Below are 72,089 nucleotides of genomic sequence, written 5' to 3' on the forward strand. Positions count from 1 at the left end.
TCCCTTATTTTAATTTAGGAGTTGTTGGTTCAGGTTTCAATTTTGACCGACAATCTTACCACCTTTTGTGCTCATGAAGCTTCTTTCTTAGAGTTCTGGTCCTTCACTTTGTGAGAGTCTTCATTGAGGCCATGCTCGCTAGTTGTATTCTCGAGCAAAGTGTCCAGCTCCAGTCCTATTAACCATTCTTCTTTTTTTTTATCAACTGATGGATTTTTATATTTGGATACACTTCCACATTTGAAGCTCATCCAGTTTTTTCATTTCTCATGTCAATTTCATTGGACAATTTCGCTACATTTTCCTTCCTACTTTGTGTTTCCTCTTACACAAGGTCTGAGATGATATATGGTCTTCTCCACCTCTCCCTTCACGCACAGGTATTTTCCTAAGCACCATCTGCTATATAAAAATCTCCTCCAGCAATCCATCCATATAAGTTTGAACTAGGGGAATATCTATTGGTTACATCATTGTTTGCTGCATTGCGAGGCTTCGAAGGCCTTTCAAGAAGTCCATTGCGCCATTAAAACTGGTCCAATCACTACTGTATATTTACACTGCCGCCAAAAACTTAAACCACTTTCCCAAACATGACGCTAAAACATGAGCATAAATCGTCATTAAATTATAACGGGGTATCGACACCAGTGTGTTGGAACCCTTCGGCCTAATCAGTTCGCACCTATCAAACTAAACTATACAATGCAGGATCTTGTTTGAAGGATCAATGTCTAATTGGTAAAAAAATGCATTCACAAAATCATTGCACTTTATGTGTTTCTATCACGGTAGCCTGATCAATAATGTACATAACTCCCACGTATGAAAATGGGATCCATTGCACGCACCTTATTCTTCATACCCCATCAGGACGTGTTAGCCAGTGTTTTTTATTCACCTGCACACATGTGATGACTATAAAAAAAGAGGTGTGAAGAGTCATAACTTTTTATCTTAACACATTCAAAACTGCTGATAAATTAAAATCTCCATCTGTTGCAACTGACAAATCATCAGCTGTTGTAAGAAATCAAAATATTTCCTCCAACATATGGTCCCTGTCGCAACAGATAATCCATATGTTGCAACAGATGGTAAATCTATTGTGACAAACCAGACAGTGTTTATTCATCTGCGCGCATGTGATTACTTCTTGCTAAAAATGTTTGTTTCAATTTAGTTGTCCTATTTATAAAATCAAGAGAATTTTATTATATTCTTCCAAGATTACCCTTATTATTAAATGACTACATAAAGTATATAATTCATATTTATACTTTCAAAGCATAATTAATAAGGCCAATTTGGTAAAATAATCATCTAATTAATATTGTTCTTAATTGGTGTGCAAGTCCATATAGCCCAACTAATACGAAATGGAGGGACTATTAAAAAGAGGTAAAGAGTCGTGACTTTTTATCTAACACATTCAAAATAGCTAATGAACTGAATACTCCATCTGTTGAAACTGATGAATCATGTGTTAGAAGAAATCAAAACATCTCCTCCAACAAATGGTCCATCTGTTGCAATAGATAATACATATGTTGCATCAAATGTCTCATCTACTGCACATACAATGCATTTGTTGCAACAGATGGTAAATCTATTTTGACAGAACATCTGTTGCACATTCAATCCATCTGTTGCAACAGATACTAAATCCGTTGCGACAGATGGACGATTTGTTGCAACAGCTCAATAATAACAATTGTTATCGAGTGTCAAACCATTTTGAAATGGTGATAAGTATTAATGTAAAAGAAAAAGTCATAAATTTTCACAAAAAAAAAAAATGCCACCAGTTTGAATGTAATTAATACAATGGAGCTGAACAGTCGTGCCTTTTGGCCTGACATATCCGGATTCCCTCCTTAACCTTCATTCTACTCAACTTTATTTATTTTTTGTATTTTTTATTTTTGTGTGACATCTTCAACCACTTCTCTTCAAAGAGCATATTCCTTTCTCATTGAGGTATGTTTTTTCCTTGTGTAAATTTACCAGTTGGTCGTATACGTTGTATTACATTTTAGACTTTTTTCTTTACATTTGTCAATTCATGCATTTTCTAGATATTTATGATCCTATTTCGTACATTTCTATTCTATGCTATACAATGCGGGAACTTCAGAGGCAGGTTAATGACCTGTAGAGGGATTTGGTCACTATGAAAGCGACGATGTTCAGAGAGATGCAAAGGATGATGAGGGCCTTGATGCTGCGATTTGATTGGTCGGTTGTCATTAATGATGATGATGATGATGATGATATTAATTAGAATGTGTTTTTTCTTTTAGCGTATGTATTTTAATTTTTCTATATCGGACATATACCTAGTGTATTTTATTTTTCATTTAATGAAAAATTTACTTTAGTCGACTTTGGCATTTTAATTCTTATTCAATTTTCATTCTATCTATTTCTTCTAAACATACATACATGTTAACATGTCAACGGTTGGAGGCAAGGAGCAATATTTAATCCAGTAGCACTAGCAATTTTGGCTTTTGAGTTCTTTCAACAGATGGATCATGTGTTGGAACAGATTGGTTATCTGTTGGATTTCTGTCAATAGATTATCCATCTATTTCGACAGATTTGTCATCTGTTGGAGGAAAACATTCCAGTTTAATGGAACTGTTGAGAATAATTGTGGTCTGCTGTATTATTTAGTTCATGTTTTTCCTCTTTTTATTGATGCACAAGTTATTAAAAAGGATATTTTATATATAATAAATGATAAAATTAGGTTCACAACAATGAGTTAAATATATAAAAGTCCACAACAAACAAACAACAACACAAGTTTCTGCAATTACAACGATCATGGTGGATTACGATTTGGGCATGTAGTTCTTTTGTGGCAAGCACACTTACATATGGAGCACTTTTTTCTTCTTGATGAAAATGATTCTCCAACTCCACGCCTCCTCTTATATGGCTTTCTTCCCAGTTTGATAGTGCTTGGGTCAATATATGGAGGAGATATTAATCTCCCCATAAGCTCTGCAGGAACAACCTAAGATTCTTTGGAGGCACCGGAGTAATATGCCCACTATATACCATTTCATATTTTTCCACTGAATAATATTGAGAGGAGTGCTCGTAAACTTCAGGTCCATATTTATGACTGTATTGAGCTCGAAGCGCTTCCATAGCATGTGGACAAGGTATTTTGTCCGAGTCAAAAACTCTACATGTACAAGATCTTCTTTGAAGATCGACCGTGGCAGCATCACCATAACCAGTGATACTGAATTTGTAATCTATTATTTTATGAGAGAATAACTTATTCCCAAAACTGACGTTTATTGATATTATTTTTTCGAATTCGAGAACAAATCGGGTTCTTTTTCCTGGGTACTTGAACTGCACACGCCTTATGTTAAAAAATTCGCTATACTTCTTACTTATTTTTCAAACATAGTGTTGATGGAAAATTCTCTTTCATCGCCAAAAAATGAATTCACAGATTCAGCTATGCTTGATGTCATAATATTGTAACTATAGAAAAGAATCACTTAGTACGAAATCATACTAAACTTGTAAATCAATCAAGACATTAAATTTATAAGAATGTACCTATCTGCTGGACAGAATGCCCGCTTCCATCTCTCAAAACCGACACGTGCGAGAAATTCTGCTACCTTGGGATTCGCATCCACTATTTGATTGAAATTTCTAAAAACTCCTCTCTACTATATGCTTTAGCTGTTTTATAAAAAAGGGTAATGACCCTTTCGTTGTGATAGTTGTTTTGAATATTCTCTCTAAGATGCCTGATGCAACAACCAAAGTAATCTGAAGTGAAGAAAAGTGAACCCATCTTTGGAATACTTGGATGCCTATCCGATACAAAACACAAATATTTGATATCTTCGACGCAACTTCGTAGTTGTTCAAAAAAAATCCATAAGAGGCATCACATTCCTTGTCTGCTACACAAAAAGCGACAAGAAAGATGTGATTCTCCGCATCCTGCGCCACCGTCGATAGTAGAACTCCATTATACCTGCTCCTCAAGAAGGTATCGTCGATGGCTATGCCTTTTCTCAAATGTCAAAAACCTTGAATCCAAGCACCATAGGATACAAAAAAGTACTTGAATCTTCCGTTTTTATCCAGATACAATGTCGTCTTACTTCCAAGATTTGCGGACTCAATCATGTAACGGTAAGCATCTAGAACTGCATACCCATTTTCGAGTGTCCCCCTAACTAGGTCCTTCGCAATCCCTATGGCTGTATATATCTTTCAATAACTGACCAGTACACCCAAATCCGTAAGGATTTGATTGGCCATAACCCTTGTTGAAGGGCCTTTGCCATCGGGGAAACTTCTCCTGAAATATTCACTGAGGTCCTTTGCCATGGCGTAAAGATTTTAGCCCGAGATATGCTCTAAACCACATGTGTGATATTTTTCATGTTTATGAATGATGAATCTGTCAGAACTTGCGTACTTCACCGCTCTTAACCACTACTTGCAGTTCGTATTAGCACATTTGAAGCAAAAGACACTACTCGAATTAATCACCTTCTTTATTCTGAAATCTTTTTTCAAGCAAAAAATAAACAAAGTGTTATATAGTTCATTCTTGTCCTTGAATGACATTCCAATAAAAAAGGTGGTCCCGTTGTCTTGACGATTTCCAGACTGTGTCGATTGAGAAGAACTGTACATCGTATTGGTCGCATCAACTGGCGTAGGTGTTTGATCATCATCTGGAATATTCATGTCTAGATCATCCAACCTATAATCAAAGAAGTTTTCTTGTTCTTCTTCTTCTACGTTTCGGTTCTCATTCTGTCTCGTCTTTTCAACCATGTACACCCTTAACATCGGCCTGGTTGAATCACTTAGATAAGCACATAATCAAACCTGATCGGTTATCTTGAAAAGCAATACCTTCTGATTTTAAAAGGAGTTATGCATGTAGCTAATGGCGAGTTCTTCTGGTTGACAATTCAGTCCACAAAAGTTGATGGTTAAGTTCACAAAATCATCATACGAAACATCAGTTTGGACTGTCATAGCTATCATCTCTAGCATTTCACCCTCCTTCCAACGCCATACATATCTATTGCTCTTCTCTATCCATTGACCATGACAATCCACCCCTATTGTTATTGATTCCTCCATTAGTGGTACCTAAATAAATTCATTTGTTAAAAAAAGTTGATAGTATTTCATAGTGTCGTGAATGAATCCCAATAGATATGTAATTTGTTGCAACAAGTAAGTGATCAGTCGCAACAGATTACTTACCTGTTGAGATTCATGTTACGCTTCTGAATATCTGTTGCAACAGATGAAGTGCCTGTTGGGATTGATGTTATAGTACTAAATTACCTTTGAAGTTGATTCCAACAGATGAGTGATATGTTGCAACAGATAATTAACTTGTTGTGACAGATGACTTACCTATTTCAATAAGTTATTAATTTGTTGTAACAGATATTTACCCTATTGCAACAGATAACACTTCTGCTGGAATCGTGTGCAGGTTCTGTTGCAATAGGTTACTAATCTATTGAAATAGATATTTATCATGTCGCACCAGATATCTAATCTGTTGCAACAGATGGTTTATCTGTTTAAGCAGATGGATCTTATGTTGGATTCATGATCAGGTTCTATCCATTGTTGGAAAAATAACAACACAATAGCAGTTACCCAGATGACAAATTCAACTAAAAATCATAATTTGATTTACCAAGGTCTCCTATGAAGTAATGCCAAAGTGGAAAGTGATGGTCGAAATAAAATTTGACCTAAGAAAATAGTCAAATAGCAACAGTAGCGGTAACAACAACAACAACAATAAATGGTCAACAAAAAGAAGATGAAGATGATAATGAAGTAGAAGATGATGAATAAAGCAACAGCAACAATGAACAACAAAAATCGTTAAGAGAGAAAAAACAACAACGGATGAGAAGAGAGAGAAAGACGCCTTTTTTCCCTCCATTTCCCGTTATATAGGTAAACATTTAGATCAAAGTATAAATTTAAAAACTTGTGGGTTATTTTCAAACTTCCCCAACTTTCTTAATCTATAATAAAGTAATTGTTACCTCCACTCAATAATTAAGACTTCTGTCACCTACACCTCATTTTAAAACTCTTTTGTCACCTACAGCTCAAAGCCCCGAGTAAATATGAAATTTTTTAATTCATCAATTCTCTCATATAGTAAATCGTTTTTATCCTTATAGTCCTTGAGACACTCTTCTGTTATCTTTTTTATACTTCTATTCAATAATTCTCTTTTCTTCCTTAAAATGTTTTTCACAATCCATCAGAATTCCTTGCACAAGAAAAAATTATTTTTCTTGAACCTAATTATTTTATCTTTAAGATTGAAAGTACTTCTGGAATTGATATCTACTTCAGAGAATACATTATTAAAGATGCAATTGGGGAATTTAAAAAAAAAACATCAAAAAATTGTGGTACAATTAAAATTGTGAAAAAGATTGAACTTCTTAGTTGAAATGATGGTGGAAAAGTTTTTTTTTCTTGTGAGAGAATTTTGTGAAGCGAAAAAATACACAAGAAGGATTAATGTTGAATTGTTTTCAGGGAAAAATCTATGTATAGAAACTTAGGAAGTGGAAGAAGAAGAAAGTGTACTACATACCTTGAAATTTGGACAGAGAAGTTCAAAAAGGTAAAAAGAAACTTATTTAAAGTAATAATTATTATTTAGTCTAGATTTTAAGAATACAAAAATAATTAGTATAGACTATTATTTGACCACACTATGCCTTGAAATTTGACAGATAAGTTCAGAAAGTGAAAAGTGAAAAACACATCTAAAAATAATAATTAGTATTTGGTCAAGATTTCAAAAATACAAGAATAATTAGTATATGCTATTATTTGGTCACACTATATCTTGAGATTTAGTTAGAAAAGTTCAAGAAAATAAAACGTAAAAAAACACATCTAAAGACAACAATTACTTGTTTTTCGAAATTTCAAGAATACAAAAATAATTAATATAGGTTATTGTTCAAAAATAATTTCAAGGTATGACCGATTTTCATCGTGATGAAGTAAAGAAATAGATTGTCTTTCCAATTTTCATTAAGCCAATGAGACGATCTTAATCATATCTTACGTAGCAAACATGCTTAGAAAAAAACGACTTTTCTAACTATTCAACAAATTTAATTAGTTGATATGATTTAATTATTTTTGTTACAATAAACATACTTTTCTCTTTATATATTACATCAATCAGATAGCAAAGAAAGAATCACCATACAAAATAGTTGGCCATAAAAAAAAAAGATAATTTTAAAAATGAAGCAAGACATAAACGAATCATAAATTGATTTTTTCAATTATTTGAAGATAAAAAATAGAAATTAATTCCTCAACCCCACTTCAATTATATGGTCATGTTCTTCTATTGGTGGATTCATTTAGGAGCATTTGGTATATGTGATTGTCATCAAATAATAGCTTGATGTAAGAGAAATAATGTATATATTGTGACAACTTTTAGGTATAGAATTTAATAATTTACTTTAAGAGTAACTATGCTTTTTAGATATTTGTATTTCTCATTATTAAAATTTAGACATGTATTTTTTTATCAAGTCGATCTGATTGATTCTTTTGTTCGTAGAGATATTTATTCAATTCGATGAATTCGCTAACACCTCTTTATTATAAGTTTCACATAAATGCCAAGATGACATTCCTAATGCTTCATCAATCATTTTTTTTATGTAAATCATTTTTCATCTCCTAGTTCAATCTTCTAATAAATTCTTCTTTTTTTCCCTCATAATATTTCAAAAACTTCACCATGATCATTTGCATCCTTGCTCTTCCAACAACTCCAATCTAATTTTATTGGCTCGACTGATTTAGATTTTGAAGTTGCATGTCCAGATGGACTAGCCAAACTAGTAATATACTCAATCATACCATTTACAAGATTAGATGGGGCATTACCTTGACCATCCCATAGCCATATACGCGTCATACCTTTTTGAAATGTCAGAAACATGTCACGCTTATAATTCCAACCTTTCAAAATTGAAGGACTTATGTGTATAACAAGATCATCGTTGTTGTCTAAGGATGAGTTAACAATGATAGGACGAGTCAAATTCAGACTAGATAGTCGAAGGATGACATGTTTGACTCGCTTCTTGATCTGCCGCTGACCAGAATAACCCAAGCGGTCATTAATAGGGTAAAGAATATTTTCAATGAATTTACTAGTCCTCAGGATTAAATGCGTACGCGTGGCTTCATCATTTGACCAAAAAAAAGATTGAAACGCTTACTTGCAAATGTACCTTTATTGGCTTCATTGACAATGGTGATGTCAAAACCTTTGGAGGCTTCACAATTTGCCCATAAAGGATACTACTCCAATAAAAATGATCATAACAAGTCTAAGAATTGTAATTGAATTTGAAGAGGTGAAATTGTGATCATTTTCATAAGAGTATGTTGTAGTTGTTTGTATGAGAGGTTGAAGGAGATATTGGTTTTTTACTTTCATATATATGAAATAATATGATGGCGTAGAAAGAAAAAGAACTTAGAAAATAGTAGAAGTATATATGGGAATATCATTTATGTAAGTGCGTAATGAACCTCATGGTCATTTTTTTTATATTTTAACACGTTTTTTATATACAGAGTTTTTATAATTGCACCAATTTATTTATGATTTATTAGGATTGATAATTTGGTTCCCAGACAGTTCGTTTGAGAATTTTAGTAATATATAATTATATTGTAGATTATTTAATTTAAATTGGCATTTAGTAGAAATATAATTTATTACCTTTTCAAAATATTTTTGAAATTAATAAAATTCTTTAAGTTATGCTATATTTATATTACTTATAATAACTTTTATAGTCTTTTAACATTTTAAGGGATATAATAAATTTAGAAATATTAAAATATTATTATTATATAATAAAGAATTTATTAAAAATAATTTTTTATTAATTATAATATATTTAAAATATTATAATTATTTTATTATGAACTTATTATGCAATACCTAAATTCATACATAATGAGAGGAAAATTTGATAGGTGGCACCACTACCCACGTGGAAATGGTGGGTGCTTACAACAACTATGGATGCTGCCACCAAGCTCTTGCTTAAATTGCCAACAACTAATTTATAATTAATGATTTAAAACTTTCCTTTTTAATTAACCAAGGTAATATCTCATAAATGTATTTTCTAGGTATATAAGTAATTTTCAATGGCTCTTAGCATTCATGGTTTTTCCCATAGTACATAGAACAAGCAGATCCATACTTTTATGCAGAGAAGAAGTTTTGTGGAAAATAAATTATTTTTTAGGATTTATTCGTTCATCGAGAGTAAATTAATTATTCACATCAAGTTATTCAAGTTCGAGTTCTAGTAGAATACTATTTGAAGGTTTTTCAGAGACATTTTAGCTTTGGCGTTCAGGTAGGCTAGGTTTATCCTATTTTTAGATTGAGCATATTTATTGAAATTGTGGACTATTATGCTAGTTCTAGATAATTGTGGACTATTGTGCTAGTTCTAGATAATTACTTGTAGTTGTGAACCATTATATATATATAGCATGCCTTATTTATCCGGATTAGTACCCCGTTTTAGTAGATTTTGATATTTTTTTTTTTCAATGTAATATAGCATCTATCACTTTAGGATGTGGAATTAAAATAGCAAACCTTGAATTTGTCCCTTTAAAATTAAGACATGCGTATGGTAATTAGGTATTTTAGATTCTGTTCAGGTTCAGTATATACTTTACTTCTATCATTGATTGTGAACTTTTGTACCACGTTGACATTGTTATGGTATGATATGAATTTTAATATTACAGTGGGGTATGGTTACTATATGTTCTAGTTTGAGTCCGGCATTTGATTATGGTTGTGATTCCTTTGAGTTTCGGTTCCAGTTCAGCATCTTATTATGAGTTCTGGTGTATATTATATATGTGGCCTATTGTTATTATCCACTATGTTCGATTCGAATCCGGCACGTGTTCTTTTGTTATTATTCATCACTAACGGTTCGAGTTCGGTATCTGACCTCTTGTTACTATTAATTGGTGCCAGTTCAAGTCCAGTGCATATCTAGATGACTATAATAATATTTTGGGATTGGCTCAGTTATAGATTATTTACGTTTATTTTATTTAATTGCTACTTATATGTCCCACCGGCTTATGGAATACGGTTGGGTTAATTGTCTTCTTCAGTGTGCCTAGCGAGTTTATGGAGGTCCAGTTAGGTTATATTTGTGTGCCTAGCGGACTTATGGGGGCCCAGTTAGATTATGTTTGATTTGTCTGTTATTACTGCATTATTTATTTTCTGTATCACTTACATTTATTCCTTTATCGCATTGGCGTAGCTTGGTAGTTTTTTACCTTCTTGTAAAACGAGGGAAGAAAAAGGACCAAATACATAAATGAATTCCTCCCAAGACCTGAGGTCAGTACTAGATCCACTACTAAAAATATCAAAGTACTAGATAGAATTCAAAATATACACTAAATATACAAACAGTCTCGAGTACAAAAGACTAAACTAGAGTAGATAGAGGAGGATCAGTCTCGAACGACAGTAAACTCACCCTGCTCCGAATCAGCACTGGAAGGTAGAAATCATGTCAATGTCGGCTGCTACTACTCGGATCTGCATCAGGGAAAATATACAGAAGTGTAGTATGAGTACCAAAGCAATGGGTACTCAGTAGGCATCATCGATCGACTGAGCTCAATACAGCAAAGGTATAACTACAATGCGAGGGTGTAATCTAAGTTAACAGTATGTTTACTTTTTGTTTGTTACTTATTATTACTATTGTTATCATTATACGCGATCTTTTCTGATTTCTGCCTATTAGCCCATTACTTATTATTCTAGGTTATGACTTGACTTACCTACTAGGGGATAAGATAGGCGATATAAGAATAAGATTGTATATACATCGCTCTTTTCAGGTCTCATTTGTAAAATTATATAAAATATGTTATTTTTGTTTAACTTTAACTTTTCATACACTTCGACTTAGTGCGCTAAAATAAAAATAAGAAAATTGTACAACTATTTTGTCATGTAAAAATAAACAAAAATAATCATTAAAATAAGTGGAATATATATAAATAAGAAAATTTTACAACTATTTTGTCATGTAAAAATAAACAAAAGTAATCATTCAAATAAGTGGAATATATATATATATATATATATATTCCAAGCAACTCCCTCTTTCACTTTCTTGTCTCTTCCACCTCCCTTTTTTCACTAATGATACTCAATCTCAAATAAGATGAGATCGGCTATATGTATCCCTACTTTTTTATATATTTAAATTCGACTCATGATGTCATAACACATGATTTGGCTGACACGTTTCAATGATGCATGTATCCTGATAATTCATTATTAAATTGACAAATTGTGTGTCGATTGTCTTTCTATCACAATTCTCCTATTTTATTTGAGTTTGAAACCGACAATGTGAGCTAGCTTGAATAGAGAGTTGTAGGAGATAACAAGTATGGTTAAATAATTGAGGTGTGCAGATCCACAGATTTAGGTTTAGATTTAGGTTTAGAGAAGGGGATCAACTGAATCTCCTTCATCGAGTAATTATACTATTAAAATAAGTTGAAACACTTACGTAATCCTTGTGAAACTATAATTTTTTTAAAAATGTGTTTGAATGGTTTGAGGGTCTCTTGCAAACAACCTTCTATTTTCACAAGGTAGGGAAAAGGTTGTGTATACCCCACCCTTCTTAGAATTCTACTTATAGAATTATACTGAATATGTTCTTTTTTATTTACGTTTGAATTGCTGACATATAGGCCAATTGACTAAACTGATTTTGATCATTATATCTTAAAAAAAAAAATCAGTCAGGTGCATTAAAGCTCCCGCTACGTGCAGAGTTCAGGAAGGATCCCACCATAAGGGTGTATTGTGCACAACATTATCTTACATTTTTGCTGGATGGTGTTTTTAAGGCTTGAATCTGTGACATCTTGATCACATGGCAACAACTTTATCAGTTGAGGCTACTTGTTTGATCATTAAATATCTTTTGGTAAATTTATCTTTGTTGTCTTATTTATCATCGTCCAAGACTGACTTTGTTAGCTTTCGTTTGATACATGAGAATTTCAATCCTAATGTTAATTACACGAACATTATCTTCACATGTTATGTTGGTTGAATTCTTTTAAAATATTAAGGATTCCTGTCAGCTCTTCCAAAAATAATATATATGTAAAGTATCCGATACAAAGAAATTAATATTTTTAAAAAAACCCGAATAATATATCTTAAAGGTGGTTAAAGTTGTTTGGAATATTTAATACTCATTATTCACAGTGCACCAAAAAATGTTCCATCAAAAAGATATGACAACACCTATAACAACAATACCAACATCAAATCCTACCGTTAGACATTCACCGGGCCGAATAATTTAGAAACAACACCAATAATAACAAATTCTTAGATATCTTCCGGATCAAGTTGTGTATAGCTAGCCGAACCGCTTCACAAACCGCCTTGCAGGTCAATCGTGGATCTAGACTAGACTCGTCTAGCACAAACTCCATATATATATATATATATATATATATATATATATATAAATAGGCATAATACATAAATATGTCCATTAACTTGACATTAAATTACATCTATGACCTCCAACTTTAAATGTGGGCTAGTAGCACTACCAAAAAAATGTCTTTTATCTGTGATGTTTTAGCCACGATTACAAAAATTGTGGAAAAATTAACAAAAAAAATAAAAAATTTCTCTACAAATTAAAAAACGTGGCAAAAATATCGTGGCTAAACATGCGGGTAAAACATTTCATTCCCTCTCTTTATTTTTTTTATTTACCTCCAAAATTTTCTAAGTATTATTTTCCCACTTCTCATCCAAAAGATAACCTTTTTTCCCCCAAAAATACAATCTCTTCACACCATGTAAATCATCCATTTAGCCCTAAATCATCAAGTTCGTAATTTGACGCAACCCAGTATGAAAGTAACAGATACAATGTTACCCAGCTAGAATGTTAATCAGTTCTTTCAAAAATTTAACTCGTTCTTCAATAATCCTAGCTTCAATAGTAGTAGAAAGTGGTAAAAGTACTTCTTCCAGGTAACAGATCTTTGCAATTTAGAGTTTTTAAGGTCAAAATTGAAACTAAGGTTCTATATTTTTTTTATTGAAGTTGTGAGATTATGAAATCTGCAATTTGATGTGTTTTGCGGATTATCTAATTGTTAAGAATGGAAATTTTGATGGGTTTTGATGGGTTTTCTAGTTGTTAAGAAAGGGAACTTTGGTGGGTTCTATGAAAATTGCTATTTTGATGGGTTTTCTAGTTGTTAAGAATGGAGATTATTTTTGTTTAGTTTTCTAGTTGATATGAAGAGAATAGATCTATTAAAGCTTCGTAGGAGTATGATATGAACTAATATTTGACATATTCCAAACGCTTGACAACTTCAAAAAGTAGAACAGGGGTTTGGTGCTTCCTACTCTAACATCATTAAAATGAATAAATTCTTTTTGATTAGAAAAAATATGAAATATATCATATATTTTAATAATCGAAATACTGGTGGTTATTTTCCATTTGATACCTCTTTGTTGGGATGCAGTACAGTTATCAGTGTATTGGTTGCCACCCGTTTGAGGGTGCTGGAGAATGAGAACCTGTTAAAGTTGGCAAAACTTGTAAAGATTGGCTTACCTTTATGTTGGATGGGTATACTAATCTGAATTTTATGGTGCACAAAAGTTGGATCGGACATCGTGGTTATTAAAAAAAAAAGGTAATCTGATTACTGATGTCTTTGATGGCTGTTGTCCTGGTATACATTTAAAAAACTATCATTCTTGTATAGTTTACAGTATATCTATTTTAGTTAGTTATCTTTGGGACACTCGTGCTATTTCCAAGATTAGTGTGTGAGTTGGTGTGGCTGAACAATGTTGATGCATTCTGATTGGTCTGCATATATTAGCTTTATCCTAAAAGGATTGCTACCTTAGTTTCCTTTAGCAATTGTGTCTCATGGATTTTGTATTTTGTAGGTTTGTCAAGTCCATACTGTTTCTACATTGTATAAAAGATACTTTGCAGCAGGACTTGCATTTTGTTCAATCAACTCTTATTTTTTATCTGTGATGGTCTGATTTTGCTTATATCTCAGCTGAGGTACATTTGCTTTTACAGTATTCAATTAAACATTATTGTGTGGATGCTATATTCTGTAAACTGTCTTCCTCAAGCAATGCACATTGATCTCTGAGCATTTAATGATGTGAAAGAAGATTTTGCATCTCAATGCCTATAGTGATCCTGTCGAATTTTGTGTTGATATTTATATGCACATACACATACATAGTCATGTCTCAGTTTGCCCTTTTAAAGAATTTAATATATATGCGATTCCAATATACTAGGGAGCTTATGGTTGCTTAGCTTCAAAATTTTCAGTGACTGACAAAACTAGAGAAAAGATCAAATGAGTACAATAAAAAGGAGTATTACATCTGCCATGACCCAGCTAACATGCTCTTAGACATAAACGATAAGTGTCACACCAAGTAATAGTCCACAGCATAGCCTAAAGTTCGACCAGTTGAAAAAGGACATCTTTTTCCCTCTTTCTTTGGGATTTTCATCATCAAACTGATCAGCTCCAAAGCTCTCAAGAGAAGGCTTGTGTCCACCCGTTCCAATAGAGATTAAGTAGATTTCAAGGAAGAATATCAGCTCATGGACCTTCTCCGTTCATCACAGAAGTTACTGTCACAAGGTTCTAAGCCCGGGATCACTCTAGACATTGTCAAGAGAAGCAAGCCCTAAACCACATTTAAGCCAGAACAAGTAAGAGAAAATTTTAGTGTATACATCGATTTGTTACATTGTCTTAAAGTTACCTGATTCTAGAACCGAATTTTATGTTTATACAGAGTTGATAACGTGATCCAATTTTCTGTTATTCAAATAGGATTTCCACAAAGTTGTTAGTAGTTATCTATAAGTAGAGCATTTTGACCAACCATTGAAAGCTAAATACAGTTTTTAACCAATTTCAGATTCATTCATCAGTTTAACTACTTTAGTAGGGTCAGCAGCTTTTGGATATGCTTTTGTTATTTTTTAAGGAAATACTCTAAACCGTCATTCCATGTTGAAAATTGGAAGGAGTGGAGATTGTAGTTACCAGGAAGTAGATCGTGGAAGAGAGAAGAACAGTGGAGAATCTTCCCAAGTATGCATCCGCTAGAAATCCTCCTAGCAGTGGCATCAAGGTGGTGACTCCTATCCAGTAATTGACACTTTTTGCTACTGTTTTGAGGTCTTGATGGATGATTTTCGTTAGGTATATAATCAAGCTCGTGGCTATTCCAAAGTAACTCAGTCTCTCACTGAATTCAATCACTGTTAAGGTAACATTCCATCAGTATCTCCATTTACATAACCATAAAGAAGCATGTTCAAATGAAAATTCTAATAACATGTTTAATCTCCATTTTCTACAGCTTCTCTTAGTGACACATACTTTTCATGTATAACTTATAATTCTTAATACCCTTATCAAAAGATTAAAAAAAAATAACTGGTAACTCTTAATATGAACCACGATGACAAAACCTTTATGAGATACCGTTTAACATTTTGGGGCTACTAGGATAAATCTAGACAATTGCAGAAGCAAGGTGGCATCAGTCTGCAATTTATTTTGATTGTAATTCAAGTAGTGACCAGAGACTTTCTATTATGTGAGCATTTTACGTTGAACTTTGAAAAAAGAAATTATATTTCAGAGACCATTTATGTACTTCTCCATTGTTTATTGATTTTTTATTAAACCATGGCCAAGCAAGTGTAAAAAGATAAGTGTCACACCATGTAATAGGAAAAGCAGGTGAAATCAAAGAATTTTGGTACTTTCAGCTATGGACGATATAAAAATTCTTTTCACACTATTCTTGGTGTATTTTAACATGTTAATGGAGGGTTCAATGATGTACAAAATATTTGTATATATACAATTTATATTATTTATAAGATAATTAGATATATTTATATATATTAAGCATTGATTTGATAATCAAAATTTAATAATACTGATAATATGTGACATGTTAGACGATGATGATGAGATGATTCTATGATTCTATCCCTGTCAAGTAGCTACCAAAGCTGATATTGAGTACTTTGAATAAATATATTGACCACATGGTGAGTCAGAGTTCGGAAGTGAAAACTCTTTTCACCTTGCAAGAGTTAACCTCAAGGAAAGGAAAAGAAAGAACTAGTAAGTTTTGGTAGGAACATACATGGTATAACAAGTAGAATGACCCCTTCCCAAATCCCAATTTCCATGTATACAAGACATCAACTACCCCCTCTAATCACACACACACACGATGCACCATAGAGCAAAAAAAAATGGTGCTTATTGTAGTTTTATAAAGTGAGTAGTAAACAAAAAGGAAAGAGACCAATGAAAAAGGAAATACAGGGACCAAGAAATATATAGCAAGGATTTTCTGTTCAAATCATGCTGATGGTAGAATTTCTAATAATGTAGGTGTCTTCGAACCTAACAGTTCCTGAATACTATCTGAAATTGAATTGCTAATGATTGATGGTATAAAGTTGCCAACTTTCAGCCAAAAGGTAGAGAAAAAGGTATGGAAGAGAGCATGAATAATCGCCAACCACCCATAGGATCAAGATTCTGGTGTTGTCATACAGGTACACTCTTCTTGACAATCTAATTGTTGTGTTCTCATAAGCTTGTGCCAATACTAGATTGCTTTGCAAAGTCAATGAATGATCCCATAATTTCCACAAAAGAGCAGAAGGAAGCATCCGAGAATGGAGATATTGGGGAGATAGAAAGGAATTTTTGTTTCAGTAGCGCTAGAAAAGATGGAAGGGATGGGAGAGGATCAGACAAACAATTCTACATCTGGAAGGTCTAACATCTTCTAGTTTGAGTGTTATGTACTCTGTAACTCTACTAGAATTGTTCTTTTATTGCTTAATCTTCATATAGGACTTGCAGATTTTAATTTTTGTTTAAAGGTTGTATTGGGTGCAGCATAAGAGTTTGAAATGTGATAGGTTTGATCACATGTTTTTTATCCTTAGTTTGCTTAAGTTGTCAGCTTCTTGTGTGTTAAAGTTTTGTCCTAGACTTTCTTGAAAAATATAACCATTTCTGCTTCATTGTTGGCTTTCTATTTGTTGTCTTCACCTTTACTTCAGGCCTTAGCTCTCACATCTCACCTGATATTTTGTTGTTTTATGATGTATAAAATTGTATTTAATTAGTTATTCAAGTAACTTCATTCATAAAATTAGCTCTGGATTCCAGGAACATCGGAATATTGAACTTATAGCAGTGATTTGTGTGTTAAGCTAATGTATTGGTATCAAGATATTTCAGGAAAAAATTGTATTTTTCTTTTTAAAAAAAATATATTTTTGTCATGGTTGAATCATGGCTAACTATATAAAGGCTAATTTTTTTTAAAAAAAAATACATTTTGTCACAGTTGAACCGTGGCTAAAACATATAATGGATAATATTAGAAAGCTTACTTTGCCACGGAAGAACCGTGGCTAAATATACATTGAACCGGGGCTAACAAAATGTTACCACGGACGTTAAAACCGTGGCTAATTAGCTTGCCACGCCCCTTATGGGCATGTTCCCAACTGTGGATAAATAATCGTATCTAAGTAGTTTTGCCACGGTTTAATGTTGATTTAACCACAGTTTTATGCGTGGCTAAAAAGCGATTTTCTTGTAGTGTAGACACTTAAACTTGCATAAAATTGAACAAGTAGACACACGTCTTATATGTGGCATAATACACGTAGGACGCCACATAGGAAGTGAATTGCCACGTAGGAATGCTACATAGGTAGGAATGCTACATAGGACACATATGTCTGCTTGTTCAACTTTATACAGTTTAAGTGTGTTTTAGTGCACGACCAAAGTTGCATGGTGTATATGTTAGCGGAGGTCAAGTTAAAGGATGTGTTTATGCATGCATTATGACTTTATTTAAACTTGACCTTATTTAGATTCTTTAAAAATATTTCATTATTCGTGTTAGATCTTTTGAAAATATATTATTTTTCAAGAATACGACGCACGTATAATTTGTAATTGTTTATAAAGAGTCTGAAAAACATAAATAACATGACAAATGTTGAAAATTGCAGTACAAGTGCAACTATTTTGAACATAGCAAATGCAAGAGGATAGTAACATACCTTGTGATAATGCTAGTCTAGGTAGAAACTCTGATCGATCTAAAAGTTTAAGTTCTTAGAAAAAATATATTTTTATTTATTTAATTATATATATGTCTCTTCATTCGGATCAAATCAGTGTGTTACAGCCACGTTTTTAAGGGTGGGCTCGGGGGACGGACGTGACTTTGGTCAAAAATTGATCGGGCTACCCCAGGCAGGCTGGGGAGCGGCCTAGTATAGGCGGGCGGGGTAGTTTGGGCGGTCAAACGGGCGAAACGGCGTGAACGGACCATTTTCGGGCCAAATTGATATGCTATAACCCACGATTATCGGGGTGGTCCCGGGGACCAGGCATGATTTTGACTGAAAATCAGTCAGGCTACCGCAGATAGGCTGGGGAGTAGCCTAGTGTGGGCCATTGGGGTGGGCGGGGTAGTTTGGGAGGTCAAACGGTGCGAATGGACCATTTTTGGTCCAAATCGGTATGTTATAGACCACGATTTTTAGGGTGGGTCTAGAGGTAGGGTATGATTTTTGCCAATAATTGATCGGGCTTCCCAGGTAGGCTTGGGAGCATCCTAGTGTAGGCCTTTGGGGTGGGCGGGGCAGTTTGGTTAGTCAAACAGGCAAAACAGTACGAATGGGCCATTTTCGAGCCAAATTGGTATGCTATAGCCTACAGTTTTTGGGGTGGGCCCGGGGGTGGAAAGTAATTTTGGTCAAAAGTCGACTGGGATACCTCAGGGAGGGGAGAATCCTAGTGTGGGTCATTGCGGTGGTAGGGGTGGTTTGAGAGGTCAAATAGGCAAAACGACACGAACAGGCCATTTTTGAGCTAAATTGGTGGGCTATAGCCCACGATTTTTGGGATAGGCCTAGGGTATGGGCGTGATTTTGGTCAAAAATAGTTCAGGCTACCCCTAGGAAGGGGAGCGATATAGTATAGGTCATTGGGGTGGGCAGGGCAGTTTGGGTGGTCAAACGGGAGAAATGGCACGAACGGGCCATTATCGGACCAAATCAGTGTGCTATAGCCCATAGTTTTTGGGGTGGGCTTGGAGGCCAGGCATGATTCTAGTGAAAAAATCAATTGGACTATATCAGGTAGGCTGAGGAGTGGCCTAGTGTAGGCCATTGGGGTGGGCAGGGCGGTTTGGGTGGTCAAACGGGCGAAAAGGTGTGAACGGGCCATTTTTAGACCAAATTGGTGTGCTATAGCCCATGTTTTTTGGGGTGGGTTCGGGGGACGGGTGTGATTTTGGTCAAAAATTGATCAGCCTTCCCCAGGCAAGCTGGACAGTGGCCTAGTGTGGGCCATTTGGGTGGACGGGGTGGTTTGGGTGGTCAAATAAGCGAAACAACGCGAACAGGCAGTTTTCAGGCCAAATCGGTGTGCTATAGCACACGGTTTTCAGGGTGGGCCAGGAGTCCAGCCTTAATTTTGGTCAAAAATTGACTAGGCTACCCAAAGCAGGCTGGGGAGCGGCCAAGTGCGAGTCATTGGGGTGGGCGAGGCGGTTTGGGTGGTCAAACGGGAGAAACGGTGCAAACAGGCAATTTTCGATCCAAATCGATGTGTTATAGCCCACGGTTTTTGAATTGCTCTTGGAGGCAGGCGTTATTTTGGACGACAATCGACCAGGATGCCTCTAGCAGGCTGAGGAGTGGCCTAGTGTTGGCCATTAGGGTGGGCGGGGCAGTTTGGGTGGTCAAACGAGCGAAACAACGCAATTAGGCCATTTTTGGCCCAAATTTATGTGTTATAACCCATAATTTTTGGGGTGGGCCAGGGGGACGAGCGTGATATTGGCCAAAAATTAAACAGGCTTCCCTAGGAAAGCTGGGGAGCGACCTGGTATGAGCCATTGGGGTAGGCGAGGCGGTTTGGGTGGTCAAACGGGCAAAACGGTGCAAACGGACCATTTTGGGCCAAATCGATGGGCTATATAGCCCATGATTTTTGGGGTGGGCCCAAAGGCCGGCATAATTTTGGAAAAACATCGATTGGGATACCCTAGGCAGATCGAGAAGCAACATAGTGTGGGCCATTGTGGTGGGAGGGATGGTTTGGGTTATCAAATGGACGAAACAGTGCGAATGGGCTACTTTTTAGCCAAATCAGTGTGTTACAGCCCACGATTTTTAAGGTGGACCTAGGGACCGGGGGTGATTTTTTCTAAAAATCGATCGAGCTACCCCAGGCAGGCAGGGGAGCAGCCTAATATTGGCCATTGGGGTGGGCGGAGCAGTTTGGGTGGTCAAACGGGCGAAACAATGAGAACGGGCCCTTTTTTAGCCAAGTCAATGTGTTATAGCCCAGGGTTTTTGGGGTGGGACAAGTGGTCGGGAGTGACTTTGGCAAAAAATCAATGGGGCTTCCCTAGGAAGGCTGGGGATCAGCCTAGTGTAGGCTATTGGAGTGAGCAGGGCGATTTGGGTGGTCAAACGAGCAAATCTGCACGAACGGGCCATTTTCTGGCCAAATTGGTGTGCTATAGCCCACGATTTTTGCGGAGCATTAAGCGTGATTTTGGCTAAAAATTGATAAGACTCCCCAGGCAGGCTGGAGAGCTGCCTAGTGTGGGCCACTGGGGTGGGCAGGGCGGTTTGGGAGGTCAAACGGGCAAAACGATGCATATGAGAAGTTTTTAGGCCAAATTGGTGAGCTATAGCCCACGATTTTTGGGGTGGGCCAAAGGGGCGGGCATGATTTTAGTCAAAAATCGATCAGCCTGCTCCAGGCAAGCTAGGAAGTGTCCTAGAGTGGGAAATTGGGTTGGTCAAGGTGGTTTGGGTGGTCAAACGGGCGAAATAGCGTGAACGGGGTTATTTTTGGGCTTTAGCCTACAGTTTTTGGGGTGGGTCCGGGGACTGAGCCTAATTTTGACCGACAATCGACCGGGCTGCCCTAGGCAGGCTGGGAGCATCCCAGTGTGGGCTATTGGGATGAGTGGGATGGGTGGGATAGTTTGGGTGGTAAAACAGGCAAAACAGCGCGACTGGGCTATTTTGGGGCCAAATAAGTGTGCTATAGCTCACTTTTTTAGGGTGGGCCCTGGGGCTAGTGTGAGTTTAGTTAAAAATCGATTGATTTGCCGCAGGCAGGCTGGGGAGCGCCTAGTGTGGGCCATTGGGGTGGGCGAGGCAGTTTGGGTGGTCAAACGGGCGAAACGGTGCGAACGGGTCATTTTCTGGCTCAATCGGTTTGCTATAGCCCACGATTTTTGGGGTGGACCCGGGGGCCGAGTGTGATTTTCACCAAAAATTGACCGGGCTTCCCCAAGCAGGCTGGAGAGCAGCCTAGTGGGGGCCACTAGGGCAGACAGGGTGGTTTGGGTGGTCGAACTAGCAAAACAGCATGAATTATTTTAGAAAAAAATCAATCGGCCAACCCTAAGCAAGATGGGGAGTGGCCATGTGTGGGCCATTGAAGTAGGCGGGGCGGTTTGGGTAGTCAAACGGGCATTACGGGCGCGAACGGGCCTTTTTAGACATAATTGGTGTGCTATAACCCATGATTTTTGGGGAGGGCCCGGGAGCCGGGCGTGATTTTGGTTAAAAATTGACCGGGTTGCCCCAAGCTAGCTGGAGAGCAGCCTAGTGTAAGATATTTTAGTGGTCGGGGCAGTTTGGGTGGTCAAACAGGCGAAACAGTGCGAACGGACCTTTTTGGGTCAAATTGGTGTGCTATAGCCCATGATTTTTGGGGTGGGCCTATGGGTCGTGCTTGATTTTGGCCAAAAATCGATCGGGCTACCCCAGGCAAGCTAGGAAATGGCCTAGTGTAGGTCATTGGGGTGGGCGGGGCGGTTTGAGTGGTCAAACGGGTGAAACGATGTAAACAGACCATTTTTGGGCCAAATTGGTATGCTATATCCCACGATTTTTGGGATGGGCTCGGAGGTCGAGCGTGATTTTAGCGATTTTGCTAAAAATCAATCGGGCTACCCCAGGCAGGCTGGGAAGCAGCCAAGTATGGACCATTGGGGTAGGCAAGGCAGTTTGGGAGGTCAAAGGGGTGAAACATTGTGAACGAGAAATTTTCGGGCCAAATCTGTGCTATAGCCCACGATTTTTGGGGTAGAACTGGGGGATGGGCGTGATTTTGGCTGAAAATTAATCAAACTTCCCCAGCCAGGATGGGGAACAGCCTTGTGTGGGCCATTGGAGTGGGTGGGGTAGTTTGGGTGGTCAAACGGGTGAAACAGCGGAAACGGGCCATTTTCAGGCTAAATCGATGTGCTATAGCCCGCGGTTTTTAGGGTGGGCCCTGGGACGGGAGTAATTTTGGCTAAAAATCTATCAGGCTGCCCCAAGAAGGATGGAGACCGACATAGTATGGGCCATTGGGGTGGGCATGGTGATTTTGGTGGTCAAACAGGAAAAACGACGTGAGCAGGACATTTTCAGGCCAAATCGGTGTGTTATAGCCCACGATTTTTGGGGTGGGCTCGGGGGACAGGCATAATTTTAGCCAAAATTTAATCGAGTAGCCCCAAGCAAGTTAGAGAGTAGCCTAGTGTGGGCCATTGGGGTAGGCGAAGTGGTTTGGGTGGTCAAACGGGCAAAACTGAGCGAAAGAGCTATTTTTAGGCTAAATTTGTATGCAATAGCCTTCGATTTTTGGGGTGGGCTCGAGGCCAGGTTTAATTTTGGCCAAAAATAGATCGGGCTGCTCCAAGTAGGCTAGAAAGGGGGATAGTATGGGCCATTGAGGTAGGCGGTCCAATTTGGGTGGTCAACCAAGTGAAACGATGTAAATGGACCATTTTTGGGTCATATCGATGTGTTATAGAGCACGATTTTTGGGGTGGGACCGGGGTCGGGCGTTATTTTTATTAAAAATCGATTGGGCTACCTAGGCTTGCTTGGGAACGGACTGGTGTAGGCCATTAGGATGGGCGGGGCTGTTTGAGTTGTCAAATGGGCGAAACGACATAAATAGGTCAAATCGGTGTGCTATAGCCCACGATTTTCAGGGTAGGCCCAGGGGTCGAGCGTGATTTTGGTCAAAAATTAATCGGGCTGCCCCAAGAAGACTGGGGAGCAGCCTAGTGTGGGCTATTAGAGTGGGCAAGGCAGTTTGGGTGGTCAAACGAGCAAAACGACGTGAATAGGCAATTTTAAGGTCACAGTGTTTAGGGTGAGCCCAGGGGTCGAGCATGATTTTAGCCAAAAATCGACTGGGCTATCCCAGGCAGGCTAGGGAGTAGCCTAGTATGTTCCATTGGGGTGGGCAGGGCAATTTGTATGGTCAAACGGGCAAAACGGTGCAAATGGGTAATTTTTTGGGCAAAATCGATGTGCTATAGCCCACGGTTTTTGGGGTGGGCCTGGGGGCCAGGCATGATTTTGATAAAAAATTAATTGAACTGCACCAAGTTGACTAGGAAGTGACCTAGTGTGGGATATCGGGGTGGGCAGGGCATTTTCGGTAGTCAAACAGGCAAAATAGCGCCAACGGGCCATTTTCGAGTCAAATCGATGACCAATAGCCAGCGGTTCTTAGGGTGGTCCCGAGGATGGGCCTAATTTAGGAAGAAAATAGATCGGTGTGCCTCAATCAGTTTGGGGAGTGGCCTAGTATTGGCCATTAGGGTAGGCGAGCTGGTTTGGGTGGTCAAACGGGCGAAACCATGTGAACGGGCATTTTAGGGTTAAACCAATGTGTTATAGCCCACGGTTTGTGAGATGAGCCCAATGATCAGGCAAGATTATGGCCAAAAATTGATTGGGTTACCTAACGTAAACTAGGGAGTGACCTAGTGTGGGCCATATGGGTGGGCGGGGCAGTTTGGGTGTTCAAACGAGTGAAACGGCATAAATGGGCCATTGTCACGCCAAATCGGTGTGTTATAGAAAATGGGTTTTGGGGTGAGCCCAGGTGCCGGGGCATGATTTTGGAAGAATGCTCGAGACAAGCTGAAGAGAGACCTAGTATGGGCCATTGGGGTAGGTGGAGCGATTTGGGTAGTCAAACGGGCGAAATGGCGCGAATGAACCATTTTTAGGCTAAATTGGTGTGCTATAGCCTATGGTTTTTGTGGTGGGCCTGGGCAGGGGCTTGATTTTAGCCAAAAATTGATCAGTCTGCCCCAGGAAAGCTGAAGAGTAGCCTAGTATGGGCCAATGGAGTGGGCAGGGTGATTTGAGGTTTCAAACTGGTGAAACAGCATGAATGGGCTTTTTTAGGGCTAAATCGGTGTGCTATAGCCCACAGTTTTTGATGTAAGACTGGGGGTTGAGTGTGATTTTAGTCAAAAATTGATTAGGTTTCCCCAGGCATGTTGGAGAGTGTCTACTGTGGTTCATTGGGGTGGGCCGGGCGATTTGGGTGGTCAAACGGGCGAAACAACGCGAACTGCCACTTTTGGGCTAAATTGGTACGCTATATCTCACGATTTTTTAGATGCGCCTGGGTCTCGAGCTTGATTTTAGCCAAAAATTGATCAGGCTTCCCCAGACTAGCTAGGGAGCGGCCTTGTAACACCTCGAAGTCCTATCCCAAGACGTCACACGGTGCTTAAGGCTACAAGTAGCCCAAGCTAACCCTTTGAGCCTACTACTGCACTTAGTACTCATTTTAAGAATTTAAATCAAACAATAGGATTAAATCTCATCAGGTCATACTATAAATATAATGTCCAAATCACAAGATACAGAATGAAAGTCTGACAACACAACTGACAGTCTAGTCTGACAGAGCCTCTACAACTCAAAGAATAGAGAGTCATTGGGACAGATCCCCAACTGACTCATACTCAAATGAAAGAAGATAAATACAATTGATGGAAATATTGAATATCTGGAAATTTGATCCTCGGACTATGAGGATTCACCACTGCAGAAATGTAGACGAAGGCGCTCGAAATCACTGACGTTGCTGGGACTGAGCACCTGAACCTACAATATGAAACAATATAGCACATAGACGTATATGTGGGTCAGCACTTTGGGAATGTACTGAGTACATGGGGGTGTATGCATTTAAGTAAACAATATCATTAATCTTTATAGAAATCATGCATGCTGACTATAATGACTCACAAAGCTTGAATAAAAATCTGAAATATAAACATCATAAATCATGAATAATGAAACATGTATGATAAATCTCGTGAGTCATTATACTTAACTCAAAAATCTGAATTTCTCCTTTTATTTTCAAAACTCATAAGCTAGAGAAATCTTTAAACAATACTTTCAAAACTCATACTTCTTTATCGAGGAGGATAGAACTTCTTTGGATCTAAAGGACTCAAAACTTTATAAACTTAGGAATTCGAATTTGGAAACTTTGGACTTTTATGGACTTGGGAGTTTCTTCTAACCGACATAAATCATGTGAGCTTACATGGAGTACAACGTCTCGCCCACATTGGGGAGAGCTGTTCTATCCTTTCCATCGGAGTAGAACCTCAACTTTTAGTGATCATTATCTCGGCCTCGGGCTCACAAATCCCAATCCTACGGTGGCGCGTAGTTCTGGGGCATGAAACCTTGGAATCATACCCAACTTGGTGTTAAATACTACTCCCATACTCAAGCTCAAAACTCTTTTAGGAAATCCACCTTAAAATAACTCAAGGGTCTATAATGAAGACCAAATCATATTTCTTTTAGTTTAAATCATATGAAATTTATGGATTCCTAATTTAACTCAATATCAAAATATCAATCTTGATTCAAATCTTGGTAAGTAATCCACTAGAGGAAAGCTTAATATCATGACATCATAAAAATCCAACTCATTATGGATATGATTATAATAGCTCAAAACTTCTATGAATATAGTCTCAAAATCTCAATACTAAATCTTTGGATTCAAAATTCAATACTTGACTCATGTCAATTCAAAATAATAAGTCATGTTCAATATCATTCTTGGAATTATTCAACAATATTAGCTTGTAAAGAAAGAGTGCAAATCATAATATAAACTTTTGGATCAAAGCATAATAGGTAGAAATATCATGAAATCCACAACTTGAATAACTCATAAACTCATAATCCTCAAACAAGATAATTTGAACATAACTCCATTCATAAATTACAAGTACTTAAATAAAAATCAACTTTTGGGCACAAGAACGGAAGGGTTGTTCTTGCTCAAACCCCACATACCTTAGAGTATGAACTTTGGATGAACTCTTGCTTTTGGGACTCTATTTGGGTTTTTAATGGATGATTCTTGAAGATCTTAGTTTGGGGAATCTAATTCTTGAATCAATTTTGGAATTTAACGATGAAATTTTGAAGGATCTTGAATCTTAGGTTGGGGCCCTAGGGTTTGGTTCTTGAGAGGATTTGAGAGAAAAGAGTGTATTTTGGTGAAATAGAGGTTGAATTAAGTGTTTATGGAATTATGGGGTGAAGTGAAAATACAAAATACCCCTCCAAAACCGTTTGAAAAATGCTGAATTTAACAGCTGACGACATTGGGCTGATGTCGTCACATATGTGACAAGTGGTCAGCTCATGTCGTCACAAAATGTTGGAATTTATGACTTTCTGCCTAAGGCTGATGACATTTTCTGATAAGTCGTCAGATATGTGACAAGCCGTCAGAAATTGTCGTCACTCAGTTGCTAGGCAGACATGCTGGAGTAAAATAGGTATAACTTTTTGCTCCGATGTCGGATTTGGGCGAAATTGGTATTATTGGAAAGCTAATTCAGTTATCTATCTATTGGTGGGTCATAAGCTCAAAAATTCATAGTATAATGAGAGATATTCTTGTTTGAAGTTGACTATACCAATATCCTTCTTAAGAATTCAATCGGTAAGGAATGTTTTGATTCGTCTAATAGCTAGGACACTTTTGAGGCCATAATACTCATCAAACTATATCATGCAACTACCAAATCACTAAGTTCTACTATTGGTTGAAATTCTCGCGGTATTACAATATATGCACCTTGGAAACATTCGTCCTCGAATGTCACTAGTTAATCTAGGAATGCAAAGAAAAATGAGGATGCACAGCTAAAATAATTGTCTAAATTGAATCTATGTCATTCTAAACTTTTGAGTACTCTAGAGAGTACATGAAATTGCAACAAGAATAGCTATATAGTTGAATCTTTGGTTAGAAAGGGATTGAATTAAGGAAAAGTAATACCTTCGGCTTGCTCTGAACTTACGAAGAAGAGATGGGGGTACTTGGCTCGCATATCTGCTTCTGCTTCCCAAGTAGCACCCTCAACTGACCGATTTCTCCATAAAACTTTGACCAAGGGAACTTATTTGTTCCTTAGTCTACGAACTTGATAATCTATGATTTCAACCGGAATTTCATCAAATGAAAGGCTGTTTTGAATTTCAAGGCTTTCCGAGGGATCTATAACAACAGAATCACCAAGATGCTTCTTAAGCATGGATACATAAAAGACCGGGTGAACAGCTGACAACTCTGCAAGCAAATCAACTTCATACGCTACTATCCTAACACGGCTAAGAACTCTGTAAGGGCCAACATAACGGGGACTAAGCTTTCCCTTTTTTCCAAACCTTTTCACTCCTTTCATGAAAGAAATTTTCAGATAGACCAAATCACCAACTTCAAACTCAAGGTCCCTTCTCCTCACATCTGCATATGACTTCTGATGACTCTGCGCTGTCTTCAATATTTCTCTAATCAATCTCACCTTCTCCATAGCTTCGAATACTGCATCAGGTCCAATCATAGTAGCTTTACCCACTTCGAACCAACCTATGGGTGACCTACATCTTCTACTATACAAAGCCTCAAATAGTGTCATCTTGATGCTAAAGTGATAACTATTGCTATACGCAAACTCAATCAGTGGCAAATGCTCATCCCAACTACCTTTGAAATCAAGAGCACATGCCCTCAATATATCTTCCAAAGTTTGGATGGTCCTCTCAGCCTGACCATCAGTCTACGGATGAAAACCGAAACTCAAACAGACTTGAGTACCAAGACCCTTCTAAAAAGCTCTCCAAGACTGTGAAGTGAACTGAGTACCCCTATCCGAAATGATAGACAAGGGAACTCCAAGCAATCTGACTAACTTCCGGATATACAATCTAGCATAGTCCTCCACTGAATAAGATGTATGTGCTGGCAAGAAATGTGTTGACTTAGTCATCCTGTCTATAACCACCCAAATAGAATCATGATGACGACGCGAAAAAGGTAAAGCAGTCATGAAATCCATATTCACCTCTTCCCACTTCCAAGTAGGAATGCTAAACTCTTACATCTTACCACCAGATCTTTGGTGCTCTACCTTGACCTGTTGGCATGTTGCACACTTCGCTACAAACTCATTTATATCCTTCTTCATACCATTCTACCAATAGATTTCCTACAAATCACGGTACATCTTGGTAGCACCTGGATGAATAGAATATCGCACGTCATGCGTTTCAGCCATAATTCTCTGCCTCATCAGATCATCAACATTTGGAACGCACAATCTACCCTGCATTCTCAACACACCATCTCCTCCTTGGGAGAAAACCTCTACCTTTTGGTCCTTAACTGACTCTTTCAGTCTGACCAAACTAGCATCTAAGTCTTGCTTTTCCTTTACTTCTGAAACTAAAGAAGATTCGAAACTACTCTGCACCAAAATATTCCCCTCAGTGGAGTCAAGCAACCTAACACCCAATCTAGCCAAACTATGCATATCACGAGCCAATTCTTTCTTACCCTTCTCTACATGAAAAACACTGCCCATAGACAACCTACTAAGGGCATCTGCCACTACATTGGCCTTGCCCGGGTGATACAACACACTCATATCATAATTTTTTAGCAACTTTCACCATCTCCTCTGTCTAAGGTTCAACTCCCTCTGAGTAAACACATATTGCAGGCTTTTGTGATCAATAAACACATCAACATGAACACCATAAAGATAGTGTCTCCGAATTTTCAAAGAAAACATCACAGCAGTTAATTCAAGGTCATGGGTTGGGTAATTCTTTTATGTGGTTTCAACTGTCTAGAGGCATAGGCTATAACCTTACCTCTCTGCATCAACACACAACCCAAACCAACTCTAGAGGCATCACAATACACCACAAAACCATCAGTACCATCGGGTAAAGCTAACACTGCTGCTGAAGTGAGTCGAGTTTTCAACTCCTGAAAACTCTTGTCACAGGAATCTGTCTACTGGAACTTAACCTTCTTTTGGGTCAACCGGGTCATAAGAGATGCAATAGAAAAGAACCCTTCGACAAAACAACAGTAATAGCCAGCTAAACCCAAGAAACTCTTAATGTCAGACGGGGAGGTAGGTCTAGGCCAATTTTTTATAGCTTCTGTCTTTTGGGGATCGACTCGAATGCCTTCGGCGGAAATAATATGACCCAGAAAAGCAATTGACCTTAGCCAAAATTCACACTTGCTAAATTTAGCGAACAACTGGTGATACCTAAGGATTTGCAAGACAATTCTGAGATTATTTACATGGTCATCCTCACTACGGGAGTAAACGAGAATATCATCGATGAATACTATGAAAAACATGTCAAGATACTATTTGAACACTCGATTCATGAGGTCCATGAAAGCTACTGGAGTATTGGTTAACCCAAAGGACATGACTAGAAACTCAAAATGGCCATAGCGGGTTCTGAAGGCTGTCTTTGGAATATCACACTCTCTTACTTTAAGTTGATGATAGCCGGATCTAAGGTCTATCTTTGAGAAATAACTTGCTCCTTGCAATTGATCAAACAGGTCATCAATTCTAGGGAGAGGATACTTATTCTTGACTGTGACCTTTAAGTTGACTATAATCAATGGACATACGCAAAGAACTATTTTTCTTTCACACGAATAAGACAGGTGCACCCCAAGGAGAGACACTGGGCCTTATAAAACCCTTATCTAAAAGATCTTTGAGTTGCTATTTCAACTCCTTAAGTTATGCTGGTACCAGACGGTAGGGAGGAATGGAAATGGGTTGTGTGTCGGGAAGAAGATCAATCCCGAATTCTATCTCTCTATCAGGAGGTACCCCTGGGAGATCTTTCGAAAAGACATCGGGAAACTCATTCACTATGCTAACTGACAGAAGGGTTAGAATTTCAGACTTAGTGTCTTTAACTCTAACTAAATGATAGATGCAACCTTTGGAAATTAGCTTTCTGGCTTTAAGATAAGAAATAAAATGACTCTTAGGAGACACGGAATTTTCGGACCACTCAAAGACGGGTTCATCAGGGAACTAAAACTTGACTACACGGGTACGATAATCTATAGACGCATAACAAGAGTGAAGCCAATCGATACCCAAAATAACATCAAAATCAACCATCTCCAACTCTATCAAATCAGCAAGGATGACTCTATGAAGAGCAGTAACTGGACACTTTTATACACATGCTTAGCAATAATTGACTCCCCTACTGAAGTAGAAACTAGGAAAGGCTCAGGAATCTTTTCAGGTGTCACCTCAAAATTCATAGCAACCAATGGTGTCACATAGGGAAAACTCAACCCGGGGTCCAACAATACATAAACATCAAAGTGAAAAACACGGAGCATACCAGTAACAACATCGAGAGAATCCTCCTACTCCTGGCGGGATGGTAAGGCATAGAATCTGTTCTGGCGCTGACCGCCAGCAGTACTGGAAAAAGCGCCCTGAGGAGGAGCTATACGGGATAATGGAGCTGGTGCACTGGTGGCCTGTGCCTGAGGTCGGGCATCTCTGTTCCCTTGCCTAGCACGCGGGCACTCTCTAAGTCTGTGGCCCAACTTACCACAACCAAAACAACCCTTCTGATCGGCTAAGCATTCACCTGGATGGTCCCTGCCACACTTCGCACATGGAGGACCACGAGGTCTGTTACTGACATTGTTCTGGGATCTGGACATAAAAGACCTATTTTCCTGCTCTTACCTGCCTCTAGGTGCGGGAGCACTAGCTGATGAAGGTGCAGGTATAGACGAAAGGCTCTGAAACTATGAACGGTTCCCTCCATGGGACCTGGTCTGACCATACTCCTGCTACTTGGATCTAGCCCTTTTGTTTCCCCTCACTCTATCTCTCTTTCTTATCGTGTCCCTTCTATCTGTTGTTCATGCGTCATCAATCTCGCAAGATTCATATCCTAGTTAAGCATATCAAATCTACACTCCTTAAGGACGTACCCAGATACACTAGTCACGAACTTACTCATACTAGTTCTGGGGTCAGCCATCAAATCCGGAGCATACTTGGCTAACTGATTAAACTTAAGGCAATACTCCTTAACAGTAATGGAGCCCTGTTCAAGTTCATAAACTCTTCAATGTTCGCTTTTCTCATCTCGAGCGGGAAAAACTTGTCCAAGAATGCATCTTGAAACTCCTGCCAAGTTATGGGAGCTGCACCCTTCTCCGTATTTTTCCTCCACGCAATAACCCAGTCATAAGCAATATCTTGCAACCTGTAAGACTCCAGTTCAACACTCTCTTCCTCAAAAACATGCATCACCTGTGTGATCTTCCTTATCTCCTCAAGATATAACTGCGGTCCTCACCTGCCCTAGACCCATAAAATTTTGGTGGATTCATCCTCATAAAGTCCCGAAGTCTGGCTGCGGCCGAATCATTTCCTTGTTAGGGCGGAACTGCAGCCTGGTTATTGGCCTGGACATTAGCAGTAACTGCCAGGGCTAGCGCCTGGAAAGCTACCCAAAACTCAGCATGGGACACGTTTTCATTCAAAGGTTCTGCGAGCTGAGGTACCTGGTTATTGATTCTACAGATACTGGCTCAGCGAAGAGGTATATTCTATCCCAAAAGAGCACGAATTAATAGCAGAGAGAGACAACTGTAAGCTGAAGGATCATGAAAGAAAGAGATGATTTTTCCTAAAATATCCCGTAGCCTCTTGCTGCAGCGCGCTACACACCGATGATCAAGACTCTACGTAATGCGGCTTGTCAAACTCCCTAGTACTCTCTTTAAACCTTAGGCTCTGATACCAAGTTTGTAACACCCTGAAGTCCTATCCCGAGACGTCACACGGTGCTTAAGACTACAAGTAGCCTCAAGCTAACCCTTTGAGTGTACTACTGCACTTAGTACTCATTTTGAGAATTTAAATCAAACAATAGGATTAAATCTCATCAGGTCACACTATAAATATAATGTCCAAATCACAAGATACTGAAAGAAAGTCTGACAACACAACTGACAGTTTAGTCTGACAGAGCCTCTACAACTCAAAGAATAGAGAGCCATTGGGACAGATCCCCAACAGACTCATACTCAAATGAAAGGATATGAATACAACTGCTGGAAATACTGAATATCTAGAAATTTAGTCCTCGGACCATGAAGGACCACTACCAGTCCTTTCAGTATCAGTCCGTGGTGAGTCCTCCTTGCATCCAGAGGACTCAGTATTATGTGGATATTTAATTTGCCTAAATGTTGGTGGGGTGAATTTAAACAGAGATACTAGGATTCATATAGTATTTCAACTCTTTGGATTGAGGTAAAGTAGTTACGTCTTTTGTTCTACACCTCCTTACTCATGTCATATGTTATGATTTAATTCAAATGCTTATACGGTTTCAGTTTCCAGTTAGTTCATGTTCACTGTTTAAATTACACTATTACGTACTAATAATACATTTCAAGTATTGAGCACTCTTTTTGCGCTATATCACTTCATGATGTAGATTCTGACATACAGATTCAAGACCGAAATCAAATCTTTCATCATACCATTCAGTATCGGCCTGTGGTGAGTCCTCATTGCATCTAGAGGACTTGATTATACTTTGCTAAATTTTCAACTCATTAAATAATTTTTGTTGTTAATTTTCGATAAAGATAACTCGGGGTCATGTCCTAGCAACTCTTTCAGTTCATGAGTCAAGACTTCATTAGATATTAGTCAATTCAGTTTTTATGTTGTCTTTCAAGTTGACCATCAGTATTTCAAATTAAAGTTTATCTTCATTTTCAGGAATTTATTCAATAATTGTATTTTCAACTTACGCATAATTTTAAAATTGAGTTTTACGAATGGTATGTCAGGTCAAGGGTGCTCTCAAACTACTCGTGAGTTAAATTTTAGAAGACAAATTATCTAATGTAACATATTTTACTTAATTATTATTCATTATAGTAGTATTTTTTTAATAATTACTAGCGAAATTATGTAACTTTACAGTATATACCATATAAATACTTATATACATACTAGTTTAGGTGTACTCTTCTTGTGCATGTACACCTCACTTTATTGAGTTAAAACATTATACTAAATAAGATATTTATTTAAATATTAAAGATAAATACAATAATTAAATTCAACATCTTTTGGAGAATTTATTTAATTAAGCCTAATCTTTACCAAAAAATAATCCCAAACCCGATCGACATTCATCTACCACCTGTAAACTAAAAACAATACGATGATAGAGACATCAAAACAATATAATTAAATCTAACTTTTACACAAAAATTTTCTCAAAGCCGTCCGACACTCATCTACCAACTATAAACACAAAAAAAAAATTCTAAAACAGAGATATAAAAATAATACAACTAAACCTAATCTTTACCTAAAAAAATTTCTCAAAATCTATCAACATTCATCTACCACCTGTAAATTTATTTACGACCTGTAAACTACAAAAAAATAATACAATAGTGATCACAAAGCTTCTGTTTTGATGAAAATAATTCTTGTCTAAGCGAAAATTTTGACACTAAAGTCATATATATATACACGTTGAATTCTATTATGTTGAAAAAAATAGTGAAGAAGTTGAGGGTTGGAAAATTAAGCATCCACCAATCTAGACATACAACTGAATCAAGTTAGATGAGCGTCAATCATATTTTTTCAATAAGTAAATCTGTTTCTTCTCTAGTTTAACGTGCATCTCAATATTTATAAAAGTATTTTCTTAATAGAGTCATATTTTATGAGTATTTTTCTATCCTATTTTTGGAGTATCTTTCTAATTGATCAGTACAAAGGATAATATTGATTAATTCTCATTCCATATATTTTAGGAGTTTAGTTAATATAATAAAAATAATTAAATAATAAATTTTAAAAATAGTGTAAAGACAGTTTTGTCTAAAGAAAAGTTCAAATCATTTTTCTAAGGAGTCTTCACACTTTTAATATATTATAGATATAGATAAATTACAGATTATAGATTATAGATTATAGATTATAGATATAGATGTGTAATTCTAAAAATGCTGGTCATTGTTATATATTCCTCGTATGGGTATTATTAATTTATGACTTTTAACTTTTAGCTTAAAATTACTTTTTAAAAGTCGATCCAAATACCCTCTAACTTTATTAGCAAAAAGGGATAAAAGTAAACTATTTTGTAGATCATAAGAACAAATGTGTCAAAAAGTTAACGGGACGAGCATCAATGAATCGAATTTAACGAAATTGGCGTCGATGAATCAAAACTTTAAAGGCATAATACATATATGTATCCTTTAATTTGATCTCAACTTATATTTATGCCTTCAAATTTTGAATTTTATATAAAGTTGATAAATAGACACACATTTTACGTGCATCTTGTGACAATCTCATGCGAATTAATGGATCAAGCTTTCAAACGAAGGATAAATATAATCATTTTCGCAAAATACAAAATAAATATGATTTATTTTTTTGCTAAATTAACATAAGCATACACCTTAACTTATCATATTTACACAAATTTTCACCCTTATAAAGTAATTACAAGAATTTCAACTAATTTTGTATATTCGTTGGATGTATCGGGGAGCTAATTGTGTATCTCAACAGGTTCAAAATCAAAAAATATATATATCAAAAGCTAATTATGTATCTTTTACAAGAAAAAATATATTTTTATTAGATGTATTATGTATCTCGACAAATTCAAAACAAAAAAAAAATATATCGTGAGATAACTATGTATCTTCACAAAGGAAAAAGCATCTTCAATGGAAGTATCATGAGCTAATTATGTATCTTGATATATCCAAAATTAGAATTTCGATAATTATGTAAAATATCAGAATATTCTGTAATTAAGCTTCAAACTGTCGGCATTTATGTATGTACCTCGACAGATTCAAAATTGAAATTTTAATAATTATATAAAATATCAAAATTTTAAATAACTAAGCTCCAAACTGTGGGAATTTATGTATGTACATTAACAGGTTCAAAATTAAAATATTAGTAATTATACAAAATAGCAATTTTTTTGTAATTAAGCTTCAAACCGCCGGAATTTATGTATTTATCTCGACAGATTCAAAATTGAGATTTCAATAATTATGTAAAATATCAAAATTGTATATAACTAAGCTCTAAACTATCGGAATTTATGAATGTATCTTGATAGATCAAAAATTAAGATTTCAATAATTATGCAAAATATTTAATTTTCCGTAATTAAACTCCAAATTATCGAGATTTATGTATGTATCTCCACAGAACCAAAATTGAGATTTCAGTAATTGTGCAAAATATCAAAATTTTATTTAACTAAGCTCCAAAGTGTAGAAATTTATGTATGTATCTCAACAGATTCACAATTGAGATTTCTATATTATGCAAAATACCAAAATTTTCTGCAATTAACCCTCAAACTATCAAAATTTATGTATATATCTCGACAAATATTAAAATTTTATATAATTAAGCTCCAAACTATCGAGATCTATAATTGTTTGCCCTTATTTTATTTTTAACTAGTAGTAGCAAAGTACACCAAGTTAGTGGTTGACTTAAACCTTCATATGCTGCTCAAAACCTTGAAAACACAAGCATACATAACACCCAGTGAACTAATTATGTATCTCGACATATTTAAAATTGAGATTTCAGTAATTCTACAAAATATCAGATTTTTTGTGATTGAACTTCAAATTATCAAGATTTATGTTTGTATCTCGACAGATCCAGAATTGAGATTTCAATAATTATGTAGAATATCAAAATTTTTTGCAATTAAACTTCAAACTGTCGAAATTTCTGTATGAATCTCGACAGATCTAAAGTTCAGATTTCATTAATTATACAAAATATTAAATTTTTCTGTAATTAAATTTTAAACTATCGAGATTTATGTATATATTTCGACTGATCCAAAATAGAAATTTCAATAATTATATAAAATATCAAATTTTTCTGTAATTAAGCTTCAACAACAAGAACAAACTCGATGTATTCCCACATAGTAGGTATGAAGAGGGTAAAATGTACGTTGTCCATACCACTAAAGAGGTTATTTCCAATCGACCCCGCTCAAGACTCTGTAATTAAGCTTCAAACTATCAAAATTTATATATGTATCTCGATAAATCCAAAATTGATATTTCAATAATTATGTAAATATCAAAATTTTTATATAATTAACCTCCAAACTATGAAAATTTATATTATTTGCCCTTATTTACTACTTCCTCCGTTTCACAATAAGTGAATTGTTGGAGCAATTTTAATGTTTCAAAATAAGTGAATGGTTTACAATTCAAAGTAAATGTTGAAAAAAAAATTCAAATTTACCCTTCATTAAATATGCATTGGGAGTGATGTATCATTTGTCTTTATTTTTTTGAAGAGAGTGAAAATAGAAACATATAATAAATTTATGTTTTTTTTCTTTTTTTTCTTAATATGTGTGTTAAAATTAAATAATTAACTTATTTTGGTACAAGGGAGAATTAATTTTTTCCAACTAGTAGTAGCAAAGTACACCAAATAAGTGGTTGACTAAAACCCTCACATGCTGCCCAAAACCTTAGAAACACAAACATACATAACCCCTATCTCTCTCTCACACAGAGACCGACACACTGACACAGAGAGTATCTGTAGATGGAGAAGGAAAGTGTGATGAAGAAGAAGCAAGTGCTTCTGTACTACTGTGTTGAAATGGAAGATGTGGCTCTTAAAATTGCTTCTGAATCTGACTCTATTATCCTTCATTCTATTAACTGGAGGTGTTCTATTCCAACTTTGTATTATCAAGATTGCTATATATGTGCAAGTTTACAATATTTACTTGAGTTTCCTGTAGAAAGATTATAAGTGGGTTGAATTCAAAAATTGAATAAAGATTCCTCACTTTCTTGTTAAAAATTGGGGGGGGGGGGGGGGGGGGGGGGGGGGGGGGGGTGGGGAGATTGTGTGTTGGGATGAGCTTAAAAGGGTAAAATCAAGAAAATATGAAGTGGGTTGGATCCAAAATTGAATAAAGATTCCTCCTTTTTTGGGTTAAAAGTTGGTGTGTGTGTGTGTGTGGGGGGGGGGGGGGGGGGAGTGGATTCAGATTATTTATTGGGATGAGCTTAAAAGGGTAAAATCAAGAAAATATTAAGTGGGTTGAAAAATGAATAAAGATTCCTCCTTTTCTTGTTAAAAGTTGTGGGGGGTGTGGAGGGGAGGGGGGGATTCATATTGTGTGTTGGGATGAGCTTAAAAGGGTAAAATCAAGAAAATATCTAGTGGGTTGAATTCAAAATTGAATAAAGATTCCTCCTTTTCTTGTTAAAAGTTGTGGTGTGTGAGTGTGTGTGGAGAAAAGGGGTGGGGTTCATATTCTGTGTTGGGATGAGCTTAGAAGGGTAAAATCAAGAAAATATTGAGTGGTTTGAATCCAAAATTGAATAAAGATTCCTCCTTTTCTTGTTAAAAGTTGTTGTGTGAGAGCGTGTGTGGAGGGGGGGGGGGGGGGGCAGATTATTGTGTATTGGGAAGAGCTTAAAAGGGTAAAATGAGGAAAATATTAAGTGGATGGAATTCAAAATCGAATGAAGATTCCTCCTTTTATTGTTGGGGGGTGTTAGAGTGGATTAGAGTCCCACGTTCGTTGGGGAATGTATTGGTGGTCTGATTATATGGACCTCGGCAATATTCACCTCATGAGCTAACTTGTGGGATTGAGTTAGACCCGGGTGTCATATCTTTATGGGGTGTATTGGGATGAGCTTAAACAAACGGTAAAATGAAGGAAATATTAAGTGGGTCGAATAAAGATTCCTCCTTTTTGTTGTTAAATTTTGGGCGGGGCGTTAATGCAGATAGTGTGTTGGGATGGACGATACATCATGTTAAAAGGGTAGAAATGAAGGAAATATTAAGTGGATCAAAGCCAAAATGAGTCTAGAGGCGTAGATATTGGGTAGAAAATGCAAATACATGGTTTGAGGCTTTGAGCCAAAGTAATTGGATTCTGTCGGACTGTAGGTGAAACTGTAGCTCCAACCCCGCCAAAATCAAACCAAGATTCCTCATTTTTCTGGTTGAAAGCTTTTCCGGGGAGTGATTCAAATTCCGTTTTGTGGTGGACAATGTTATCATGTTAAAAATTAAAACGGTAAAATGAAGGAAGCTTCAATATGATTTTGGTATCGTGAATAGTCTTATACTTTAGTATAGTAGATCCATAGACCTCATTTCTTATGGTTTGTGAAATATAGATGCTTACGTAGTAAAATTCGATCGAGGAAAGACTTAAATCAACACTATACTGTACCTTAATCTGGAAGTAGTTGCTTCAGCTATGTTGAATGTACTATATCAATTCTGCTCTATTCGGACCTATTTCATTCACGATTGATTATTTTGTATGATGACCATCCACCTGCCGCAACCCTTTTCCTTAATCTTGGTTTTAGACTGGTTATCTTTGCTAAACTTGCATTGGCCAAAGTTTGAGGAATGTCGTAACAAGACCTAAAATTAGGTTGGTGCGCAGAAAAGAGGTTATTGTTAAATTATTGTTTTAGGGAAGTCTACAAAGTGGCCGACAAGCTAGCATTCATGAGCCATGCCATTGATGCTATTCGTGTTTATACTATCCCTAACTCCATACCAAGTCAGATAAAGGGGCTTCTTAATATAGACAGATGGCAATTTCCTTCATTTAGAGTCAAAAGAAGGAACGGGGATGAATTCTCAAAAAAAAAAAAAAAAAAAAGGGAAGCCGGGGATAATCTTCTATGACCCCCCCCTTGAAGTGGTTTTAGGGATTTCTTGGTTATAAAAAAAGACCTACGTTCGGCCAAGGTTTAGTGGTAAAAAGATGTTGAATGTTTTAAATAATAATCAGGTCAAAGGAAAAGGTTCATAAGTTATAACATCATTTTTGCATTGGTTACACAAAAGTTTGATTAGATAGGTTCCTGCCGATTCTGTAATTGCCCAAATAATTGTACCTTCAATTGGCAATTGGTATGCTAGTGCATTTGATTTGGTAACTAATAACCTTGAAATGATGCTATTATTTGTACCATGGTTGGCGTTGACTCTTTCCTGCAACAAATGCTAACCAATATGGATTTATGTGCCAGGAGTTTTGACGATGGTTTCCCAAATCTCTTTATAAACAATGCACATGATATCCGAGGGCAGCATGTTGCTTTTTTAGCATCGTTCAGCTCACCAGGAGTCATCTTTGAACAACTTTCTGTGATATTCGCACTCCCAAGGCTGTTTGTCGCCTCATTTACACTTGTGTTACCTTTCTTCCCGACCGGTACCTTTGAGAGAATGGAAGAAGAAGGAGATGTAGCCACTGCGTTTACCATGGCCAGAATAATATCAAATATTCCGATATCAAGGGGTGGTCCGACCAGCTTAGTTATCTATGACATACATGCATTACAGGTTGATTTAGTTCTCTACGCAATTGTAGGCCTTTTGTATTCACATTGCCTTCTTATTTGATGTGATGGTATCTTTTGGCTATTTGTATTTAAGATTCAGTTTGCGATCATTTAGAAGTATTAATGCTTTCTTCTTTCACGTAATCATATTGTACATCCTAATTGGCTTTAAGGTTATGCTTCTTCGGTTTATTAGTTGCTATGTTTTCTTTACTGTCATTTTTCCTTTTCACGCCTACTTTTATTTGTTATACTCGAGTCGAGGGTCCTCCTGAGACCCCCTCTCTACCTCTACAAGGTATGGGTAAGGTCTACGTACACTCTATCCTCCCTAGACCCCACTTGTGGGCTTTCACTGGTTATGTTGTTATTGTTGTTGTACACTTCTTTGGTTTCCTAAAAATTTTCATAGTTATACTGCAATGTTCCCCGTATATATGCGTCGGAAGAGTATTATGGTTTTATGTTTGTCTTGCAAAGTCTAATTTTTTTATATGATATAGATACTCTGAAGATTTTCTAGGTATCTATAGTTCTCCGTTTAACATACTTATCTTTTTTTCTGCAGGAGAGGTTCTATTTTGGAGATAATGTGCTGCCTCTGTTTGAGACCGGAATTCCACTGCTGAAGCGAAGGCTTCAGCAGCTTCCAAACTCCGAAAAGGTGAGCAGAAGTCGTGCTATATTTTCAATAAAGTACCTTGAGGTGTAGTGACATGACATCTTAACGTCTTTTTATTTTCCAGATAGTTATAGCCTTTCCTGATGATGGAGCTTGGAAGAGGTTTCACAAGCAATTAGTTCACTATCCCACCGTTAGTTAAAAATTATGCTTTCCTACTATGATTTCTGCATATTGCTACCCAATCTTGAACTTATTTGTAATCAGCGGATTATCTTATTTTAGGTTATCTGCACTAAAGTGCGTGAAGGTGATAAGAGGATCGTCAGGCTAAAAGAGGGTAATCCCACTGGCTGTCATGTGGTTATTGTTGATGATTTGGTCCAGTCTGGAGGTACCCTAATTGAATGCCAGGTACGGTACTCTTGCCACTTTAGACCTGACAAGGGTACTTAAGTGTGACAATCATTTGAAACTTTTAACGTCTCTTGGTCCGTCTGGATCTGTCTTGGGTTGGTTGAGTAATCGTTCTGATTGCTCGATGTCATTTTTGTCCTTCGTTTTGGTGTGATAGCACACAGATTTTAGGACATTTAAACCCAAACAAGATGATTTCTTTACAAGAACACGACAAGGGAAGTGAGCAGATTTATCCGGTAAAGTTGCTACTTTGTGACCAAGTGGTCAAGGGTTCAAGCCTCGGAAACAGTCTCTTGCAGAAATGCAAGGTAAGACTGCGTACAATACACCCTTGTGGTGGGGCCCTTCCCCGGACCCAGGCGCTTTAGTGCACTAGGTTAATCTTACCTGCCCATTTCCTGTAAATCTTTAAATGAGCCAATTGCCAAGACATCATTTTGTCCGCAAATGGCTTAGAACGGACATATGGCCATTCGCCCTCAACAGTTTTTGGCTTTAGTTACAGTACAGGAACATAATTGGATGGGTTAAGAGTTATTCACTTCAGAACTAATAACGTTCTTGGATTTACATATATCTCCTTTGAAGGTCTTGATGACACGAAGAATGTTTTATCCACGCCTCCACCACTTAGTGGGTGTTTGGATTGGCTTATTTTTAGATGTTTTAGCTTTTAAGCACTTTTTAAATTTTGGTAGTGTTTGACAAAGTAAAAATGTGCTTTTAAGCACTTATTTTTAAGTCAAAATAAGTGCTTATAAGCCAAAAGCAGGGTAATAGCAACTTATGGCTTTTGGCTTTTAAGCTACTTATTAAAAGCCAATCCAAACAGGCCCTTAATGCATTGTAGTTTAAAAAAGGCGTCGACTCAACTTTGATGAGTTCATTCATATGACAAGTTGCTATTATACTTTAACTCCAGAAAGTTTTGGCTGCTCATGGTGCATCAAAAGTTAGTGCTTATGTGACCCATGGAATTTTCCCTAAGCGGTCGTGGGAGCGTTTTCTTCACAAGAATGATGGTAACACTCCGAATCCATGTTCATCTGCCTTTTCGTTAAGCACCCCTCTTACTATCCGTGTTTCTGAATGTCTCCGATGATTTTGTTGTGTTGTGAAGGTTCAGAGAAAGCGTTCGCTTACTTTTGGACCACGGATTCATGTCCTCATACTGTGAAAGCTATCGCGAATAAGGCTCCATTTGAAGTTATTAGTTTGGCAGGATCAATAGCTGATGCTCTTCAAATCTGACAACATTAGACAGAATCAGTTGTGAAACTTTGTTCAGTGACATGTTGCAAGGGATCTTTTATAAGTTGGCCTAGCTGAGACATTTCCTGTTGTTACAGAAACTTGTCTTTGCATAGATATGTCAACTGATTTCCTAAAGGAGGAGTCACTCTTTTTTGTTGTTCTTGCTGCATCGTCAAGAAGTCTCGTGTGCTTTTATATTTTGTTTGTTATATCATGATCTGTCATGAATGGATGGTCTATCGAAAACAACCGCTCTAGTTCATCTGAGGTAGTGAGGTAGTGAGGTAGTGGTATGGACTGCGTACACTTTACCCTTCCCAGACCCCAATCACTAGGTATGGTGTTGCATCGTCGAGAATTCTCAGTGACCACATTGGGAGTAAAACACTCCCAACGATGGTGATTCCATACTCCAAGTTCGAACCCGAGACCTCTATAATGCATATGTATGGTCTATCAACAGCTTAGAATGAGTTAGAACATGAACTCCCAAAACACACTAGCAACATCACTTAATAAGAATAGAATAGTTTCCTAGCAATTGCCCACAGGTTTTTGGTTCAGTAGCAAGAATATACGACATATCAGCGTATCCAGTATAGTCTCAAAAGTGGGATCTAGAGAGGATAGAGGGTACGATGCAGACCTTACACCTCTACCTTCCCTGATGAACCATAAACAAATCAATCGACTATTCCTCGATACTAAAACAAGTCAGATCAACGATACAGATCTTATATATCGCTCTCCATCATTCATTAATACAAGGGTTCATCGTTATTAACTACCATGACGATGACCATCAAACTGCGATAATATACAAACACTGATTACAGAGACAACAGAAGCTCAGTTTAACCACAAATGTGATTAAATACAACAGTAACCAGCCAGTCATTACATGATTCAAGAAAGAATGCAGGGTCTGTAAATCTCCCTCCTATACACTTATCAAACAGCCCCACCAATATAACAGCAAGTATTCCCAACCACCACAAGAAGCATAACAGCCAAAGGCATTGCTTGCAACTGGTAAAGCATATCAGCAAGAGAGAAACTTCACATGTTAGCTGAATGCTTAAAACCTTATTTTTACTCCACCCCCTTCGTTAAATAGATCAATTCGTCATCATTCTACATACAAACAAAACGCTCTCTGCCTCCGGTAACAATTCGTCCTACATGTTCTAGCGTGCCTTTCGTCCAAAAAGCAGACACTACTAGCACACGTAAGTAACTATATGCAGTTTCCCGGTTTCATTGATAAGTTTATGTACTCGAATTTCTATTCACAGTTAGAACGCTTGATTCCCATGGTTGATGGTCAGCTGCTTCCGGTGAATAGCTCTGGTCTCCCATCTAGATCACCTGTTGGGCTATCAAGAGAATCTCCTGAATACGACCCATCAGGTCGACGGATACAAATGTTCAGGTTGCTGGATGGCAACGTTTCCTGGACGAACCAAATAAGCAATCAGTTTATAAGCATATGACTCCATTTTATTCACCACAACGAACGGAGTCATTCAATTATACAACGATACACTATACTATATGACTAATTGTACCTCATCAGCTGCCTCTTGGCCCTCTGACTGGAAAAGAATTGGTCGGCACCTTTTGTCTTCATTCATCAAGCTTGAGTTCTGGAAGTGAGTAACCAAAGCTACCTTTCCCTGAATACGTGCGTAAGCCAACGATGCAACTTTTTCACTGTTAAACTTTTCCCACTTCTTCCCATTGAACGCCTGCACAAATTTCTAAGGTTATAAGTCATTCTAAAATAGATAGAACATTCAGATTAGTTATGGAGACAAAAATATATACATGCAAATTTTTCACCAAATAAATACTCCCTGTCTACCAATTTGTGTCATATTTTGCTTTTTAGGCTGTCCAAAAATAAAATGTCTATGACTTGTTTTAAACTACAAGTTTCAAAAGTTTTTCTTTCTTTCTTAAACACGTGTCTAGTCAAACACTGCCACATAAAACTGGGACGAAGGGACTATGTGGTTAATACAGTATATGCTTGCTACACACAAAAAGACAACTAAAAGGAATTGGGAAAGAACTCAAAACCTCATAAAAGGATACTATATGTGCAGGAGACACCATGTTGATGAAGGCATAACCAACATTACATTTGTTCTGAAACAGCAAACAATGAAAAAATTAGTTCTACCTTCAGTTTATATAAGTAACTCAAAAGTTTTAAAGGAGATTTCTATATAAATTTATCGAAAAATGTTAACAAATGAAAGAAATACACTACCTTGAAATCAATTGGCAAATACAGGAAATCATATGTACTCGTATGAGTCTCATCAATTGCTGCAAGTAGCATCTTTGAAGTGTACCTTAAAAGAAGAAGAAAAACACAAACTATTATTAAAAATCTTACCAAAATGCATATGATTTACAATTTCAATAGTTCTTACTTGTTTGGGATGTTTTTAATCATCAAAGTGGTCCTAGTATCTCCTCCACTTTTGATTTTCTCCAAATCAAGCTGATACTGTTTCTTGTTGTCAATCTGATTACTACCACTCTCAAATTTTCGACTTCGACCACGTTCAATTAGTCCTTCGCCATTAACTGTTCCTGCTCCTCCGTAAGAGCCATTTCCGAAAAATATAGGTCCATTCCTTGTCATTGGCATCATTCTAGAGCTAGGAGAACCACTTTCAGTAAAGTTCCCGGTAAGAGAAACACCCATGTTCATTGCTCCCAGGCTGCCTATATTCATTACCTGATTTCCACTGTTATGACTAGAACCTCCGCTGCCAAACGCATGTGGGTTAATATATGATGTTTGCGGAGATTCCGGGAAAAAACCAAAATGCCTATCTAGAGGTTTTCCGGATGGAGCAGACCCCACATGAAGTGATCCAAGGAAAGAGCTCTGCCTACGTGAATGGAGATAGCCTTGTCCTTGTCCATTTGATGCAAATGGATGTGCCATTGATGAAGTTGGCCATATAGGAGATTCGGTACGTTCCGAGTGAATAGGGGGACTACCCCAAAGAAACTGTGGACCAGTAAGTGTTCCAGTACCAGATGCCTTAGAGTTACCAAATGACATAGATCCCATGCTTAAAGCTGGTTTCTGATCAGGGACTGAAAAAGAATGCTGATAGCCCACTCCTTGCACCGACTTTGGACTAGTAGTTACCTGATTCAAATGGCCAATCCTTGCATGGTCTTTACCAATGGGTGCAATCTTCGGACTTGAGTGGTGTCCAGGAAGAATAGAGGCCAGCCCTGGCATAAGATTACCATTTGCCGGGCTGAGATTTCTCAGACCAGGTGATTGACTATAACCTCGCACTGGGTTGGGTTCAACTGGACTGCCAAAGTTAGACCAGCTGCCTGTTAAATATAACACCATTAACACATCATCTTATCAGGTTATAGACTCTCCGAGGTTAACATCAGCCGCTTTGTTACTTGATCGAAAAATTAAAAGGCATTAAAAACAGCATCTATTACAACAATGAAAATACCTGGAGGAGAACTGGTCACCGGTGATCCAACTGAGTGCCTAAATGATCGAATATCATCATGTTCCAATTCTTGACTTAGTTGCTGCATCAAACTAGACATGAAAAGAAAATTAATTTTCTTCCTAACTGGTCAACAACTTGCATAACATGCCACATCAATCAGAATGATGGAACATGTTTTTTCCCCAATCCAAGCAAATTAATAATAAGCCTCTGCAGATGGAGAATAATCATAACAAATTTCTTGGGAGAAGGAAAAGGCTGGGGAATACACTAATGCATCTTTGAGACGTTCTTTATATGTATTTGATTAATACTCATCAGCTGTTTGAACATTCAACGCAAATTTTGTAAGGGAAGGGAGGTGGGAGGAGTGTTGGAAGAGTTCTAATATCACCCTAGAACAAGGCCTACTGCCGAATACCCTCACATAGAAAGGCAAGCATGATACAAGCAACAGCGACCTGCCTAAATTGACCAATGCGCACAAAAACTTAGAATGACTAACATCATGGCGAACACTATATATATTACTAAAGAACTAAACTTGGTGAAGTCATTAGTGAAATTCAAACATCAGATATATTACTAAACAGAAAAATTATTACAGCACCATAGTAATACTATATATAGGGCAAAGAAAAATATGTGGCTGCAGCATTGACATCTCATAACTCATTCATAGAATTATTACGGCTAAAACTTAGTGAGGGTGTGAAATTTTGTGGAAATACTTGACGCAGAATCATAAGCATAACAAAGCCGAACATATTTGCAGCAGAATCCCAGTTTTGCAGCTATACTTTGACAGTACGATAAGTCCAAAATCCATATTACTGGAGCAACGGTGTTCTTTTATTACCAGAGCAATGGTCTTGGAGGCTACTAACAGAAGATAACACCCAAACAGAAAGTAAGTTCCATCACCAGTCAACTTGCGGTTATACAATTTGACAGTCCAGTGAAGCCCAAAATCCATATTAACGGGGTAATGGGGTCATAGCCTCCTAACAGAGCATTCCATCCAGAAAAGAAAGAAATTTCATCTTAAACAAAAAGCAAATGGATCCAAGAAATTCTAGCATGCTCAGTACCAACATGAGTATCACACTTTCTGTTACATACTGAATTACCAGAAAGAGTATTTTTGGCTCACTTTCTTTTGCATTAAGTTTTCTTCCTTTTTCTCATACATGTCTGTCCATAAGCACTTGTAAATTGGGGCAAAATGCTTGCTTATAAATTTCATCATGAAATTACACCGAAAAGTGAAAACAATGGCAAGTTCTTAATCGCAGAACCAGAACATACTTTCTACGGGCTCCACCTGGACGGCTGGGTTCAAGTTTTATCCGCTTTCCAGCTATGTCACTACGATTTAATGCTTTAAGAGCTGCATCAGCTGCTCTGACATCGTAGAATTCGATGAACTTATGATGGCGTTTATGTGGTGTTTCCCTGATCTGCATTTTACATGAACATAATTTAGTGGAGCTTAAAAGTTTTAGAATTGCGGATAGACACAAGAACATCAAAATAATATAGCATTAACAGTGAACAATTAAGCAAAAGTGATACCTCCTTGACTTCCCCATATGCTCCAAAGATTTGCCGAAGATCCTCATTGGATACCGATGGATCCAAGTTGAACACAACAAGAGTACCTTGGTTAATATCTTTCTCTGATGGATTTTCCTGGATGCAGCAATAAAGAACATTAGTTAGAATTGTCCTTCCATGTTCGCATATGTCCACATAATATGGATTCAAACCTTAGGAATGGAAAAATGAATGTCGAGCTTTCTTCGTCTCAAGGGCTTATTTTGTAGAGCACGCATTGCAGTTCGAGCAGCTCGGATGTCATAGTAAGATATCATCACAAAGCCCCTATGCTTGCATGCAGTATATAGGGTTCTGATATCACCAAATTGCTTCAAAAAAGATATAGTAATACTAGGTTAGATGTCCCCCATCAACATCAATTCAAATCAAGGACTCCAGCGACGAAAGAAAGTGAAAATCCTCTTTAAAAATTAACAGACAAACACAAAGCAAGACACAGAAAAAGAGACGGGAAACAAGTGCTGAAAACAGAAGCATCGGTTGAATATAATACACATAGTCTAAAGTATCAGATTATTGGTCAAATTCTTCAACTTCCTTTTGTTAGCCAAAAGAACCAAAATAAATAAATAAATAAATAATCACCCAACCCAACCAAGTAAGGTCCAACCATCTGTTTTTATTCTGTCTTAATTCCAGTCGAGCAAAACATATGACACCTCTGAGTCCGGAAATAGGTGATCAGAGAAACCAGATCAGGAAGGAGGGCAGCACGGTGCACAAAGCATAAGGGCCACACCTCAAGGGGTGTGATGTAGACAGTCTACCCTATTGCAAGCATTAGTGGCTGCCTAAACGGCTTGAACCCCTGACCTATAGGTCACACAAAGACAACTTTACCGTTCAAGCATATGAAGTCATCCGAAAGAAAATATCCCTAGCACAAACTGAATGAACAAGCACTTCAACTGCAGCAAAGGAAGCATAGAAAAAGGAGTAGCAAATTAACAGAGGCGAATTTAAAGAATATGGTAAGTTAACCATTACCTCAAAGAGAGCTTTCAACTCTGAGTCCTCCACGTTGCTGTTAATATTTCGAACAAATAATGTCCTTGATGGATGCTCTCCATATGGGTGTTCCCCCACAACAGTTGCAGCACCATTTGGAACACTATAATGTCCACTACTGCTTCCAGGAATACCATCATACATGCTTAAGTTTGCAAAACCATTAAGTAAATTATTTTGATCCTCGGGTTCCATTTCTAGTCCTCCACTGCCGAAAAAATCATCTTCCAAGTCCTCCACCTGAGACGGTAATCCACTAAGATCAAAGTCATCCATTAAGCCTGCTAGTAGCTCATCTTCATCCCCTGGAAGCAAGAACCCAACTGGACTTGACTCAGCCTCTTCTAACGGATCTTTAATTTTATCTTCCAACTGAAGCTTGCTTAAGCTAGGTGAGCTATCGTCAATAGATTGACCATCGGACTCATTAAAGTTTACTGCACATCAGTAAAAACAGTTAAAAGGTCTTCGTCTTAAATTGAAGGACACCAAGACTATTGAAAAATAAGATTATACTCACATTTCGCATGTGGTAGCACAGGCAATGAGCTAGAGAACAAGCTTGTATCAGTTGATGCATGATATGCGGCAGATCCAAGGGGAATGGCCCAAGCATTCTTCTCTTTGTAAGGAATCTTTGTTGAAGCAGCTATTCGGATCGTAAAAGAGTGTAAAGCATGAATTCATCGAGAGCATAACAAAATTGTACCAAAACTGGCGTATGATTTTCATAAGCTAAAACAATAGTTTTACCTTCAGAATTGTCTGACATAGGTTTCTTTAAAGGCTTCTCCATTTAGTCAGTTCCTGCAAATATGACTAAGAAATAAAATGCCAGGAGAAACATGATTCCAAAAGGGTAAGTATCAGAACTAAAATGTTTAAGTGCTATACATTGCGATTTGCCTAATAATGCCAGATAGAACTCGTTCAATAAGCAAATTTTGTTCAATAAATATGCACTAATTTATATAGAAGAGCTACATATTAAGAAGGTCTTTTTGGGCAGTTACATATTGTAAAAAGTCCGGAGCAAACCTTCCCTTACAACCCAAAGAATGAAAAAAAAATCAGTACATTCATCTTTGTAGCTGGAAATGAGTCATTCACATCGGTATTTGAACACATATTAAGTAACAAACAAAATATCTATCCTCAGACGTTTCAACAAAAGTATAAACCGACATGAATAATTAGTAAAATAGCGTCATGAGCAACAAAAGTACAAATCGACGTGTATAATTAGTATAATAGCGTTAAGAGTAACAAAAGTACAGACCGACATGAATAGTTCGCATAACACCATTAAGTTTCAAAACTTGCAATTAGGCATATGTATTCTACAGGATGAACATTTGAGTGCATAACATAAAAAACTAAACACCGTGCTTGAATGGATCAAAAATGCACAAGTTACGAACAGTTAAGACGAAGGAAGAACACTATCCTATACTTGATCAAGAATTAAACACCAGAAGAGCAACTATTCAATATATTATCACGAAGTTGAGATCTCTCTTTCACCCGTTTTTACTGTGAGGCCTTTATAATGCCACTTAACATTAAATCAACATGTAACAAGGAATAGAGTCCACAAGAAGTACCTAATACCAACGTCATTCTCAACCTATTCATCTTTTCGATAACATATTTCTCAACCTATTCATATAAGAAATGAAAATACTAATAGCAAGCAAGGCTGCTAAATTTAGAGAACATCTAATTCTCTAAAAATAATTATCTAGTATAAAAATGAAATTGGCTCAAATAGAATCGGACAAGTATAGAGGAGTTTATAAAGTTGAACCAAACTAGGTTGGAATTGAGAAGTAGTTTTTGTAGTACTAACTGTTACCCCCTCCAATTCAATTTGTTGTCTGGTTTTGACTTGGCACTGAGTTTAAGAAAATAAAGGAGGTCTTAAACTAAAGATATGTACAATGTACCAAAATATATTTAATCTTGTAGTCTTAAACATGCCACATGGAAATTTGAAATTAAAGAGTTGCCAGAAAGGGAAATAGATATTCTCTTTTGAAATGGGCTAAAAAAAGAAGACAAAAACACTGAAACAGCCCATGAAATTTACATTCCCTATCGGTAAAACCTACCCAAACCGAAAATCAACTGATTTATCAAATCTCATTACCTGACTAACTGATTTATCAAATCTCATTACCATACTAAGAAAGAAACACTAGAAACATGATTGTCATCGTTGTCAACTCCAATCAATTGAAACCATTAATACCAATATCATTCTCAACATGGACATGTAAGTAATTGACAACAGTAACATAAAACTCCACTACTGACTTTCTTAACTCAAAGTTCAATGCTTTGCGAAACCAGCAAAACAACTGACACAATTTCAGTGCCAAAACAAAAAGGAAACGATCAGCTCTTGAAATTTACTTTATTCACTACTCAATCGCTACCTAACCAAAAATCTACTGAACTCCATAAGCACATAGAGTTCTTGGAATTTACTTGTGGTCAACCCAACCCCATATCAAAAATGCTAAAACTAACCAAGCCACATAAGCAAACTCACAAGTAAATACTAAACAAACAATTGATTTCACCATCTTCCTCCCATAAAACTGAAATTAGCCCAAAACCCAAAAAGATCAGAACTTTTAAGAACTAAAACCAAAGAATAACACAATCTTCCACACAAAAGATACGAAATTCAATGAATAAGCAAGGACTCAAACATAAAATTCAAGCAAGAACTCGAACACCCACTCAAAATTCCCAATAATAAAATATTCTACTAAACTTAATCAAGACCCATAAGCACATTAAGTTCTTGAAATTCACTTAATTTGCTGATCAACCGTAAAAAGGGCAGCCCGGTGCACTAAAGCTCCAGCTATGCATGATAAGGTACGCAATCTTACCCTGCATTTCTATAGGAGGCTGTTTCCACGGCTTGAACCCGTGACCTCATGATCACATGGAGGCAACTTTACCAGTTCCACCAAGGCTCCCCTTCAAGTCAACCATTCCCCATATCAAAAAAGCTGAAACTACCAAAGTAACGCTAAACAAACAATTGATCTAACCACTTTTACCTCCCATAAAAACTGAAACTAGCTCAACCCCAAAAAAGATAACAATTTTTTCACACCTAAAACCCCATAAGAATATCGAGTTCTTGTAATTCACTTTAATTACTGGTCAACCATACAAAGAAAGATGAAGCATGCAACGAAACTCCAAACAAGCAACCTAGGTCGCTCGGACTCTCCAAAAATGTTGTCACACCCGTATAGGATCCTCCAAAATTGCACTACTTTTGAAGGATCCGACACGCACCCTATGACATTTTTGAAGAGTCCGAGCAACATAGCAAGCAACTGATTTCACCTTTTTAACCTCCCATAAAAGCTAAAAACAGCCAAAACCCCAGAAGAAAAAATACAACTTTTTCACAACTAAAACCCCATAACCATAAGCATGTTAGGTTCTTGAAATTCACTTTAATTTATGGTCAACCATACCACATATCAAAAAAAGATGAAACTTGCAAAGAAACTCCAAATAAACAACTGATTTCACCATTTTTACCTCCCCTAAAACCTGAAAATTTTCCCAAACCTAAAAAAGATCACCACTTTTTCACACCTAAACCCCCATAAAGCATATTAACTTCTTGTAATTCACTTTAATTTCTGGTCAACTATTTTCCATATCAAAAAAGCTAACATTTTTACCTCTCATTAAAACTGAAATTACCCACCACCACCACCACTCCCCACCCCACCAAAAAAAATCACAACTTTATCACACCTAAAACCCCATAAATCATATTAACTTCTTGTAATTCACTTTAATTCCTGGTCAACTATATCCCATATCAAAAAAAGCTAACATTTTTACCTCTCATAAAAAATGAAATTATCCAACCCTCCCCACCCCACCCACCCCAAAAAAAGATCACAACTTTTTCACACCTAAAACCCCATAAAGCATATTAACTTCTTGTAATTCACTCTAATTCCTGGTCAACTATATTCCATATCAAAAAAGCTAACATTTTTACCTCTCACATAAACTGAATTTACCCAACCCCACCCCACCCCTCCCCACCCCCACCCCCCAAAAAGATCACAACTTTTCACACCAAAAACCAAAAACAACAACACAATCATCCCCAAAAAACACACAAAATACAATGAATTCAACCAATAACTCAAACACCCACTTCATAATTTCACAAAAAAAATATATTCTACTAACACAAAAATCAAAAAAAAAAAAAAAAAAAAAGGTGGAACAAGAATTTACCTCATAGAGCAATACCAATTCCCCAAAAAATCACGATGATCTTGATTTTCTTGAACAGTTTTCTTGTACTCAAAAGCAGCAAAGAAGAAAGATACAGTTTTCTTGTACACTTTTTACTTCCTTTTTAGAGAGAGAGAGAGAGAGAGAGAATGATTGGAGCTTACAGACAGAGAACTCAGAAAGTATCTTGTATGTATAGACTATATAATATATAATATAATAAATAGAATTGCAATAATACACCAAAGTCATTTAAGGTAAAGAAAAATAAATGCTACTATATGATTTTTTTTATTCTGGGGCTTTGACCGGATTAATTTAGATTCACGATGAAAAAATTAATTTTAGAGAAATAGTTCTTTATTAAAAAAGGTTTGAGCTCGAGATTTATCGTTAGAATATATTTTATTTACACGATTTAAATATAAAATTATGATAAAAATATTCTCTATTTTTAATGACTCTATTCACTATTCTTGACGTTATTTATAGTTGACTCGTACGATTTGAGCTCGAGATATTCAATTTAGACATAATTTATAGAAGCAACTTTATTCATACGACTCAACTATATGACCTTAATTAAGAATGTATAATAATTATTGCAATAATACACCAAAATCGTACAAGGAAAAAAAAAGCTATATGATCTTATTTTATTGTGGGTTTTTGACTGGATTAATTCAGAGTCACGATGAGAAGTTTAATTTTTGAGAAATAGTTCTCTATTAAAGAAGGTTTGAGCTTGAGATTTATCGTTATGGATATATTTTATTGAGAAGTACTAACTTTATTTACACGGTTTAAATGTAAAATTAGGATTGAAATATTCTCTATTAAAAACGCTTTATTCACAATCCTTAATGTTATGTACAGTTGACTCGTAAGGTTTGAGCTCAAGTTCTTTGATTAAGACATAAATTTCATAAGCAACTTTATTCGTACGACTTAAATATATGACTTTTGATTAAGGATGTATAATAATTATTGCAGTAACACATCAAAATCATACAAGAAAAAAGAAAAATAAATGCTATATGATCTTTTTTTTTTATTGTGATTTTTTGACCGAATAGATTTAGATTCACGATGAAAAGCTTATTTGCAGAAATGATTCTCTATTAAAGAAGGTTTGGGCTCAAGACTTATCTTTATGGATATATTTTATTGAGAAGTACAAACTTAATTTACACCGTTCAAATGTAAAATTATTATAAAACTAATCTCTATTAAAAATAATTTTATTCACGATTTTTGACATTACGTACAATTGATCCGTAAGGTTTGAGCTCGAGATCTCCGATTTAAACATAATTTACAGAAGTAACTTTGTTCGCACGACTTAAATATAAAATCTTTGATTAAAAATGTATAATAATTATTGCAATAACACACCAATACCATACAATGGGAAAGAAAAATAAATGCTATATGATCCTGAATTTAGTAGGTTGTGCACTGAATTATTCGAAGTTATGTCGAAAAATTTAATTGATAAAATAGTTTTTTGAAATGAGTTTGAGGTCTTTAATTATGAATATGTTTTATATGAAGTAACTTTATTTGTACGTTTCAAAATCAAATTTCCGAGTAAGAATATTTTCCTATTAAAAATGACTTTATTTACTTTTCGTGATGTTCAGTGACATAATCTTTCATTGTTGTCGATTAAAAATATAAGAGTTAAAATATTTTTTATTTGATCGTAAAGTTTGATGCCGAAAAAAAATATTCGCTACACATTCAATTAAAGATGTACTTTATAAGAAGTAATTTTATTCATACAACTCAAATATAAAATTGTTGAATAAGTGTATGTTATAGTAAAACGATTTTATTCACACCTCAATTCTGACATCATAATCTTTAGCATCGGTGTTTTTATTAAATGGAGGTGTCAATTTGAACTGTTCAGATCCTAGTGCGTTCATTTACATAAGATTATGATCACTTATTTGATCAGAATAAATTTTAATCAACAAGAATTTGAACAAAGTCATGGTATCATTAAGTGATATTTTTGTATAAAAAAATTTCCTTATCACTCGATTCACGATCAGCAAGCACCAACCACCATCACCGTTGTCAATCATCACTATCATTGTCAGCACCACCACCAACAACATTTGTCATTACAGTTACATATTAGGGGCATCTACCATCGTTGGCAATCACGTCTGTCATCACAACTATTAGGGATAACTACTATCACTGTCAACAATTATAGTCAGTCGCTACTACACGTATCATCTTTACCGTACAATTATATTCACCAAACCACTGCCATCGCCGCCTCTACGTCCGCTATCACAACTAGCAACACCGCCAACTACCACCAATCATCGTTAACCACCACATATTCTTCATCTACTATCAACTACATCTTAAACTACTAATATCAACCAACTTCACGGTCATAATCAATGTCACCATTACACATGTTACTACAACACCAATCACCTCCGCTATCACAACTATCACTGTCGCTATTATTAATCACTAACATCAAATATTATCACTACCACTAGTACAAATCATCTCCATTAAACTTCATTTTTTTATCAAATAACAATTTTCTTCTATTAAATTTATTTTGTTAATATGTAATTAGATTTTTTGAATCTTTTATTTATCATATTTTCAATTAGAAAAAGCATCCACCGATATTCAAAAACACACAATACTAATCACTCAATGTTTAAATTTAAAAATAATATTTTATTTATTTAAATATATATTTAAATTGAGACTTGTTAATCTCACTAAAAACAAATAAGGCCTTTAAAGGTTATATAAACTAAAAATATATAAGCTCAAGATAAAATTTTTTTTTCTTTATTACACTAAGATCTTAAAAGGTCAATTTCTTCTATTTATTTGTAAGAGGATAAGCAATCTCATTTCATCGATTGATAATGCAATATAAAATATAATTAAAACAACAATATTATTCTTGACTTCTGTATAAAACGACGCAGCTTGTCACATTTTGTGATTGTTATTTGTGCATTATTTTTTGATGGTATTTGAGCATTATTAGTTTATTAATAATGGATCAAAACTCTCTCAAACTATCACGTTTTTATTAGTTTCATATTTAAACTTTATCAAATGTGATTAACATTTTAAAATATGATCTTCACATATTTTCAAGTTTTAAAAAGCTCGACTTAAATTAGTTTTAAAATTTTTGGGACTTTTGCTCACAATTTTTTTTAAAAAGTTCAAATAAATTGCATGTTCAAATGCAATTTTAAAAACTTAATTTAATTTTCAACTATTAAGTTTTAACTTCAAAATCCATATCAAACAACAATTAAATGTGTGTGTATTGGTTTTTAATTTAATCAAATGTGATATTTGGTGGATGAGATTAAATTGATTGTATTTTGGGATAAGAATGATACACATATTACTCACCTCAGCAGTCAAAAATAGTGGATGAGAAGGTCTGATTTTTAATTTCACTCACATGATAAACATTGCTAAATTCCACTAAATGGTATTTGGGATTTACTAATGAATTTATCTTTTTTAAAGAAAAAAAAGTTAGATATATATTACAATTTTGTTATGTAGTTGGAGGTAATTAAAATATTTAGAAAATTAATATAGAAAAAATAGTTAACTTCCTTATTATGGTACATACTAAGTAATATATTAAATTAGATTATGGAGTCTTCGTTCCTTTTTATTTATATAATTTTTTTTAGAATCGAACGATATAAACTTTGACTATTAATATAAGACTTATTTTTTAAATCATATTGGAAAAAAAAATTTCAAATAATAGTATTTTTCATATTATTTTTAAATATTTAAATTATAATTTAAAAATATAATTTAATTTTAAAAATTAATTAAATTGATTCTCAAAAATTAAAACATAACAACTGAAAAAAGTCGAAGAGCTTAATATGAATTGGACTTAATTTTTTATACACAAATATAATGTAAAAGTCTTATTACACGCAACTTAATTATTTTCATTTTTTTCTTTACTTATACATACACTTTTATCATAAAGTTGACTTTTAATGACATAGCTTGAAAAAACCTTCCTATATTAGTATATCAAGCAATAAATTAAACCAAAAAGTATACATTAATTAACTGAAAATGCCCTTAAAATGCCCTTACACTAACAGTGAAGATATATACGTGTCATTCATCATAATTCAGACCTTCATGGGTATATTTGTTATTTACGTCAATCATAATTTAGAACTAATAACTAAATTAGTAATTAAATTTTACATAGTAAAAATACTAAATATAGATCAAAGTCAATCATAGTCATTTATGTCATTGAAAGTGTTAATCATTTATTGCAATATGTTAAAATACTGTTCATATAGGCAAGGAGAGCAACTAATGTACTGTAATATATTTATTTAGTTAATAATCATTGCGAGTTAATATAATGTCAAATAAATGAAAACGACCTTTCTATTTGATTATTATAAAATAAAATATTTTTATAATTATATCAACAAATAATGAACTACATTAAATTTTTGACTAAATTATTTTAAAAATAGTCTTGAATTCAATTCATAAACTATATAAATCTATGTGCTTTTTGACGTTATTGCGTAATTATAGCTACTAAAATTAGAATTTATAAGATTATCCACACACATATTCAGAATAACATATTTTTTTAATAAATTTTTCCTAATTAAATTATCGTGTCTGACCCAAGATTTAAGGATTTTAAGGGTCGTAGGTGTCTGTAAGGTTCGAACACACATATTTACGTTTAGAGCTTTAATATTCCGCCACCGTGGGTGACCCAAGATTTAAGGGTCGTCGGTGTCTGTAAGGTTCAAACACACATATTTACGTTCAAAACTTTAATATGTTCAACACACATATTCTTAAGATTCCATCTAGAAATAAAAGCACCCACATATCTTTTTTATTTTTAAGACGCTTTTTAAAATTATATATCAAATTTTATATTTTTCTTATATGATTATACTTAAGCTACATCATATTTTTAATGGTGTCGGAGCACCATAAAATACAACATAGTCATTACTATCACAATCACAATAATTATGTATTTATTTTCGTAACTGGATTAAGTAATAAAAAATATGAATGGGCCACTTGTTCTTATAATATTATTTTAAAAATGACAAAATTATAGCCTATAATAGTTGTATGATATCCTTGTCAAACTTTTATATTGAAAGCAACACAATAATTATCTTGACTTAATTACACACATAGTATTATAAGACTTGGCAACTACCTTATCTAAAAATATTTAATTATTTGGGAATTTCTTGTCTAATACGTATCTATAAAAATGACTAAATTAATCCAAACAATTATATGTTGTAAATACATATTTACATACATTATGTTTACATTAAATCATATAAATTTTGAGTATGTTACTATAAATATCACGTTGTTTGAGTGTTTGAATCCCTCAGCCACAATCGGTCATAAAGATCAAGAAGTATTTTTTTCCTCTAGGATAGAAAAATCATGACCGGAATAGCAAATCAAAAGCTATAAAATTTGAGTCGAGAGTTTTCTGTAGAAATAAATTGACTTTTGCTTTTTTATATATATATATATTGATCACAAGTTCAATCAACATATTCTTTTTTGTTTTACGTCCCGTAACTCTTCCTCAATTAATTTTGAAAAGAATATATATATATATCAACAAGTATCAATATATGGTATTTGACATCGTGATTTTATTTTATGCATACAATTTAAATTGTTTGATTTTACACTGTTGGCCTATAGAAACTAAACCGATAATATCACACTTAATTAACATGGTTTATTAAGTTATTTTGTTTAGATGGGTTGTATTTAAGAGTAAAATGCTAATATGTCTAAATTTAGAAATCTTATTTAGGAAATTCTAAAAGTAGCTTTTAACATCATCTATATAAAGAATAAATTTTAGAAGGATGATAATTTCTTTGACCTCAAGGTACAACATTTTTGTCAAAGATGTCTTTTTCTTAAAAAAAAATAAAAAAATGAATGTTCGATATTTCTATTGAGATATGATTTAAAGTTTAATTCATATCGAAAAAACTTATATTGAGGGGTAAAATATTTCTTAACAAAGATCACTATATACTCAGAATTCGAAACTCAAACTGAAAATATCTAATTAATAATGAATGAGTATTTATTATTCGTACACAATCTCGTATCTAATTAATTTGTGGTTCATCTAATTAAATTTCTAAAACTCTTTTTTCACAAGATTATAAAATTATATTGCTTAAGTTGATGCAAAAAATAAAGATGGAGGATGATAAATTGGAGTTACGACGTACTTTCTCTGTTTTTATTTTTTTAATTTTATGTGTCTGAATTTAATCAAGTAGAATCATAATTAATATTCAATAACCCAAATAGAAAAAGTGTAATTGGATTATTGATATCGAGATATCAGATTAATAGTTTGAAAGTGTTTTAGAATGTGAAAATTTACTGGGTGTGTTGTTGTTGAGAGTGATTCGAAATTTTATAATAACGGGTTATTTGCCACAATTTATCCCGACTATCCGCCACCACCTATTAATCGTATCATCCGCCAGCAGACTATTCTGATATCTGAAGGGTTTGAACCGTTGGACAAGAAGTCACTGACAGAGTACATAAAACTATTTTCTTCATTGATTTAAATTTTATATCAAATAATTAAATCGATTAATGATGATCTGATTGATAATTGATGAATAATTGTCAACCCGAACCAAATCAATAGATATTTCATTAATTCAATAGAGTTTGGCACATGTAAATCTATAACCGATAAGTCAATATTGTTAAATACAAGAATAGAACCGAACCACCCGATAAGCATACCTGGTTGCAAAGTAAGCAAGGGTTGAAAGTTACAAACAACACATTTCCTTTGTTTTAAAAAAAAAGAAAAAACTTGTTTTGGCTTGAGATGGAGTTAAGAAAATAAAGAGTACTTTTAAAATTTGTGATCTTAAATTAAGTTGGATCAAATGCATCAAAATGTCATTTAATCTTGTAATCTTAAACATACCAGATGACAACAACAACAACATACCCAGTAAAATTTTACAAGTGAGGTATAGAGAGGATAAAGTGTACACAGATCGTACCACTACCTCTAGGAGATAGAGAAACTATTTTCAAAAGACCACCAGCTCAAGTGTAGCACATCCATTTACTGAAAAACATACCCTGTAAAAACATATCACGTGAAAAATTGAAATTGAAGTGTTGACAAAAAATAAAAATATTTACTCTTTTTGAAGTGGACTTAAAAATCAAGTTAAATTTAGGGAAAAGGACAAAAATAACACCTAAAGTTAAAATAGTTTTACAAAACTAACACCTAAATTCTAAACCCCGGTAAATAGCCACTCGGAAAAATAATTTCAACTGAATGGCCATTTGGTGTGTGGGGGGAGTGGGCATCATTAGTAATGCTAATTGTAATAGATACTCCCCATATTATTTGAATAAAAAAGCCATCACACCACAAACTTATAAGAGGAAAGGAAAACAAATTACGTAGTTACTACTTAATAAGAGAAAATTATTGCATTGAACTAATTATAACTTTGTTCGCATTAGAAACCAATTGATCAATAGCATTTTTATTCCCTGCTTTACATAATTTGCACATTGGATATTTTTCAACAAAACCAATCATTTGAATGCAATAGAAATTGGTCTCGCTGTATTCATTATTCCACATACTTTTAATAAAAATTACATTACTTCGTTGGTAGTAACTGATGGGAACAATTTCTTGTAGGCTATATAATAATGATACAGTTTCTATATATATTCTATATAATAATCATATCATTTTTATACACATTTTGTACAATTTTTAACTACAATTATTATTTAGATACATATTTATACGATTCTATATAATTTCTACATGCATTCTAAAAATATATCAATCTAGTATAAGTGAGTATCAATTGAGTACATGGACACTGCAAGTGTATCAACGTAGTATAAAAGTGTATTAGTGTGGTATAAAAGAGTATCAATTGTTCATAGAGATTGCATGTGCTTGTATAGAATTTCCTTTCTCTTTTTAAAAAAAGTGTATCAATATAGTATAAAAGTGTATCAATTAGGTATAGAGACTGCATATGCCCAATTGGGCCAAATGGCTAAAAAGAAGAATTAAAAATGGCAAAAATTCGCATATAGTCTTATTAGAGTATCTATAACTAACTTCCTAATCTAAATTTCATATTTATAATTCATAGACAAAATAAATGACTGTTTTATGTATATATATACAAAAAAGAAGGAAATGTCCATAACAATAAAAAGAGATAAAAAAATAAAATTTAATGTAATAAATGTCTTTAATCTTCTCCAACTTTTCATTTATTTTTTTGATATAGCAGATCAATAAATATGAATTTATGCGTTAATTACCACCTCAAAAGTTGATAATTTTTTTTATTAAAATTGAGATCTACAAGAGAAAGTTGGTAATTCGTGCATACAAAATTCTGGTATATACGATTTACGCAAATTATTTTTTTAATTGAATTTATTTACTGAAATCCTTTTTTGAATCTAATACGCAATAAAAATTGATTCAATTTCAACATAATGAAAATTGATTTTATTATTGGTTTGAATTGGATTTTCGAAATTGAATGCACAATATAAACTTCAAACACTTTCAAATTGTCAATTTTGTAATTACTATTATTTTTGTATACAATAACTTCAATTGTAATTTTGTGTTTCAATTTTCGTATTCAATTTTTATTTTCGCAATTTTGATTTTTTTCACAGAAGTTGTTAAAAGGTTATAATCCCTGTTTGTGTTGTTTTTTTTTTCTTTTTCTAAATCCCATTTGTTATTGCAATTTGTGTGATATATTCATTCATTACTCTACTGCATGTTTCATAATATACATATTGACAGTCCTTTAATATTTTTTTATGTATATCTATTAATAGTATATTTGAATTTCTGTATATCTGTTAACATAAGTGTATAATCGTATTTGTATATCTTTTTTAAAGGTTACAAAGATTGTTTTTATTATTTGTATATCTATTGTTTGTATATCTGTATATTAGTTTACATAAATTTGATATTTGTATATATGTTGTTTGTATATCTATCTATACAAATATGCAAATGAAGTATACATATATTCAAATCAAAACTGTTGTTTATTATTTGTGTATCTGTTGTTTGTATATCTATATATACAAATTTGAATGTTGTTTGTAAACGATATTGCAAACAAAATATACATATATTCAAGTCAAAATTGCTGTTTATTATTTATATATCTGTTGTTTGTATATCTGTATATACAAATTTGAATGTTTTACATAATAACAAATTTGAATGTATATACATATATGCACTCTAAGACTATATATATCTGCATATGCATTATTCTTCAAAATGTATATGTGAAAGTTAACTGTATATACATATATGTAATTTGTATATACATATATCAAAAATACAAACTGTATATACATACATACACTCTAACTCTATGTATATATGCATGTATTATTCTACAAAAAAAAGTATACGTATCTACATATATTGAAACAAAAATGTATATTGACCAACAATTCTGTTTCATGAGAATATATACAAAAAAACCTCGTAATCATTGTCAACTTCATTGCTGCCCCTTTTAGATTTAGATACCTTAAAATATTTTTTTCTTTCCGCCTTGCTAGAAGATGCAAAATTCTTTCCTTTTTTTTTGTTTTTGATAAATCATCCATAAAAAAAAATGGGGGAGTGACTTACATAATATATTAAAATTTATATTATAAAATAAAAATCCGCAAAAATAAAAAAATTATAAAAATGGGGGAGTGCTTCCCCTTTTCTATTTTTTTTTTGTAAAATATATGAACAACGAAGAAATTTAACAACTAACTGACATAATATATAAAAAATTTTAAAAAATTAAATCTAATGTCAATAAATATCCTAAACTGATTTTCTGTGGTGAAAAATTCGCAAAAATAATTTACCACAGAAAAATCAAGGATTATATTTTGTGATATTAGAATGACTTTGAGAGAAAAATAAGGAGAAAAGGTTAAAGAAGATCTCTTGAATAATCATGTATTATGATGTTGCCAATGTTGTTGTTTCTTTAATTTTAAATCAAGGATATTAGAATGATTTTGAGAGAAAAATAAGGAAAAAATAGTTGAAGAAAATATCATAAAAAATCTTGTATTTTGATATTCCATTGTTGTCTTTTTTTGAGTCAATAGGATAGAGAGAGAATATAAAAAAAATATCAAAAATAAATATATGAGAGAGAAAATTGATATATACAAATCTTAATATATTTGTATACAGGGCCCACAAAATAAACTGACTTTTAACTATCAAATGACTGTGAATTGTAATTTTTTAAAACATTAACCATGTCATGTAATTAATATAGTATTTTGTCTATAATATGTAACTTTTTCTAGTAAGCCGACTGGCTACAGTTGTCATCTTTTTAAATTGTGGCCATTTTTTTAAAGGGGAAAGGACAAAAATAACACCTAAAACTAAAAATAATTCCACAAAACTAGTATCTAAATTTAAAAACCCAGTAAATAGCCATTAAGCATCACAATTCGGCCATTAAGCATCACAATTCAACTTTTCCTTTTGCAAAGCAAAAGTGTGGATTTTGCATGTTAGTTACTTCTCGTTTTTTCCCAATTTTTTTTAAATGCTAGTTGATTTTATTTTTTAAAATTTTACTGCTTTTTTATGTTCTTTTTTTTTTTAAAAAAAATAATGTTTCATTCTATTATAAAAATATCACTGCCCTTTTGTGTTTTTTCACTATTTTTATACTTTTTTTTTTGCAGTTTTTTTTATTTTTTTGAAAAGTCTATTGCTTTTTTGAAATTCGCATAACCACAATTGTTATACATTGAAACATGCATTATGTATATCTATGGAATGATGACATTGGCTATAAAAAAAAACATATGAAAGTTTTATTATAAGAAACTTTATTTGACCAAAACAAATACATAGGATTTTAAGGAGCAGATAATGCAACTCAGACTCAAAATGAAAAACCTAACTCCAACTTTCTTCAATAGTTCAACTACAATTCCCCAAATCTAAAAAACACCCCCCCCCCCCCCCCCCCCCAACATTATTGCAAGTCCAAAAGAGGAACTATAAATAAAACAAGTCAAAATCAAAAATAAATAGATATACACATTCTATACAATTTTTAACTACAATTATTATTTAGATACATATTCTATACAACTTTATGTAGTTTCTACATGGATTCTAAAAAATATATCAATCTAATATAAGAGAATATCAATTGAGTATATGGACATTGCAAGTGTATCAATACAGTATAAAATATATTAATGTAGTATAAAAGAGTATTAAGTGGGTACAGGGACAACATGTGCTTGCATAGAATTTCCTTTCTCTTTTTTAAAAAGTGTATCAATATAATATAAAAGTGTATCAATGTGGTATAAAAGTGTATCAATTGAGCATAGAGACTGCATTTGCTCAACTAGGCCAAATGGCTAAAAAGAGGAATTACTTTAGCCGACTGGCTACAACATGTCCACCTTTTCAATGGGCCATTTTTAAAAAAAAAATGATCATGCCACGTCCTTTCCCTTTTTTTTTTTTTAAAAAGGTCAGCCCATGTCCTTTTCCCTTAAATTTAGGACAAATAATATAAATTTTGACCGTTTGAAGTTTAATTAAAGGAAAATCTTGATATTTTGTATGATTATTAAAATTTTGATATTTTAAGTCTATCGAAATACATAATTAGCTTTCGATATATCCAATGAATAACATTTTTTCCTTTGTAAAGATATAAAATTAGCTCATGATATATATATATATATATTTATTTATTTTGGGTTTGTCATTCCAATTAATTTTCGATACATTCAATGAAGATATACAATTATTGAAATTTTTTTGATTACTTTAAAAGGACGAAAATTTATATAAAAATAATAAATTAAGGTGTATATTTATGTTATTTTTCTACTAATCCAATTGGGCTTTTATGTCTTAACAACTAAAATTGAGTCACATGGCACCCCACTAATCAAAAAAATCACAATAGAATCATTATTATTGGCCACCTTACCATTTCCACAAAGTAGTAGTAATTCTTTTTTGATCATTTCAGAATCATCAAATCAAATCAAATCAAAATCAAATACAGTAAGTAACAAATCAAAACCCTAAAATTCCAATCCAATTCACATTCTTCATTTCTCAGGTCAGCTGCCACATTCACCAATGCCTTTTTCTTTTTTAACAAAAAATAATAATATTATAGAGTGTAAATTTTGATTTGAAGTTGCAAAATTTGAGTGTGTGTGTATATATATATGAAATGAAAGTGGATATTGACGATCTTGTTAGTTTGGGATTGAAGGGTAGATTCTATTTTTTTTTTTTTTGTAAAATACATATTAGGAAGGGAAATGCTGTATTTGTAATAGAGCCAATTAATCATATGGTGGTTTAGAAAAGAAATAAATCATTTATGGGCTAGTGAATTGGGTGTTTGTCACATTTTATGATTAGTTACTTTTTATTTTTTTTTTTAATCATTGGGCCATTTTGGGAATTTTACACTGGGTATGTTGTTGTTGTGTTCATTTTTGGGTCAGTGATGAATTGGGTGTTTGTTAATTTTTTTTCTGAATATTTTTAGTGTTTCATCTTATGGTGATTTTGAAAAAAAATAATAATTGTTCATTTTTGGGTCATGTGAATTGGGTGTGTCATGTGTGACGAGAGAAATCATGCTGAGATGGTTCGGGCATGTGATGAGGAGAAGAGGGCTAGTGAGGAGGTGTGAGAAGTTTGATATAGTGGGCTATGTTGCTTGGACTCTATAAAAAGGCTGCTGCACCTGTGTCGGATTCGCCAAATATCCACTATTTTTGGTGTATTCGACACACATCCCTCGACATTTTTGAAGAGTCCAAGCAACATAGATAGTGAGTAGGAGGAAAGGTAGAGGTAGGTCGACGAAGTATTGGGGGAGGTGATTAGACAGGAGGACATGGGACAACTTCAGCTTACTGAGTACTTGACCCCAAATAGGAGGGTGGAGGTCGCTGATTTGGGTAGAGGGCTAGTGCGTTATGAAGTGTTGGCTATCATAGTAACAACCTTATTCTTGTAGTGTACTGCTTTTGGGGGAGGTGATTAGACTGGACATGGGACAACTTCAACTTACTGAGGACATGACCCCAAATAGGAGGGGTGGAGGCACAGGCGGAGCCAACCTTTGACGGAAAAATATACCATTTCTACATGTTTAAAATTAGTTTTTATGTATCTATAGTAGGTGTTGAACCCCCTTCGGCTAAGTTTTCTTCAAATATTGAACCCCCTTAGTTGCAATCCTGGCTTCGCTCCGTGGAGGTCGCTGATTTGGTTAGAGGGCTAGTGGGTAGTGAAGTGTTGTTGTCAATTGTCATAGTAATAGCCTTATTCTTGTATTATATTGCTTTTGATTTCCTGGTTTATAGTTATCGCACTATGATGTTGTTGTTGTTACTGTTTCCTTTGACTAGTTGCTATGTTTTCTTCACTGTGGCTTTGTTATCGCTTTCACACCTATTTTGATGAGCTGTACTCGAATCGAGGTTCATTCGGAAACAATCTGAGGGTACGAGGAAAGGTAGAGGTAGGTCGACAAAGTATTGGGGGAGGTGATTAGACAGGAGGATATGGGACAACTTCAACTTACTGAGGACATGACCCCAAATAGGAGGGGTGGAGGTTGCTGATTTGGTTAGAGGGCTAGTGGGTATTAAAGTGTTGTTTTGTCATAGTAACAACCTTATTCTTGTAGTGTATTGCTTTTGATTTCCTGGTTTATAGTTCTAGCACTATGTTGTTGTTGTTACTGTTTCCTTTGACTAGCTGCTATGTTTTCTTCATTGTGGCTTTGTTATCGCTTTCACACCTATTTTGATTGGCCGTACTCGAGCCGAGGGTCTTCGGGAAACAGTCTAAGTGTACGAGGAAAGGTAGAGGTAGGTCGACGAAGTATTGGGGGAGGTGATTAGACAAGACACGGGGCAACTTCATCTTACTGAGGACATGACCCCAAATAGGAGGGGCAGAGGTCGTTGATTTAGGTAGATGGCTAGTGGGTAGTGAAGTGTTGTCTTGTCATAGTAACAACCTTATTCTTGTAGCGTATAGCTTTTGATTTCCTGGTTTATAGTTTTCGCACAATGTTGTTGTTGTTACTGTTTCCTTTGACTAGCTGCTAATGTTTTCTTCACTGTGGCTTTGTTATCGCTTTCACATCTATTTTGATGAGCTGTACTCAAGCCGAGGGTCTTTCGAAAACAGTCTGAGGGTACGAGAAAAGGTAGAGATAGGTCGATGAAGTATTGGGGGAGGTGATTAGACAAGCGGGCATGGGACAACTTCAACTTATTGAGGACACGACCCCAAATAGGAGGGGTGGAGGTCGCTGATTTGGGTAGAGGACTAGTGGGTAGTGAAGTGTTGTCTTGTCATAGTGACAACCTTATTCTTGTAGAGTTATAGTCTATTGCTTTTGATTTCCTGGTTTATAGTTATCACACTATGTTGTTGTTGTTACTGTTTCCTTTGACAAGCTGCTATGTTTTCTTCACTGTGGCTTTGTTATCGCTTTCACACATATTTTGATGAGCTGTACTCGAGCCGAGGGTCTTCTGGAAACAGTCTCTCTACCTCCATGAGGTAGAAGTAAGGTATACGTACACTCTGCCTTCCCCAGACCTCCCTCATGGAATTTTACTAGGAATGTTGTTGTTGTTGTTGGTCAAGTGAATTGAGTGTTTGTCAAAATTTCTGATTATTTTAGTTTTTCATCGTTGGGTGATTTTAAAAATTTGCGTTTCTAGGTCAGTGAATTGGGTGTATTTTCTTTTAACTGATCTGATTTGCTTGATCCGAGCTGAGAGTCTTTTGGAAACAACCTCTCTATCTCCTCGAGGTAGGGGTAAGGGTAAGGTCTGTGTACAATCGACCCTCCGTAGACCCCGCCTACAGGACTACACCGGGTTTGTTGTTGTTTTTGTTGTCAAATTTTCAAATTAATTTAATTTTTCATCATTGGGTGATATTGGAAATTTTCATTTCTCGGTTAGTGGAACTGGGTGTTTCTCAACGTTCTTGAAGTTTTGTTTTCCTGGATTTATTGATTGAAAGGAATATTCTTGATTACTTATTTGGGACTGAGCCGTGGTAATTGTTGTTGTATATTTGTTCGATTAATTTCAGGTTTAACTATGGCGGATGAGAATGCTGCCAATGGGGATGTTTTTGATGATGCAGTGGAGATCGAAGGAGAGGAAGATTCCGATGCTGCATTGAGAACCGCTCCACTGACTCAAAAGATAGCTGCTTTAGAGCAAGAGAATAATCAACTTTTTGGTGAGAACCAAGTCATCAAAGAGAAGATGGAGAAATCTAAGCACTCGATTGAGGAAATCCAGAATGAAAAGGCCGAGTTGCAGAAGAAGATGAAGAAGTTTGAGTCAGAGATTAAGTCTTTAGGATCGGTAGCTGCCCGAGCAGCAGAACTTGAGGGTGAACAATCTCGTCTACAGCATGATCTCATAACTACAATGAATGATCTAGAAGAATCTAATTCTGAGCTATCGAAACTGAAGTTAGCTCTTGAGGGGTTAAAGAGTAGTGAGAATGAAAAGAGCGTGAAATTGAGTGCTATCGAGAGTGAAAGGAACTTGTTATTGGTGAAAGTCAATAAACTGGAAGCTAGTGAAAAAGATCAGAGAGCTGAAGTAGAAGGAAAGGAAAAAGAAATTAGAGGTCTAAAGAAAAAGATCGAGGATTTACAAGCTACCGTGATGAACAACGAGGCGTGGAAAAAGGAGAAGGAGGCGCTTCGCATGGTGAAAGATGAGTTGGAGAAGAGGTTAATGGAGATGACAGGTAGAGTGACCGAGTTGGAGGAGAAGGAAACATTAATTACTGAAAGAGACGTTGACAGCAATGTCAATGGTTTTCCAGCGGAGGATGAGGTTAAATCTCTCGGTGGCAAAGTAGACTTACTAGTGGTGGCTGCATCTTCAGTTGCTGTGGCAGGCATTTTGTGCTATCTTCGATATGCAAGAAAACCATAAACACAGAGCTTGTCTCGAAGAAGTTGAGGTTTTTTTCACCTGACCAAGTATGGCCGTTACAATTTTTTGATAGCGCCTTGGTTATGTTGAGCTTTCTCACTTAGCTTTTCTTTTAATCTCACATGATACTAGATTGGATGTGTTATCTTAATTGGCCAGTGATCACGATCTACGTTTTGTTTGCTAAATTGATCATTTAAACAAGTTTGTTGGTGCAAACATACAAAGAAAGCTTTGTGTTGCTCCGAAGTACTTATTTCATAAATAGTACTGGATTGTCTTGAATAATGGAGTCCGAATTTAACTCTCCTTAGGTTTATTATTTTATCTACCTGAAGTGTTGGTGCTATGCTCCTCTATATTGCTCGGACTTTTCAAAAATGTCTAGAGGTGCATGTCGGATTCACCAAAACTAGTGTATTTGTGGAGAATCCGACACGGGCGCGGCATTGAAAGGGAGGAGTCCGCACTACTTAGAGGCTCCTTCGAAGCCACATTGTTGCTGTTGCAATCATATGACAACTCCTTCTGAATAGATTAATGACTGATGCCTGCCGACGATGAAATGTCGCTTTAGTATTGAGGAAACTAGAAATGATCTGTATTTCATTATTTTGTACGTGTGTTTGTAGAGGTAGTCGTATGTTCTTTGTAGTGGCTCTGGTCTGATAAACGAGGTGCTGCAATGAAATTACTGACCTCTAATTTTGTTGGTTGACCTTTTGCCTTCACTTTGTAGTTCTGTTGATTGCGGTGTATGTCTTTAAGGTCTTTTAAGTTTTCGTGCTAACCTTCATCCTGCAAAATGCTGTATGATTTGTAGATTCATGCCTCTTTACATTCAAATGTGTGGTATATTAGTTCAAGAATTCTTGCTTCACCATGGCAATAATGAAAACCTTTCGTTACACATTGCGCGATATATATCGTAGCTTGCTGATTCGTGTTTGCTAAACTGTTACTCAGATTTGATTATGTTCCCTACTTCCCTTCATATATTTTTGATTCTTTCTTGTCATTCAACCTCTCATCTGCTATTTGTTTTTTTGATTGTTTCTTGTCATTCAACCTCTCCTTTGCTAAATGATGTATAAGGTTTTGGCTAGTGGTATATTAGGGTTCTATCATGAATTGGCTGAAATGAAAGTGGGGATTCTATAGACTCTTAACTTGTTTGGGACTGAGGCGTAGCTACTATTTTTGGTGGTATATGCTTTATAACCTCCCTCTTGAATGATGAATTAGAGATGTTCTTTTTTTTTTGGTTTCCCCATCCGGTGTTCGGTACCCACAATGGAGCCCCGACTAATCCGGATCGCGCGTTGCAGGGCCCATAAAGGGCGTAGCACTCCAACAGAATTTTCTCCATATACAGGGCTGAACCCGAGACCTCTGGTTAAGGGTGGAGCAGTCCCACCACCGTACCACAACCCATGTTGGTAGAGATGGTGTTCTTGCACTTCCTTTTTCTAGTGAATGCTGTTGTTTACTATTGCCAAAAAGATGCCGATCGGCACGAATATACCGTTGAAGTTTAAGGTGTCGTTTGATAGGAGGGATAAGGATAACTAATCTCGTGATTGATCTAGAAGAGGAGCTTATTCTATGTTTGTTCGGGACAAATGCATGGGATAACACATTATTCCGGGATTGTAGTATTTTTCTTATCCCTCCTTGAGGGTGGGGATAGCTAATCCCGAAACAACTTGTTTTCCAACCAAACGACCCCTAAGGGTTCCGTAGAATCCATTAGCTTTGATTTGGACCTTTTTTGTTTTTAACCCGAAGACGCTTTGTTTGTAATTCCACTTATTAATATGTGTACATAACTTATCCCGTATCCAATTGTTGTCCTCCTATCGTTCATAATGTAAACTTGAAATTCTGGAACTGCTTCTGAACATGTAAGAGGTCTTCTGTATCACGAAGTTTAGGGACATTACCGTTGTCATCGAGTTTTTTATATGTGGAATTTGAAACTTCATGACAGTAATTATTTTTGAAAGATAGGAGTCCAAAAATGTCTAATTAGTACTATTTCTTGCTAATTATGACCAGACTAAAGTGCATAAAGTTGTAGATGTAGCTCAAAGTTGTAAGCTAGCCATGTTAATTTTGGCCTAGGCAATAAATAGCAGCTGCTACTTTTTAGTCTTGTGAAATCAAACAATTAATTGCCACTGACATGACACCTTAGGCCTTGCTTGAATATCAAGGCAAAAGTTTTTTCATTAAATACTCCTACTCCTTCCATTTCAATTTAGGGGTCGTTTAGTATATTTTTTAACCCATGAAGCGATTAGTTATAAACTCTATTTTGTGTATTGAGTTATGCATTATTAATACCTCAAAATTTATGGCATCAGTAATACAATGAATTTAATGCACACATTGACATGATTAAAGACACAATTGTTCATAAAAAAATTTGCTGCATTCTTTTCGACATATATATGGAGGGTATTTTTATAATTTTTTTCTGTTAGAAATTATGTAATTTATGTTATTTTTAATACATCAAATTAAATACCGCATAAGAAAAATATAAATATAACTAATGCAAGCATAGCTAATATAAGTATTATTAATACACCATATTTTATATTATTCTTATACATTTTACCAAACGATCCCTTATTATCTTAATTTTATTGGACAACAATAACAATATACTCCTGGGTCATTTGGCAGTAGGGATAAGGGATAATTTATCTCGAGATTAATTTAGGATGAGTTTGTTCCATGTTTGGTTAGAATAAAATGCATGAGATAATTCATTTTTACGATTGTAGTGTTATTTTTATCCTTTCTTGAGGATGGGATAACTAATCTCGGGATAGTTAATCCTGAAATAACTTGTTCCTCAACGAAACGATCCCTCAGTGCATATTCACACAATAGAGTTTGAAAAGGATAAAGTGTACGGCTGTACGCAATTTCAACCACCACATCAGAGATGGGGTAGATAAACTATTTTCGATAAATACTCGATTCAAGGCAAAATACTGTCTAAAGAAAAAAATGTACTAGAGGTTTAACAAAACGACAAAGAGTAACACAACATATAGTAACAAAACTAAAACATTAAAAAGATTGTTTTCTTTATGCAAATTGTGTTTATTAGAGGATTTTAATATTATGATCATATATTCGGACAATTGCCATTGTAAAAAATTGCTATTTTTTAAAGACATTGTGTAAATTATGGATGAACAATTATTTAAAATTTTTTAATCTAAGGATACTAAATC

At 35.2% G+C, this 72,089-nt stretch overlaps 3 protein-coding genes and 1 long non-coding RNA gene across 15 annotated transcripts; 3 read left to right on the plus strand and 1 right to left on the minus strand.

Annotated features, from left to right (window-relative positions):
• The first annotated feature begins 12,901 nt into the window (after positions 1 to 12,901).
• On the plus strand, positions 12,902 to 17,197 carry LOC107844834. 9 transcript variants are annotated; one of them, XR_007046060.1, is made up of 6 exons: positions 12,902 to 13,192; positions 13,699 to 14,933; positions 15,255 to 15,361; positions 15,433 to 15,499; positions 16,648 to 16,814; positions 16,922 to 17,197. It is a non-coding gene; the product is annotated as an uncharacterized LOC107844834 (long non-coding RNA). The 9 variants fall into 9 exon arrangements; XR_007046059.1 differs by having other exon boundaries at positions 13,699 to 14,258; positions 14,541 to 14,933; positions 16,648 to 17,197; XR_007046058.1 differs by having other exon boundaries at positions 13,699 to 13,872; positions 14,135 to 14,933; positions 16,648 to 17,197.
• Positions 17,198 to 36,988: 19,791 nt separating this feature from the next.
• On the plus strand, positions 36,989 to 42,398 carry LOC107845563 (ribose-phosphate pyrophosphokinase 4). Its single transcript, XM_016689965.2, has 7 exons — positions 36,989 to 37,275; positions 39,628 to 39,943; positions 40,511 to 40,606; positions 40,689 to 40,757; positions 40,850 to 40,978; positions 41,907 to 42,006; positions 42,105 to 42,398. Exons 1-7 carry the CDS (start codon positions 37,151 to 37,153, stop codon positions 42,233 to 42,235), a joined length of 966 nt encoding a protein of 321 aa, XP_016545451.1. The 5' UTR covers positions 36,989 to 37,150; the 3' UTR covers positions 42,236 to 42,398.
• A 554-nt stretch (positions 42,399 to 42,952) lies between these two features.
• LOC107845363 (protein MEI2-like 2) lies at positions 42,953 to 52,901 on the minus strand. Of its 2 annotated transcripts, none has more exons than XM_016689640.2 (13): positions 52,669 to 52,901; positions 49,129 to 49,182; positions 48,896 to 49,024; positions 48,355 to 48,812; positions 47,517 to 47,675; positions 47,323 to 47,439; positions 47,056 to 47,207; positions 45,745 to 45,836; positions 44,680 to 45,610; positions 44,514 to 44,598; positions 44,321 to 44,389; positions 43,807 to 43,986; positions 42,953 to 43,691 (listed from the first exon to the last, which is right to left on the minus strand). In XM_016689640.2, the coding sequence occupies exons 2-13, from the start codon at positions 49,169 to 49,171 to the stop codon at positions 43,563 to 43,565; spliced, it is 2,544 nt and encodes an 847-aa protein (XP_016545126.2). In that variant the 5' UTR covers positions 49,172 to 49,182; positions 52,669 to 52,901; the 3' UTR covers positions 42,953 to 43,562. The 2 variants fall into 2 exon arrangements, with proteins under 2 accessions (XP_016545126.2, XP_016545127.2); XM_016689641.2 differs by having other exon boundaries at positions 49,129 to 49,194; positions 52,669 to 52,850.
• An 11,826-nt stretch (positions 52,902 to 64,727) lies between these two features.
• On the plus strand, positions 64,728 to 69,123 carry LOC107845515 (peroxisomal and mitochondrial division factor 2). 3 transcript variants are annotated; one of them, XM_016689878.2, is made up of 2 exons: positions 64,728 to 64,891; positions 67,973 to 69,123. In XM_016689878.2, exon 2 carries the CDS (start codon positions 67,981 to 67,983, stop codon positions 68,836 to 68,838), a length of 858 nt encoding a protein of 285 aa, XP_016545364.2. In that variant the 5' UTR covers positions 64,728 to 64,891; positions 67,973 to 67,980; the 3' UTR covers positions 68,839 to 69,123. The 3 variants fall into 3 exon arrangements, with proteins under 3 accessions (XP_016545364.2, XP_016545362.2, XP_016545363.2); XM_016689876.2 differs by having other exon boundaries at positions 64,763 to 64,949; XM_016689877.2 differs by lacking the exon at positions 64,728 to 64,891 and adding an exon at positions 64,948 to 67,440.
• Positions 69,124 to 72,089: the final 2,966 nt, after the last annotated feature.

The sequence above is a fragment of the Capsicum annuum genome, chromosome 10 (assembly GCF_002878395.1).
Source record: "Capsicum annuum cultivar UCD-10X-F1 chromosome 10, UCD10Xv1.1, whole genome shotgun sequence".
In the NCBI taxonomy this organism is placed as follows: domain Eukaryota; kingdom Viridiplantae; phylum Streptophyta; class Magnoliopsida; order Solanales; family Solanaceae; genus Capsicum; species Capsicum annuum.

Coding starts and splice junctions, on each gene's coding strand:
- LOC107845563 (XM_016689965.2), top strand. CDS start 37,151: ATGGAGAAGGAAAGTGTGATGAAGAAGAAGCAAGTGCTTCTGTACTAC. Junction 37,276..39,627: donor CTTCATTCTATTAACTGGAG/GTGTTCTATTCC, acceptor TTTATGTGCCAG/GAGTTTTGACGATGGTTTCC. Junction 40,979..41,906: donor GTACCCTAATTGAATGCCAG/GTACGGTACTCT, acceptor CTTTAACTCCAG/AAAGTTTTGGCTGCTCATGG.
- LOC107845363 (XM_016689640.2), bottom strand. CDS start 49,171: ATGGAGAAGCCTTTAAAGAAACCTATGTCAGACAATTCTGAAG. Junction 48,813..48,895: donor TGTGCTACCACATGCGAAAT/GTGAGTATAATC, acceptor ACTGATGTGCAG/TAAACTTTAATGAGTCCGAT. Junction 44,390..44,513: donor ATTTGCCAATTGATTTCAAG/GTAGTGTATTTC, acceptor TTGCTGTTTCAG/AACAAATGTAATGTTGGTTA.
- LOC107845515 (XM_016689878.2), top strand. CDS start 67,981: ATGGCGGATGAGAATGCTGCCAATGGGGATGTTTTTGATGATGCAGTG.